Consider the following 65,062-nt stretch of genomic DNA (forward strand, 5'->3'; position numbering starts at 1 on the left):
CAGCATAGGGTGAGGAGTTGGGGGGGATGGAGGTTTGGCAGGGAGCCACATACAACTCCCTTAGTCTGTGCTGCCTCGCCACAGTGTCAACAAGAGCATCCTAAAGGCTACACTAACTTACATCATTGGCATAAAGTCCCAAGGGCCATAGGCCAGTGGAGATATGGCATAGAGGAATAGAGCTCTGCCTCATCTCTAGCATGCCTCTTCCCTCCTCCAGCATGCTTCCCCTGCACTGGGGTAGTCAGAGGTAGCCGGCACAGGTGCCAGCTACATTGGCTTCCCATCATCAGGGAGTCCCCCACCACTAGGGGAATTTTTTGCTACCACTCATAGCCAGAATCTGGCTTCTTTGTGCAATTTGCCTGGCCCATGATCTAAAAGTTCAGATGAGAGAGACAAACTGAATAGTTTAATCTTCTACCGTCTTATACTAAAATCATAATTTAGCTACATCCAGCATCCTTTAAATACAAAATGAAAATGTTTTACAGAGGAAGGATCTGTCATAAGCTAAGGCAAAAAGGCAGAATAAAATAAATAAGAGCTGTACATTCATTATAATTAATCTGTTTTGGTCTGAGTGACTTTCATCTGAGAGGATCTCAATAATCTTTCCAACCAGCCTTTTCCTGATACAATTGCATGTGCAAATGGCCAGCTGAACAGTTTTAATGGTTATAGTAATTACATGCACAAATTCTCTGTCTATGTGCTTGCATGCCTGCTTGTGAAGATCCACGCTGAAGAATTTTCACTGTAAACTGAAAATCAACCAGTGTTTCATAAGACCAGGTGCTTCAAATGAGCAAAGTGCTATGTTAATGGGACCCATATTTCTTTATTTAAAAGCTGCTTCAACAGCAAGAATAACAGATGCAGAACCAAACGAGTGCTGATGAAAATATTGCAGGAGTTCATGCAAAGATACTCAATGGACATCTAATTTCTGCAGAAACCTGTGGTAATCCTACAACAATCAATTAATAAATGTGGAAGCTAAAAGCAACGCAGGTAGCAAGGATCCAGCTTAACGAGGAACACGAATAATGAGCAGCAAAGAAATAGCAAAGTGCTTGGGAAACTCTGAGACAGATCTGCTGGGCAGCAAGACAATGGCAAGTGCAGCCTACAGCTGGAACATGGGTAACCAGGATGTAAACGGTTAGAAATGAGGGGATTCCTCTATTGAGGTTGGAATGGATGGAACCTCAAAAGGATGTGATGCAGCTACTAGTATAGAGAAGCACATGATGGCTCCATTGCAACAGAGAATCCTCAAAAGTCACTCCCTGGCCATTAGGACAAGTGTTTAGTTTTGACAGATTGTTCAGATTGACAGCCCTGGGAAGTGAGTGGCTCATCTTAGCCACAAATGGGTGCTGTGCTGGCTTTGTACATGATCCTTTCAGTTCCAGTCTCTCTGCTGAGTCTGCCAATGTCTTCCTTTAGTCGGGGTGGTTTGGGTGATGTGGACACATGTTGTACCCTAAGCAGCAGATTGAGACTCTGCAGTTAAAATTTCACAGAGGCCACTAAACCATCAGACCAGGCAGAGAGACAGACAGATAGATTCAGGATGTATGAGTATGATGATGACAGAGAAAGGTTTTGCTTTGTTTTAAGTTTGTTTTTTGTGGTGTATCTGTTGCATGATATTGTTTTTAATGAATATCACCCTTATCCCAGCCTTGCTGACCGTCGACTCCTTGTGCTGCACAATGTTAAACTGAAAATCAAGAGGGGACTACATCCATCTTTGCTGCAGAGGACCAAGCTTCATTTTCCAGCAGCCTAAAGACATCAGCCATCCCTAAACCAAGCAGCTATTCAAAGCTCCTGAATACACATTCCATGGGTTCATTCATTGTTCATTCCATGGGAGTTGGGAGCATTTCTTTTTGGGGTGGAATTTTCAAGGTTGTTAACTGAATTTTCTCTGTGTTCAGACTGGCATTGCGCTGGGCGAGGTTCTGTGGCCTGTGATATACAGGAGGTGAGATCACAATGGATCACAATGATCCATTCTGGCCTCAGCATCTATGAATCTGGTTTTGAGTTTGGGATGGAAGGTTGGGTCTCTTTCATTATTTGACTCCTCCCAGATCCAAATTATGTTTTGCTTTTAAAAGACCAACAATTTGAAACCACATTTTTATAAAGAAACAAGCTTTTACATCCCAGCAAGGCAATAATGAAAGCAAGCCACAACATTAAAGTCTAAGCACTGAATTTATACCAGGAAGAACAAACTGGGTTGTGCATGGTCCAGCACAACACTGGAGATGCTTTGTAATGAGGCAAGTCTCCTGCTTACATCCTACAGACCCAACCATGCTGAGGTTTTAATAGAAAGAGGTTTCCTCCCCAGCCTCTGTTTGCCATGCCAGGCAGGATGCCGTGTCCGCTGAAACAAATGACCTTGAGCAAAGCTGCGGGTCAATAAAATAATTTGCTAACTGATCCATCTTCTGTGGCAAACAGATGAATCAACCTCGACTCCCTGGGCTGTTTTATGTACAGATGGGAGAACCATGAAGTTAAAATAACATGTGCATATACATCCATTTCCATGCAATAAATGGATGGCACTAAATAAATGAGTTTGCATCTTTCAGTATGGAAAAACATTGATGCATTTTTCGACACATAGCCTTTTGGAGTTGGATGTGCTCCCCGGGGCTATATGTCCTGGTGTTTTTTCTCCTGGGACTGCATCTCTCTTGGTTTCCAATGTCCTGTTCCTCTCTCCCCTGCCCTCTTCCTTTTGCTTTCCATGGCTTTCTCTCTCTTTCTCTCCCTCTGTTATTCTGTCTCCTTCCAAGCCCCCACTTTCATCAGGTCCTTTTCTCAACAAGGGGACCATTTCTCCTCACTTGTGGTTTAGAATGTGTATTGGCTCCTGGCTCTTTGCCATGGTCAAGCTGATTGCCTCAAGTATTCCAGCTCCAGCAACCCCTATCCCAGCTGTCCTCAGCCTTCATTGTGAGAAAAGTGAGAGAGAGATTCCCCACGAGCCATCTGCAAGTCCCTACCCCCCATGCTCCAACCTTCTGATGGCTTGGCACATCCCTAGATTGTCCTTCAAGCAATCCATCCATCCTCACAGTAGGACACAGAGCTTTAAGCACACAGAACTGCACCCCTGGCTAGTCCTCATATGACACTGCAGCCCAGATAGGCATCGTTCCCTAGGATGCCCACGCTGCTTCCTAGTCAAGGGCTGAGGAGGAAGCATTGGGATGCGATCCTAGACTAGGTGTCCAGACTCAAGGATGGGTTGCAGCTAGGGCTGAACGACACTGCCGAAACTGCTAGACCTGTTCTTGTGAGATTTCAGCCCCAATGTAACTAAATTAAACACCTTGTTGAAATCCTGGCCCAATGAAGTCAATGGGAGTTTTATCGCTGGCTTCAGGGGAGCCAGGATGTCACCCTTTGAGCTTGTTCTTTGCTTCTTTGTTCTGAATGCACGAGCCACATCAGGCAAGGACCTGCTCCTGCTCCCATGGAAATCAACAGAAGTTTTGTGTTTGCCTTCAATGGAGCCTAATTGCTTTCCTATCCCAGGGCCCAAACCACGCCCCATGTAAGTCAAGGCAAAGACTTGCATTGACTCCAATGGGAGACGCATTGAGCCCCAGGAATTGGCTCTGTGCTAAAGAAAGACGTGTAAGGATGGGGAAAAGTCCATGCTACAAGTCCTCAGGCTCCCAGCAAGACACGTGGCCTGTGCTAAAGTTTCAAGCCACTGGAGAATAACTCTCACCCACGGAAAGAGGTGCTGGAGCCATGCAGGAGCCCCGTCCAGACTTGTCCAAAGAATAACCATCTCTGCGAATGTCCCTTATTTTACTGGTCAGCCACATGGCAAAGCACCAAAAACAGTTAAGAAATGATCATTTACATCATGGGGACACATCAGCTTTTAGGAACTGAGGGGTAGAAGGAGGCATAGGAAGAAAAAGCAACCAGAATCTGAAAGCTGAAATAGAAATCAGCCATTGTTTCCGAGACTTAAAGTTCATGCATGCGTCTGGGCTGCATTTGTTTCACAGCGCTGCAAACTGGGGCACTCGGAGGTACGGGAGCAGAAAGGCCCTGAGGCAACCTGTGTTCAGTGAGCCCCTAATCGTGGCGAGGTGATTAATGTCCTTGCGGTCTTGTGCTTCACTGTTCTGTTCTCTTGCCTTTCCCCCCATTATTCTGTAATGCTGTCTCTGCAGGTGCCACACGGGCGTGCATGAAGCAAACTGGCTTTTCAGCTGATAGTGCTCAGCTTCCCTGGTGCAGGGAGCAGGGACAGAGCAGGCTGAGGAAGAAGGTAGGGGCAAGTCGTGACTCAAACCAAGGGCCTTGCCTCTGAACATGGAATAGAGTCTACAAATTAAAGGGCTTTCCAGGCAGAGCAGATTTCTTAGTACATTGTGTAGCCCTGAAGGATCCCAAAGCACTTCACCCACAACTGAAAATAAAGGCCCCTCTGAATGGAGTATGCACGTCATTAAGGGTGGTTTTGGACATCAAATGAATGAGACTCTTGTATCCAAACAGGGAGGCAGGATGTAATTAACTAAGAAATTGGCAGGGGCTCTCTTGGGGAAAGTGTGGTCCTGGGATCTACCATAAGGCAAAGTGCTCTGTACTTCACTTATACATAACCCCCACGCACACCAAAAAAGAAAGAGGCAGTCTCTGTGTGCCCCTGGTATCTTGAGGGACATCAGGTCCAGTGTGACTTATAGAGAAGAGCACCCCCTGCTCAATCACCAACACCAAGTCCCCTAGTTTGAAGGTTTCCTATCCATGTATGGTACTCCACGGAGCACAGGCAAACTTACAAGACTAGAGCTTTACCTTTTACAATAACTTAGTGCTGGATGGGATGTTCTGAAGGTAGTTAAAATGTTCCAAACCTGAAATGTAGACCCTAAACCATCCTCTCCAGGACTTGTACCTTGCAGCTTTTTCAAGGGCTGAAAATGTCCTTCCTTTATCATAGCTTTCCCTTGGGATCTGGGATTATTTCACTGCTTCCCCTGGAAGTGTCAGCAGCAGGATCACAGGGAAAGGGAGGCTTTGCATAATATTCATTCGATATTACAGACACGTGTGTAAACAGATCCATACAATGGGCACATTACCCTCGGTTGTGGGGTCTGGGAGCAGGAGACAGCACAACACAAACAGACCGTGAGCAGCCAAACCACTTGACAGTCCCCCAGGTGGCTAAGCAGCTACTCACAGCACTGCCCCTTGTTACTGAGCCAGATGTTGCCAATGGGAAAAATGGCTTCCACATCTGGCTTTCTCTTTTTTGTATAAGGGCAGGTCAGAGAATGGTATTATAATCAGGAGTAAATGGCACCAATGGTCACATGCAGTGCAGTACCAGGGGATCAGGGGGGCTGCACTGTTAGACATGATGCTTTTCACGTGGCGCATCCCTTGTGCCCCTCTCACGAACATTTATTATTAATCATTGCACACGTGGTAATTTCCTCTAAATGCCCTTGCACAGTGATCAAAGGACTCTGGGTTAGTTACATCTCCAGAGAATTTGTTTAACAAGTGCAGAGCCTATGCAGACAGCAAGTACTGGGGATGGCGCTCCTGTTTTTTTCTGTCCCTGCTCCTGCTGCTCTGCCTGTTTATTCTCTTACTCCTTTTTTATTAAATTGCAAAATTGCTGGTGTAAAGCAGGGAACTTTATAGGTGTTTCCCCATTACTCTCTTCCACCCCCTTCACTACGGTGTCTGGCCTACTAAATAGAGTACTGGACATAGAGTCAGGAGAGCTGGGCTCTATTTCCATCTCTGCCACAGCCTTCTCTGTGACCTTGGTCAAGTCCCGTCACGCCTCTGTGCCTCAGTTTCCCCATCTGTAAAATGGGTCTAATGATCCTTGCCTTCTTTGTAAAGTATTTTGAGCTGTATGAATGGAAAGTGCTATATAAGACCTAGGTACTATTCTATTCACTCTGCCTCTCCCTGTGATTGCCTTGCTGAATTACTAACTGGATATGGCTGCCATTGGACAGTAGAAGGTGATCAGGGATGACAGAGGAAGAAACAAAGAGCAAGAGGGATGGAGAGTTTGAAGATAGAAGCAGGGGGAGGTCAGAATGGACAGCCCAGCTTACCTGGGGTTGGATCTACCTGGAATCTGCGTTGGGTCTGAGTGTTGGGAGAAACTTATTAATAGACTTTGTCCTGTTGGATCTAGAAGATCTCATCCAAGGATCTCATGCAGCTTAATTATTCAACTCCTGGCAGCGCACTATGATCATCCCTCATTTTACAGATGGGGAAAATTAAGTCACTGACTGAGTCCGGGATGCATTTGAAAAGGCACACTCTTGCTTTCATATGAAAACATGTACATGCAATCACCACACGTCAGTGCAAACTGCGGCAGCGGCCAAATTGCAGGCACAGTGGTGGTAGCTGCATGTGCAAACAGGGATGAGCTGTCACACCCATGTCTTGGACCCAGACGTCCTCTCTGCATATTTGACACAATTGGCCTGATCCTGCAAGTGGCCATACATCCTCAATGCCCACTGAAACTCCTGGGAATCAACTCAGTGAGTTAGTGGGGAATGGAACCCAGGAGTCCTGCCTCCTAGTCTTCTCTGTTCACTAGACCACATTCCCCTCCCAGATCCAGGAATAGGGACTCCTGACTCGCAGCCTCCTTTCCCTAACTAACCATTAGATCAAACTCCCCTCCCATAGCTAGTAAAAGAACCCACGAGTCCTGATTCTCAGATCTCTGCTCAGTGTCATATCTGTGCTTTGATCTTTACATTCATTTTGACTTAGGAATCATTTACAGCGTTAACACGATATGGCAGTGTAGCAAACCTCTTTTCCCCATTTTAAGCTTAACTTGCCAGCTCATACCCACACAAGTGAGGGAATTACCTGAACTTATTATCTCATTGGCTCTGTAGCTGATAAGGTTAGGCACAGATGAATGGCGGCAAATAATAAGTTAGTCAATGGGACCAAGTTGCAATGCTCATTACTGAGGAGGTGAAAGGTTAATGCATTGTCATGTCAACAAGATTAACAAACTAACCACATGCAAGAGCCATCAACATCTGACAAAGCAAGGTAGTGAAGGAGGCTACTAGAATAAAGCAGAACGCTAGGACTCATCTACACTCAAAAGTTGTACCTCTTTAGCTGGAACAGGACAGATAAACTCCCTAGTGTGGATACAGTTATATATTGGTATAAATGTGCTTCTAATGGGATAGTTGTTTTAGAACAGGAAAGGGAATAAACAATAGCAGTAAAAGGCACTTGTATACCGGTATGACTGCATATGCACTAGGGACGACTGCATCTGACGAAGTGGGTTGCAGCCCACGAAAGCTTATGTCTGCAGAAATTTGTTAGTTTTTAGGGTGCTACAGGACTCTCGTTGTTTTTGCTGTGTCCAGACTAGCACGGCTACCCCTCTGGAACTTTGTACCAATTTAATTAGATTATTATTAGTTATTTATTACTGCAGTGCCTCGGAGCCCTAGTCACGGACCAGGACCCCTTTGTGCCAGGTGCTGTAGAAACACAAAGCAAAGAACCAGATGCCTCAAAGTGTGTGTTGGTCGGGGAGGGAGCTAGATACTGCTATTGCACCACCTGTGTTAGGCAGCCCCTCTGTACTCACCAATAGTTCACACAAAGCGTTGGACGTTAGGATCTGTTTAATGAAAGCAGGCATGTTGATCAGATCACTGAGAAAATCAGTCAGCATATCAGGTCAGTGTTACTCCAAGGGGAATAAACATTTCAATATTGGGCCAAACCTGCAGTCCTTATTCAGGCGAAACTCCCATTGAAGGCAGTAGGAAGTTTGCCTGACAGATATCTCTGGGATCAAGCTAACTTCTTGCTTGCTTGCTTTCCTGTATTGCCAGAGTGCCCATCTGTGTGGTTTGTAGGTGTCAAATACAGGGTATAAAAGAGTAAGCATCAGAAAGGGAGAGGAATGAATTGACATGGGACAATCGGGGTATGATCTGATAATGAGATGGAATTAAGAATAAATATACAAAAGTGGCATAATCTCTGAGCTGGCTGAAAGTTTATGGAGAAAATTTTTTTGCATTCAAGGGGCCATTTCCTTAAATGAATTTTTTTGTGAAAATCTCTCAACATTGTCAAAAAATTGATTTGTCAAGAAAAAAGTATGCTTTAAAAAAAAAAAAATCAAAATCCTAACCAATTTTTTATTTACCGAAACCCAGGTTTGTGACCCAGGAAAAACTTCAATGTGTTTGATAAAAGAATTGCAAAGAGTCTAGGTCCACTACAAACACTTGAAAGTGAAGACAACTTAGAAATTTCACTTCTTTTTTGCACAAATAGGTTTTCATTTTTCTACCATCTTCAATAATCTCCCAGGGAAATCTCCATCCGCAAAACAAACTGTCCTCCCTCCTCTCTGCTTCCCTTCCTCACACCCTGCGCAGAGCAATGACAACAGGACCTGACTGGGACAGTCTAATCTAGATCTCCCCAGCGGCAGACTCTGAGCACCATGAATTATCCACCCCCCAATGGAGGATCATGTGCATCCACATCACTTTGAGACGGCTTGGTGTGACTGTCGGAGACCTGCTCAGGTCATCAGTGTTCTCACTGCTACTCGGTTAGCTCTACTTTTTCCTGGGCACACAACCATGCTATCCCTGGGGGACATTTGGAGCTACCACTCTACTACTCTGAGCTGCTCTGCACCTTGTCCACAGTACTCCTTTTGTCACCCTTACTCTGATAGCTCTACGTGTCACTAATGGCTTTTGACCCAATGGTGTTTCATGTCCTTTGTCACCATCGTGTTATTTGAACAGTGAGCCCCATGTCAACATGAGGTGTTGCATAAGGGCTCTGTTGCCAGCTGTCTTATTGCACTAATAATTTCCCTTTGTCCCGGTTGCACTAGTGTTTGTCCTGTCCCTGCTGCACTAGTTAGAGCCTTTCTATCCCTGTTGCACTCATAGCATCTCCCATCCCTGTTACCATAAGTGGCCCCTCTGTTGTTATCAGTTGCTACATCAATAGCAAAATATAAAACAGTTGGGTCCATGCAATTAGAACAACTAGCGAAGGGATTGCACTGAGGGAGGTGGCATTGGCTCACTGCAGACCATGTGAACCTAATCTATACATTGGGATGTAAAATGCAAATTTCTTGGCTTCAACAGCAGATCTGTGCAAGGGAACTGAGCTCTGAATTTTGGGTATGGATCTGAATACAAACTTCCCTTGAGCATGAAGGAGTTCAGCTCCATTTATTATTTATATTCTGCTGGCACTTAGAGCCCCAGAAAAGATCAGGGCCACATTGTGCAAGATGCTGTGAAGAAACATGCTGTGCAGAAGCATAGGGAAAGACAGTCTATGCCCCAAATAGCTTACAGTCTAAAAGGACAAGACAGACAAAGAGTGGGAAAAAGCAAGTATTATTACCTCTTTACAGATTGGGAATTGAAGCACAGAAAGACTAAGTACCTTGCTCAGGGTCAGACAGGAAGTCTGGTAGAGGCAGGACTGGAACTCAGATTGTCTGAGTCCTAATCTGAAGCCCTAAGCAGATCACTCTTCCTGTTTAGGATCCAGCTGTGGGTTTGGTCCAATTGCTCTAGTATGTTTCACAAGAGTTACTGTTTTGCTGCCTAAATAAGTGGTTGTAAGAGTAAGGCCCCACTCTCTCGTGAAAAGTCACTAAGCTGGGTGGGCATGGAGGGAGCTGTTCTCTGAGACACACAAAAAATTCCTACCGAACTCACGGAGCCTTTCAGCATGTGCAGCTTGGAGCCTGCAACAGAACAGGGCAGGCCAATGGGCAGACCTGGCTAGTCCTTCCCCCTGCCCACTAGGGAGCAAAAGCCACACAGAGGTGTGCCGGCCATGCAGGCTAGGAAGCAGCATAAGACGGAGCTGACTCTGCACGGGGATCGCTGCAGGGCACTTCCTGTGAGCTATTAAAGCAAGTTTAGTAATTAATACCTTCCATGCATGAGAGAAATGAAAGGCAGGTGGGCATGGGGGAGGGGGAAAAGTGGAAGGAAGCTGGGGGGAGAAAGGCACCACTTTGAATACAGTTGGGCTTTTTCTGTTGTTTTTACTTGTTTATTAATAATTTGCTATTTCCCAAAGCCTCCAGTGTTAAAACCTCTTGAATAGGTTATTAAGGAGCAGTTGTCCAGGAGTGATCATTCATTATTCCCAGGCTTTTGGAATGTGTCCATCACTGTGGAATCTGGGAGCACTACATAGCTTGAAGGGATCCGTGCTGTCCTTCTAAAGGAAGAGCTCTCCTTTCCCTACTCCACTGAAGCTGCTCAGTGGTTGACCCCAGTGGTTCAGTCTCGGAGGCTGCCAATCTGGTGCCTTTCACATGCAATAAAAAGAAAGGCACTTGCTTCCCCTCTCTTGTAGTAATCAGTGTGGTGTGTCCGAAATGGCTATGGTCCCGTGAACCCATCAGGGATGGAGATCACTTTACACTAAGCAAACCATTAGGTTAGAAGCACGTTTGGAGGGTTTACTGTTCTATGAAAGGGGAAGGTAATTCACAATGTGGCTCTAATGTGCTTTTCACATAATAACCTCCAAGGATGCCGTGGATGAGGGTCTCTCTTTCCAAGGCTGTTCGTGAGAGAGGCCTCTTGGTGTTAAAGAGACATTCATTTCAACTCCTTTGAATCTATTTTCTTAACATACAAACTAAAGTTTATTTTCTAAATACTAATAATAATTAATAAAAATCCCAGCCTTGAGGCTATCACTCAAATGGCTGGAAGCTCATTCAAGCGTGCGTCCATTACTGTCTCCCTGTTTTACAAAACCTGCTGCTGGCATCCTGAGTTTATTCCAGGGTAATGACTGAAAGATCCTGATCGATGCTGATTTTGATCTTACATAAACACAATGGCCTCTGTTTGCAGGGGAAGTGTGAGGTGTCGGTATTTGGTTAAGAGGGGAAGAGAAGGGGCAGGCTTTGCAAAATACACATTTATTTTCTCTTTCTTCAACAGCAAGATACTTTTTCCTTTTTTTCCTATACATAGATGCCAGGCAAAAGATCTGGAAAAGCCAGGACAGTTGACAATGACAGTTATAAATGTTTTGAGACATAGGTGATCAGGATCTTCTCCCCTAAACTCTGTTTTCTATACAAGGAGAAATAATTGCAGGGGAATCTGGTTTCAAGTGTTATTTTCCCACTGAGCCTTCTCATGTATTTTGTTGTTGATTGGTCAGATTAGCCAGATGGAGCAGGTGCTCTCTGACAGCTGCTGTGGAAGGAAAGACCTTTTGATAATTTGTTAAGATGTAGAAATATACTTCTACTGGATTTACAGTTCTCAGGGAAATGACAGAGACCCCAGAAGTGACATGCAGAATTCTGAATAACTTTGTTCCAGAACACTGAGAGCCTGTGATTTGTAGACTGCCAATGTCCTTTAGAACGCAGAGTATCTGTGCTTTCTAGAATGCTTACAAACTTAGAGTGTGGTGTATGCATGTCCCAGAACAGCAATGTATTGCATCTTTATGTTCCTGAAGTCTGATGCATCTGGAAACATAAGCACATGTTCTAGCATGCTGAGGCCCCTTGGAACACAGAGTGAGCATTGCTCCTTGAAACCTACGTGTGCTCTCAAAAACAACAAATTTCCATCTGAATGGAATTCTTCTTTCTGCTGTTCACTTCTATTTTGGGAGAAGGATGAGCAGAGGTTTGATTTTAATCATGCCAGCTGCCATGTTCATTTGGGGGTGATGGGGTGAAGCAATGGGTACGGTCAGGGACAGCCAGAACTGAACCTTCCCCTGCTCCTATCATTACAGATAGTTTTTGTGTTTCAAAACACACTGTCCTGTCCTTTTTCATGCTAAATTCCCTTTGATTTCAGTAGGAGCTTGGCTGTGAGATGGGGCTCCAGGGCTGTACCCACAGAAACTATTTTGAGTTTTGCACCAAACTATAACAGCTTCCAGAATTGCAATAGCACTTCAGAGAAGGGCAAAATCCTGGATATTTTGAGATTTGCAAAATAGTGTGGATCATATTTGGATTCTTCCTTCAGGGCTGTGTTCCATTCTGTCCAAACCCACAATTCCAGTCTTGGCCCATTTCTAGCTTCTTCGCAGCATTAGTCATCAACAAGCAGAATGGGTGCAGATAAGGAAAGTCTGGGACCGAAACAGCCTCGGAGTTCTCGTTTATATAACATTCAACTATGGCGTCCCATAGACTGTGCTGTGTGTCCATATTCTGGCTGCTAATCTATGAACTGGCTTCCTTATCTCAGCATCTGTGACCCTGGCATGCCAGGCAAACTTCAGCATGATCAAAAATAAAGGTGTTCTGAGTCGAAGGTCATTAGTTACTGAGCCAAACTGGGAACAAAATTCCAGAGGAGCAGATTGCTATGGTTTTAATTAAAGGGGGTGGGGAGAGAACCGAGAGAGAGAAGAAATAGTTGAACAATCCAACAATGTTTCCCCTTGTTAAGAGGAATAGTTGGAGGTATAATTTAAAAGGCTGGAATTGTCTTTTTGAAGGAACATTTGAATGTGGATGTTGCATGATTGACAAAGAAAGGGCACTCTCCTCTAATTTAAATATGTTCCTAGTTTGTGCAGAATATGTTAATTTATACATTGCCTAAATGGCCAGTAGCTATTGTCTGTAAAACCACATCAGATCAGGGCAACAGGGCAGTTAATGTACTGGCTAGATGTTATGGCTGGTCAGTGAAGCGATCTGAGCTTCCTTCCACTGGCTCTGAAGTCCTAAATGGAATAGCTGAGCTGTAAAAAAATGCCAGGGGCAAAAACTGAAGTTCATTCTGTCAGCCTGCAGTAGGGCAAGGCATTCCTTCCTATAAGGGATCACATATATATCCTTCAGAGCCAATGTTAGCCTTGCACCTCAGTGAGCGGCAGTGACTTTTCAAGTTTTATATGGGAGAGAGAAGAGATTTATACGGCGATTTCTGTAAACCCATCATGCTCTCTAAAGGGCTGGTTTCAGGGGTAAAGGAAGGATAGTTAAAACACAGGACTGGGAGCCAGGAGATTAAGGGTCTATTCCTGGCTCTGCAACTGACTCACTGTGTGACCTTGGACAGGTCACCTCCTCCTCTCTCTGTGCCTCAATTTCCTTATCTGATGAATGGGGAGCATGATGAACTACCTCACCAAGGAATTAGGAGGCTACATTCTTTCATGCTTGCCTACATGGATGAATGCCACAGAAATGCCTATAAATAGATAAAATACCTAAGAAGAGGTTTTTTGGCTGGCATATATAGAAGATGGGTGTGACTTTTTTATTCTGTTCTAGCTAATTATTGGGCTTTTGAATTATCCTCCCCCTTTGACCCACTCAGTTATTTTATTTGCTGTACTCTTCTTTTCTTTCCTTTCCTTTTCTTCCTGGTACATAGCACAGAGGCGCACCTTGTAGCTTCGTTGAAGCATGGCTGGAAGATTCCTTCAATAACATTAAAACTAGGTCAGACGGGGTGCTCTCTGCTCCTTTTGCTGCATTTGACATTGTGCTCCGCAATGGCTTCTTCCTCTTGCTGTTCAGAGGGATGCTGCTTCCATCCACCTCTGCTCACTCTGCTGTATTTACACTCTGCTGCAGCCCAGTGAACTGGGCTCTTGGTCTTCCACCCCATGTGGACAGGAGTCCAAGGAGTTTGACGTGGGCCCATGTTCACATCCATAAGCACTGTTTTCGGAGGACGTTCACATTGATTTTTAACAGTATGACGTTTAGCAGTGCTGGAGAGTGAACCGAACTGAGTGTCACATAAACTCACATCTATTCCCAGCAATGCCCAGTGCAGAATTTCCTGTTTTCTTTTTAAACCTTTCCATTATTGTTACAGTTTACATGACACTAGCACGTAGAGGCCCAAACAGAGCCTGGGGCCTCATTGTTCTAGGCACTCTTCAGACATAGGGAGAGACAGTCCCTGCCCTGAAGAGCTTACAGACTAGACAGACAAAGGGGGTGAGGGAAGGAAGCATTATTATCTCCACTTTACAGATGGAGAACTGAGGCTCAGATTGACTGAGTGACTTGTCCAAGGTTGCACAGCAAATCTGCGGCAGAGGTAGTAACTGAACCCAGGTCTCCTGCATCCAACAATCCCCACAAGCAACCTCACAGCCTACGTCATGATCTCCACTCTAGTCCTCCCTCCCATCATTCATCAGGCACCTCTCTACCTCCACGTCCCTCACACGTCATCACTGTGCATTCTAGAGCCTTCTCCCTTGCTGCCATTTGCAACAGCCACCCTGTATTTTGCTTCCCCATCAGAGCTTCAACTCACTTCGAATCCTTTCTTTAAAGAGAAGCTAAATAAGAGGGGGCCTGATACAGGTATTCAATAAATGGGATAAAGATAAATTGGGCCCTTTTAATCATCCTCTCTTATAATACAAGACCAAGCAGATAGGCAGGTGGAGAGAAGAGGATGGAAATATTCTGTGAAGGATAAAACAGTGGATCAGAGTTCCATTAAAAGCCCATCTTCCCATTTAGGTACCTAATTGAGCATCACATTCAGAGCTGTGGGGGGCTGCACACTTTTGAAAATCTGATACAATAGGTATAAATAACTACAAATGTAGTGCAGAAGCGTCAGCGTCTCAAGATACGTTGCAAAGGGGAACAAAATTAATGTAGAGTCCTTTGTGTGGAGGACAGCCACACTGTGAACACATGTCTGTATCTGTTGATGGGTGGATGGCCCAGATGGATGTGTGAACAGGAGTGATCCTTGTTTGTGTATGTGTACAGGCCTCTGTGTGTGTGCTTCGTGTATTCGTGCACATGCATGTTTTGGTGGGCGACGGAAAGGGACTGTGCATGTGGACTTGCATTTGTGTGTCAGTCTCTGAATATGCATTCCTCTGTGTGTGCGTCCATCCCTCTGAGTCTGTGTATGTGGGTGCTGGCATGGATGTGTGTTTGGGCAGGGAATAGAGGCACTGAGTGTGTATATGTCTGAGCTTCTTTCTCAGTTTGGGGAAGAATGTACTGAGGGTGTTTCTGGGCTGGAAAAGAGGAGAAAAAAAATACTGTCTGTGTGCAGATTCCCTTATCTCGCATGCATTACAGACATCACTAGCATGGAAGAGTCCAAAGCTATTGTCAGGAATATGAGTCGAACTGAAAAAGCCCCAGAGCTGGATGCAATCCAGTTCCTGCCTGTGCCCCGTGCCGTTTATGTATCAGCCTTCATTTAGAGCCGTGGTTCGGCCCGGTCACTGAAGCAATTTTTAATGCAGTGAGGCTTCTAATTAATGGGATTTTGAAGTTAATTAAGACAATCTTTCTAATCTCATTTAGATCTCTCCTTTAGAGTTTATCAGGGCAATGTCGCTTTCAGTGAGCTGCCATGGAGCCTTTATTAACCCTCCAAGTGCACATTGCAGGATCTGTCATGTATCAAGTCAAGGGTCTAGGATGTCATCTGAGAAGACTGACAGGTCCCCAAATGTCTGCTCATCTGAACGGATAATGATACGTAGTATGTCTAATACCTCAGCATCTCCAGCTTTTCACTGCATTGTCCATAGGAATCAGTGGCTCTTTCCAAGAGACTGTAATAAAAGTGGCATTTAGAATTGACTTCCCAGTCCAGCAAACTCTACATCAACAGGTAGCCCCTGCATGCACCAAGGCCACACCTTAATCTGGGATTGAAAAAAGAGCTTCAATGCAAATTTAACATCAGACTAAACTGGGGCAATAGGATTGATGGACTGTGGAGAGTTTCCCAAACAGGATCTGGCTGTGAGTCAATAGGCATGTCAACTGGTATAGTAGGTGGTGTTCTTTCTGAAATGCAGCTCTAAAGGGGAAAAGGCTTGTCAATTACAATATGTACCATGGTATATTTGTTGGAGGCTGCATGGAGCTATATTGTCGCATAAGTCCCACTTTGAGACTGATGCACTGATTTAATAAAATTAGCTCATGACTAAGTCTTTGGGCACTTGGGCAAATTTAAAAAATAACACAAAATGCACGGGCCAAATGTCAACTACCTATCTGTCTAATCGGTATTTCTAAAGCAGTCATGAGTGGAGTGTCATGGTGGCGACAATTACCCCCACATTTTAAAGGGTCCTCAACCCAGCATTTTATTTTATGGCGGCAATTTTATGGGCAGAAATAAGAGCATTAGATGTGTAACTACCTGTCTTACAGCTCTTTAACTGGTGTAAATCTGGGTCGACACACTGATGTCAATGGCTAGTAAAATCCCTGCTTGGGGAAGTTATTCTAGAACACAGCTAGTGCCATCTGCATTCAAATACCATTGTAACTAGCATGTTTCTGATCCCAGGGTGGGTCAGTGCTTAGGGTCTCACCTACAAGGAATGGACTTCCTTCAGTTTCTACTGGGGGTTGAGGGTGCTGAGCATGATCTAGTATCAGAGCATTAGAAATACTGGAGCAAATTCATTCTTGGTGTAAGCTCATTGACTTCAGGGGAGTTGCGCCTCGGATGAAATTGGCTCAGTGCCTCCAACATTAGTCTGGCAAGCTGGCAGCATTACGGAGTAATTTTAGTTAAGGGGGTTCCATTTTCAGCTCTTCCAGTGCCTTTCTATAGATCACTCTGGATTAAGTTTCGAGTGATATGATAAGTAGTAATAATACTGCTGCATTGTCCCTAATTATTTTCAATATAATTACGTACCCTGAAGAAACCTTTTAAGTAGCACAGTCTCATCAGTGCTGTGGTCCAAGGGATTCATTTGTTTCCTAAAAGAAAAATTCTTGGGGCCAAATCCTTCATCAAACCTTCCTTGAGAAAAACTCCTCCTGAAGTCAGTGAGCCAGCTCCTTGGCTGGTGCAAATCAGTTTCAATAGAACTACACAGATTTACACCAGCTGACGATCTGCTCACAGAGTGAAAATTTGGCACAGATCTCTATTTGGGGCACTGGCAATATAAAGTATTTGGGGGGAAAATCAGATGAACAATAACAAAGAGAACATTACTGACTTTCTATTTATTTTATCAGCTAATCCTGGGTTTTTTTTCTTGTTTTTTAACATCTTAGAAGTGTTTTCTCTGCCGGATATATGAAAGACAGAGACAGGAACAAGCAAAGAGAGACGGGATCTTTTTACTGTTTAGTTTTAAGTATATGTGGTCATCTGATTTTATGTTTCTGTTTATATATACCTAGATGGTGTGTGTGTGTGTGTGTGTGTGTGTGTGTGTGTGTGTGTGTGTGTGTGTGTGTGTGTGTGTGTGTGTGTGTGTGTGTGTGTGTGTGTGTGTGTGTGTGTGTGTGTGTGTGTGTGTGTGTCTGTCTGTCTGTCTGTCTGTCTGTCTAAAGGTGCTGCATATCCGTTATACCCACAGAACTGAATGACAGTTGTAAGCGCTTAGCACTAGTAACTGGACAACACTGCTCTTAAGCAGTAGGTGTATCTGCAAACTCTATGTGCATGTGTGTATATATACTTATGTACACCTGTGCTTGTGTATATGCTTCTGTGAACCATATGCATTTGTGTATGTACAGTGGGATATTGCACACATACCTGGGCATACAGACTTGAGTACTGTATGTTGCAAATGTATTGTATGTATACCAGCATATTGTGCACAGTGAGTACCTTATACATGTATATTGATTTGACACACAGCACATCTATATGTGGTACCTGGGTATGTATTATGTTTATATCAGTGGATTGTATGTGAGCATATGTTTTGTGAACAAACTGAAAATGGCAAGTGAAAACTATGATGTAATTAGGTGCCTTGTTCTGAATTTAAACCAAAAGACGAGGAGAAGGAACAGTAAGATCTCAACATGTTCTGAAGGACATAGAGTTCAATGAGTAAATTGCATATGTTTAAATGGATGCCCCTCTCCCACTAGATGTATTAAAAATAACCAATCACACCTTAATGCAGGGATTCCTATGACGGGCCCATGATACTGATGATCCCGATCCCATAGCACTTTCAATAAGAACAGAGGGAGCAGCCTTTTGCTGAAATTTCCCCTCTCTCCCCTGTCATTCAACTAGCTGTCTGCTGCCCTTCCACCCCAGAGCTGGCTGCATTTCAAAGTGGTAGCAATGGCAGTATTTCTATGCAACTAAATTCTTCACTGACACGTGTACCCCCACAACCCTATTAAAGTCAATGGAGTGTAAGTGAGCATGCAATTTGGCTTGTACCTTATAAAAAAATAAGGGACCCTTGAAGGAGAAAAATGTATCAATGGACATTCTCCCATTATTTTATTATTACTTTAATACCAGTAGAGAGGAGGGTCTTGGTTTGGAACCCAAAGACAATTAGGAACAGACTTATTTATGTGCTTAACTTTAGGCAGAGTGACCACTCAGAGGTAATAAAGTCAATCATGTGCATATATCTGTGCAGTTCTGGGTCCACAGAATGAGAAGTTGAATACAGTGGTATGACCAAGATCTGTTCCCAAGAATTCCTGTAAAAATCTTTTTCCAGAAAAGGGATGGTTCTTGAAACAGGTTTGGGAAGCTTTAACAGCAAGTTTAGCCCCTGCTTGGTGCTTACATAACACACATCTATCCCTTCTTACACACCCACCCAAATCCGATCTCAGCCTATCTCCCTCTCCCTCTGTGCCACAGCTTCAGAATCAGGGACAAGTTTTTAGGATGTTGCAGTGCACATTGACTTGCTGAAATGAGAAATTATACCATCCCCCATCCCTACACACACACACCACCCCAGAACAAAAAACCCAGAATAATAATTAAAAGATGCCTAGAAACGCTCTTGGAAGAGCATAAATTCTGAAGATGAAAGTAAATGATTAAAATAATTAAATACTTCAAGTTGACAAGCAGAAGCAGAATCTTGCCAACGGACATTTGTCGGTAATTAGTTAATTAATCCTAACACAAATTATAAGCCATAACAAACCAGTCAGGCTGAACGCAGCCGGCTGTTCAGAATTAAACTTAAATAAATAAATAAAGAGAGAGAGAGAAAGAGAGAGAGAGAGAGAAGAAGAAGAAGAAGAAGAAGAAAGAAAAGTTTAAGATTCTTGCAAATTTGAAAAGAAGATGCTGTCCAGGAGCTGGACTTTCCTTGGGAGAAGGGAAGCAAGGGTGCAAGGGCTAGATTGCTGGGGTTGAAGTTCAGATTCCAGAGCCCTTATGCTCCCCCAGATGTTCTCCTGGAACTGCTGCTGCCTTTATCCCGCTCTCCCCTATTCCCACTCTTAGCTTCTTTCCTTCTTCCATTCCACCTCCCCTACTTGGCAAAAACTCCCATTCCCCATGTGAGAAGCACCTTCCAATTCCTCTTTCAAGCCACTCCACAACTTGCCCTTGCTTATCTCATCAGTAATAGCTCCTCATAGTCTTGCATCTCAGCTGGCACTAGTGTATTGTATCAGTCTGAGTTAGGGCCTAAATCTGTGGAAGAGCTGTGCATCACCAACTCCCACTGACTCAGACACAAGAAGTTGAATGGGAACAGCACCTTCCAGGAGGTGCTGAGCAGCCTGTAGGAATGAATACTTAAGGGACTGTAAGTTGTTCAGGGCAGGGCCTTTGTCATGCTTCCAAAGCACCCTGTGCCCATATGGCACTCCATGAAGAATAATAATAGCACTTAAGCAAATTCAAAAGCCAACTTGAGGCTGGATCTCCATGCATCTGGAAAGGTTTATCCTCAGCACAGGCCCAAAGCCATGAACCTGGCACCATGAATCTCATTTAACACCACCTCCACTCACTTCAAGAACATCCACCAATGTAAGAAATGTCAAGACACCAGCTCTACAAGGGGATTGTAGGAGTTGAGGAGGACAGATGGCCTGGGTGTATCTGAAGCAGAATAATTGTGACACAACTAAAAATTATTTTGCTTTCCACAACACAATTTATATGCAGCTTTCAGAGGAAACATGATCTGGTGGTTAGAGCATGGGACCTGGGTTCTATTTTTAGTGTTAGGAGGGAGTACAGGTGGGGTGCCTAGAGTAGAAGATTAAGGGTCAGGACTCCTCCTGTTGCTGAAAGCAAGTGTGGTCCAGTGATGCGAGCTGGGAGCCAAGAATCCTGGATTCGATTTCCATCTCTATCACTGACCCACTTGCTGATGTTGGGTATTCCATTCAACCTTACTATGCCTCACTTTCTCCATCCATAAAGTGGGGATAATGATACTGACCTACCTCTACAGGGGTGTCATCTTAATTCATTATCATTTTAAAAGAGCTCTGAAATCCTGAGACAGATGAGCAAAGTATTATTGACCAAAAGGGCATCAGGACCCTAGCATAGCATGTTCAAGTCACAAAGGGTGGCTCTAAGCAAAACTGGCTCCAGAATTCTGAACAGGTGCTGAAAGCCAGGCTATTACGCTACCCTGATCCAGAAAACATTCACAAAGGAAGGCCTAAAGCACATACCCAGTTTAGTTCAGGCTCAAAGATATTTAGTACAAATGATACAAGGCCATGAGGACACACTTGTGGTCAGAGTGATGAGGAGCTGGTTTGAACTGGAAGATGGGGATGTTGCTTTAACTGTTGCAATGGAAGGAGTTTAATGAATTGAACTCCAGTTTCTCACCTCTGGCAACCTTGGCTCAGGTCCAATTTGCAGCCCTAAATTAAGTGAGCTGAGTGTTGCCCACACAAGTCTCAGTGAATGACAGCTCATATGCTGCCGTGTACCTTCATATTAACACATGCAATCAGACCTGAGGATAGAGAGAGGAGCCATGCCTTGCGTCTTCCACAGCACAAACAGCCTCTCAAATATACAGACACGTGAGTAAGTGTTCATATGGCAAGCATGTGTGCTCATCCAATCCTGGCATGGAAACAATATCATGTGACTTATTTGGCCAATCAAAAATCAGCATCACGACTTGGATCATGAACAGCGAATATAATTCAATCACCAATTTTTTTTTAAATGGAGAAAAAAGGGAAGTAATCTGTTGTCTTCAAATAACAAAGAAAGGCAAAGAAACTGTAACCCAGATGAAATTTGCCAAAGGAAAAAAATCACAGTGAATGATTTGCTCAGCGACTTAATATAGCTATATCTATCTATAATATATGTAGGGGTATGAATATATAGAATATATATGTGCATGCATGTATGACTATATATTTATGTGTGTGTGCATACATAATAGATAAATAGATAGAAATTACATTGGAAAAAATATGATCTTTATGATAAAAAAATTGTAAGGCTCATCCTTTTTATTGAATCTCCTATTAAATGTATGTGAAATAGGTTCCTGTTTGCTATAAAGCTCCAGTGAAGAGAAAGTTTTATTGTGAGTGAGTGTGAGTGTATGTGTGTTGTAAGTGTTTTACATTATGTGAGCTCTGACCTTCAGAGGGGAACAGAAGGAATATTTTCCCCCCTGAGGCTAGAGTTGTCAGTGAAATGTCTGTCTTTCTTAATAATTTCAATCCGGGTGACAGGGGACAGGGCATTTTGCTCTGAACGAACGTACTGTAAAAACTGTCAGATAGAATTTGTCTCAAGAAACAACATTTCTATCTATTCAGGGTCATAATTACAGACATCTTATGACCTGTGGAACAGTGCATTTCTCTCAACAAAAAAAAGAACCCTAAAATATGTGATCTGGTCTTCCATGCCACTTTGGATTAATGCTAAATGGATATTAACAAATAATAATAATAATAGTATCTAGCCAAATATTTATTTTTCTTTTGTGGTTGCCCAGAATTCTTAATGAACTATGCACTGAAGTGACACGGCAGAAATGAAGGAATATAAAGAACTGCTATATGTTGGATTGGAGTAATGGTCCATTTCACCTTGTATCCTGCCTCCAAACTGCCTCTCCAAATTTACTTAGAATTGGCAGTGGCCAGTGTCTTTTGAATTAGCTGAATAAGTAACTAAGTGAGTAATTAACCAAATAAGCATGGTGACAATTTATTGTGCTTTCCCCAATTTTGAAACACAGGAAATGGCAAGAAGACAGACATTTCAGTGACCTGCAGGAATTCAAACAGAAGGACAGAGTTAGAGAAATTAGAGAGGAAGGTCTGAACTGATGCTGCTGTTTATGAAACATCCAGAGTATTAAAGGAGTCTCCATTTGTTTTGTTAAAAGCTCATTGAGTCTTGATTTCCTGTCTGGTCTGTTCTCAATGGAAAAAAAGTATCAAATAACTTAAAGCAGATTTTTTTCTCTCTCATGGCTTGATTTCAAGATTAGCAACTGATTGTGAAATCTGATCATTACACTGGTCTCCATAGACCTCCACAGTTATGGCTCGTGCTGCTTGAAATTGGAAATCATTTTGGACACACTGAACTATTTCATCTCATGCAGCTGTTGCAGTACAAGTGTGCTCTGGACTGTACCTCCCCGGCTACCTCAAAAGATCAAACAGGAGCACCGAACTGGGGGATGCAACGAAAAAGTGAAACAAGACAACCCAGATGATATGCTTCACACAGCTTCGAGCTAATGAATACATTGCAGCTCCCTGCCTGGCCCCTATGTGGCGTAAGACTAAGACCTGCAGGAAAAAAGTTCTGTTGGGGAAGCTCTCTCCAGAGTGCAGCAGAAAAGCGTGCAGTGGTTACGTGGCAAAATCCCAGATCAGAATATCCTAAAACTTTGGGGAAGTTTGAATCCAGATCTGAATGTTACATCTCTCCCCTATCTATACCATGAACCAAATCAAAGCTCTGAACCGCAACAGTTCTCAACCCTCATCTGCAGCTTTCTCTTTCAAGGCTGTAGCAGCATTAAGCAAACAGCCATGTTAAGCGACCTTCCCCACTGCTTGTTTTACTGCTGGAGTGTTGAGATTGTCCTTGGTACATGTTGGTCCAGAGTTTGTGTCCCACCGCCCCTTCTATTTCAACATCCATGGGTGGAAATAGCTGCCTTTCTGCAGTTAGAAAATGGCTGCAGTAGAAGCATCTATCCATACAGATGGATTGTACTGAGGCAATTCTCCTGCAGTGAAGCTAGCCTATTCTTGGTTCTTACTCTCTAGAGTAGAGGTGGCTTCTATGTTTCGGAATATCGCTATGAAATAAGCAATCCATGTACCAACTTGCAAAGCTGCTTCCTGTCAAAAGCAAGGGAATCCTTTGACCCATATTGTGGTGATGCTTTATTTATTTATTTATTTTTAACACTGGTGTCTATACTTGACATTCAGGAAAGTGAGGGATTGAGATCATTGGCTAGAAGGAGGCACAGCACAAGCAGGTTTTCCCAAATAGCTTTGCCAAAATACCTTGCACTGCCATCCCCATTTTAGTCCTGGGCCCACCCTCAGCTCTACCAATGCATTGCAGTCTTGATCTGCTCCCAGTTGACCTGACCCCCAAACAGCTCTGTGGATGCATTCCAGTCATGACTTGCACCTGCTCTTGTTACTCCAGTCCTGGGGCCTCATTTGAGTGGAGGTGCTCAGATGGTGTTGACTTTAGTGGAATCATGAGAGATGAAGTGGTCCCTGATCTCAAAGCAGTCCAGGCATTCCTGTGATTATTCTTAGTTACAAGCAGCTATCTGACTAATGTACCTGGACATTCTTGATTTATCCTGCAGTCTCACTGAGCGCTTGTCCCTCTTGAACAATCATGTCAACTTCCTCAAGAGCAGAGATGTTAACCCCAGTCTCCTGACTGAATTCCATTTTGGGTCACTGATTCTGCCCATCTAAATACTCCGGGCTGTTTCAACTGGATACGGGATTCTTTGTCCTTTCTTGCCTTTACCTAGAGGGTTGCTAAATGTTGTTTAATAGCTGACAGGTTCCACCCAAGATGTGGCTGCATTGCATTTGTGTGTGAAGGGGATTCCTTACGTAATCATGTAAAGTCACTCATCTTGCTGATGCTATGCATTGCGTAAATATAAGCTCATATTACTAAATGATGATTTAGATTTATTTAATACTGCTGCAATTTTAGTAAATTGTGTCAACAGATATATACTATACCAAAGCCCCTTCTTGTCCAACATAGTGGGTTATCCACAGCAGCTATTAAAAATCTCATGTGACATAGAATCCGGGGGTGAAATTTTGGCCCCATTGAAGTCTGTGGTAGTTTTGCCATTGAGTTCAATAGGCCTAAGATATCACCCCATGTGCCTCTCTTAATAGAACTGTTTCTAACGACCAAGGCTACAAAGAAGCGTGCAAGGGCAGCCATGGTTGCAACACTGTCGCTATACAAGACTCTCAGCTCTCTAAAGCAGGGTCTGTCACTTTTACTACAGGTTTGTACAGTGCCTAGCACAATGGAGCCCTGATCCTTGTTCTAGATCCTTGATCTAGAGCAGTGGTTCCCAACCTTTTTGGCTCGAGGGCCACAGATACCATTTTTACAACCCTGAAGGGCCACCAGTCTCTGCCAGCAACCCCCTCCCCACCGCCCACTGCAGCCAGAGGGAAGGAGTTCAGTGAGGAGGCTTCCTCCCTCCTTGCTGTTTCCCATCCCGCTGGCTGCAGCAGGGAAACCACACACATCCTGTAGCCCCGTGCATTCCACCTGGGTTCCTGGGCAGTGGCTCCCTTCTGCAGCCACTGCCAGGAGATCAGTGCTCCCCTCCCTCTGGCTCCAGCAGAGATCCCCAGTGCCCAGGGACCCAGATGGAACACTTTGCCATGCTCCTTGCTACAGCCAGGGGGAGGGGAGCGCTGATCTCCAGTCCCCTTGGCTGCAGGAAGGAGCCTGCACCGATCTTTTAGCCCCACAGCAACATGCTCTGCTTGGGTCCTTAAGCAGTGGCTCCCTTCTTCAGCTGGCGTGAGGGGAATGGCGGGCCACTTTGAAAGCCCCCGCAGGCCACTGGTTGGGAACCACTGATCTAGAGGGCCTCTAGAAGCTCCCCATAATATAAATAATAAATAGTAACAGCATTCCTAGCTAATGAACTGCTATCTGGGGTCTGAAAGATGCTAGGTAAAAGCAAATTCAGTTCTATCCCATTGGTAATATGAGATGGACATCCTATTAATTTTGCTAACCTTTGCTCTATTTTTGAGCTGTAACGCAGTAGGAATGGAATGCATTGTTCTATGCTATCGGGGAACCTTTTAAACGAATCCTGTACAGTAGCACTGACATTTCCCATGTCCTAGCCTGTGTTCCTTGGTTAGATTAAGTACAAATTACACGCATTCTGCTGCTCTTGTTGCAGTGAAGGTTCCCTTGTCCACACAGGCTAAACAATGACACAGTGAGGCTGCACTGAGTGAGTGCCCTGCAGGAGGGCCACGGCTCCAGCTGGTCTCTGAATGATTCTCACCTGTGAGATCAATCCATTGGAGACAGACGCAGGTGCTAATCAGCTCCATTGACACTATGGACAGCAGGTTACAATCCATTTTCACCTGCAAATGCCAATCGATTCCCCATTCTTGCCATCACAGGTGGAGAGTAAACACTCTTCAAATGACTGGAGATCAGGAAAAGGTTATAGCTCCAAGTGCAAGAGCCAGTTAACCTGTTACATGCCAGTCGGCAGTAGCTCTGGGCCTCAGCACCTTGCATTATCGGAGCATCCGGCTCCCATTCAGCACTTCCTTCCATTTCAGTGTGAGATCGGGCCCTTAGCAAGGAGCTTTACTGTCACTATATGGGGAAGACACGTTTTTCCCGTATTAACAATAATCACCACTGCTTCAGGATGTGCAGGTAAGATGAATGGGAGATTTTCCATATTCATAGGACTCCCAGTGCAAAGCTGCTGTGTGCATGAAAGAGAGCACTGCAGTGAGCTGCCTTTCATCCTGCTAATAGTTCACTCTGTATCCCAGGAGAACCGAACTCATGATTTAAATATAAACTGACAAAACCCCTTCACCTCAGTAGTGTTTAACACCCATCTGTCAAAACAAACAACACATGAAACAAATGCTCAGCAATGGAAACCTTGCCATTTGAAACCTCGACAAGCACAGTTCACCACAGGTGAACTAGATTCAAGAGAGTTTGGGCAAAATCAGGTTACATTCATGACAAAGGGATCTCACCATCCTAGTCTGGGTATAGGAGGAACAGCCTGAGGTTTCTTGCTGCACAAGTCCTTTCCCATTTGATTAGAGAAAGCTCCATATTTTCATTTTATTTAAGCTCACAGAAAGATGGCAAGATGATGAAGTCAGACTGAAAGCTGCATCTGTGGTGCTTGGGCTGACAGGCTACATGAGAACAAATATTCATCTCAGTTGCATAAAGCATCATTCATGTGTTACATGATGGGAAGGTAGCATGGTCCAGCAGCTCAGGCTGCAGCCTGTGAACTAGGATTCCTGGGTTCTCTTCCTAGCTCTACCCCTAATTTACTGGGTCACCTATCTACCCAAGGTCACTTCCACTCTCCGTGCCTTCATCTCCTCCATCTGTAACATGGGGATAACATGACTTTCTGAAGTCTGGGAAGGGCTTTGGACTCCTGCTTGGAAAATGAGATGTAAGTGCCAAGAGTTATAATAATTATAAAACCATCTCCACAAATGCAATGCTGAAACATACAACGTGCAGCAGCATCATAACACAAACACCAATCAAATCATCTCTAGAAAATAAAATCTCAATCCTTGTGCTTTGCAATTCTAAAACATCCCTTGCTCAGTGTTCCTACAGCATTCCATAATCATGGATTAAACCGCACAGCTTTCCTGTACGGTAGGTAAATTAGCCCCATTTACTACTGAATAAACTGAAGCATAGCTAAGAATTGAACCCAGACATCTTAACTTCCAATCCCCTGCTCTAGCCAACAGATAACACTGTTTCTAACCTTGTACTGTCCCTGATAAACTAATATGCTTTTAGGGGAGTTTTCAATCAGATTCAAGAGTGTAAAGGCCTGAATTCTATCCCTGGCTCTAACGTAGACTGGCTGTGTGACCTTGAGTGAATGACAAATGGTCTGAACCTCAGTTTCCCCACACACAAAAACTGATCCTGTCTAAATTGCATGGGTATTCACACGATACTGACTTTCCCAGTGGGCACTAGGTTCTGTGTAAAACCTAAGAAAGATCCTCTGGGGTGGCTTTTGTTAAATGCTTTGTGATCTACAAATGTAAAAAGTGCTAAAGAAGTGTTCAGTATTATAACCACACAACCTGATGTGCACTATTGCTTACAGACATCTTTCAGGATAGTTAGACAGCTGATGGACAGAGAGATACTATGGGAAAGAAGCAATCTGATCAGGTTAACTATTTGCTTGTTAGGTAAGTGTAACAATAACAACTGTAATATTGGGTGGACAACTTGTGAAGGATAAAAAAAGAGCTGCTGAAAGGTTTGAAAAAACAGCATGTGACTCCATGGACACGATCGTTTTCCAGTTGTTGATAGAATGACTTGTCTGCATTTGGCTCTTGGCTGGGGCAATCAGCACCTAGTAAACAGATTCTGATTCCTTCCCTTCCCCCTGCAAACTTCATCTTAAATTAGAATATATAGGTTTTTGCCTAAGTCTGTGGAAGACGACGAAAGAGCACTCTCTGGGCCAGATCCTCAGCTGGTGTAAATCAGCATTGCTCCATGGATTTCAATGGAGGTCTGCTGGACCCTTCCTCATATAAAAAGGAGAGATTGTGGACCTGTATTATGTATTCTTTTTACCGACATTTATTGGTTTATAGCTTTTCCAGTATAATCAAATATCCTATCCACCTTGGTATAGAATTTTTCATCCTAGCCAGTCTTCCTACTTACATTTCACACATACATTGGTTTATTAAGGTAAAATTCCTTGTCAATGTTATAGTAGGGTTACCCTGGAGGGATGAGCTTAGTTTGTAATTTCAGGGTAGCTCATAAAACGAAGCTGGTTTGTTATCATGCAATTATTTGTGAGTGCTAGATACACACACAGGTTTGTTGAATCATACATGATCACTAAGTAAGTCACACAGGGCTTTTTTAATTGTTGGATTCCTAATAAGAGCAGAGCCACACGCACTGCTTCTTATTGTAGGGTTGGAAGGATAGTCCAAAATTAGGGAGCTAACCCTGATGTTGGGGGGGACAGTGTTAAATTCCCTACTCTGCCACAGACTCACTACGTGCCCGAGGGCAAATCACTTAATCTATTTGAATCTTAGTTCCCCACCTGTTATATGTGGATAATAGTTATTCCCTACCTCCCAGGGGTGTTGGGAGGCTAAATACATTAAAGAATGTGAGATTCTCAGATTCTACAGTGGGGGAAGCTATATAAGTACCTAAAATATCTAAACAGATACTTGCTTATAAATTTTCGTCTATTTACATCACTCTCAAAATAAATAAATAAATAAATAAATAAATAATCCTAGAATACTTGGCTAGAAAATTAAATTAAATTTGCAAACAAGTATAAGGGAAAAAATCCAGCCATTCAAATCTTAAAACACACAGCAGCCCTGACATTGTCTATTTAATTATCGGATGTCTCCACTTCCTGATTGTTCCTTGGCACATTGTCTTTATTACACCAATGCAATCATTTCTGAAATGCCATAGCTCCAGAAAGGAATGTAGGTATGTACTGTATGTATGTGTGCTTCCTAAACAGGAAAATTCAATCTGTCAAGAAAATTCAATAACAATCTCAACATTTAATTGCACCCAAGGGCACAATAAAAATCAACAAGGATGGTATTTGTTGATTTTTCATTAACCTTCTCTTAAAAGCCCCAAACTTGCTAAGTTAGACCGGCTGGCTATGTGTATATGTGCAATACGTATAGAGACCTATAGGGAAAAATGTGTTTAAAACTTCAAATTGGAGCCACACAGGAAAACACACTTAAAAACTGGCACAGAGCTTTGCCATTGTTAGGTAAAAGAAAACATCCTGTTTTGATTTATGCACGCAGCACTCAATTGAACAAGTGTAGCTATAGGCAATTGGAAAACAGTCAAAATGGTGAATTTGCTGCTTACTCTCATTTATACTGTTCCCTAAAGACAATTTGCTGTTGCTTTTTGGCATGTTTGACATTTTTTTAATCCACGAGAACTACGTCCAGTTCTCATAACTGAATGGTGACTGTGTTGGCATAGGTGCAGTTGGGTGTATGCCATGCACCACAGTGTCTAGTATTTTATTTCTGGGGGCAGTTTTCCATATGGTGACTGGTATGGGGTTAAAGCTTCAAAGTGCCGCTAAGTCTTTATGGACCTGCTCTAAGTGAGCATACTAGATGAGGTCTCATCCTATGGTGGAGTATAATCAATAAACCAAGTGCCAGCTGGGGTTATTCTGCATGTGAAGTCAGTGTCTGCTTTTCAGTGATAAGTCAATTAGAACATTTGTTGTGTTACTATTAATTATTTATATTACAGTAGCACCTGGGGCCTCCCACATGCTAGGTGCTGTACATACACATAATAAGAGACTGCTCGTGGCCTGCAGAGTTTACAATTTAAATAGACAAAGGATGGGAGAAAGGAAGGAGATAGAATGTGGGGAACATTTGCTGAACATCAGCTGAGGCTTTACTTATGGAAACTCAAGCTCAAGCCAATGGAGTGAAATCAACAAATGAACCTTCACAGGAGGAAATGTGTCCAGCTCCATCAGTAAATTGTTTTGTCAACGATCAATATGTAAAAGAGCAGCCACTTTGACATCTAGCATTCAGGAGCTTTCTCCGGCATCTGGTTTTTGACTCTGTCAGACTAATTCTGCAGGAAAAAAAAAATTTTTTTTTTGATAAAACAACCAGATGGGTCAAAATTTAGGGCCTGCTCCATCTCCCATTGAATCCAAAGGAAATGTTACCATTAACTTAAATGAGAACAGGATCAGACCATTATTAGATGGATTGTGTGATGGTAGGGCTGCCCTGAAAGATTTGGGGGCTGCTACTAGGGGCAGACAGGGACATTGGCTGAAAGTCTAAATACACATTTTCAGTTGCTTGCTACAGCTCATTCACCACTTTCACTACTAAGCATGCTGAGAGTCACAAAGAGACATGTGAAGACACCTCTGGCCCAGCTCCTGGGCACAGCTGGCATTGCTGGCTATTTCAGACACAAAGTTGGGCAATAGATAAATTACTCCGTCACTTCTGGAACAATTTCACTGACTCTCTTCACAGTTCAGTTCCTTTTGACTACAAAGACTGGAGGCTGTGGGGGCAGCAGTCATTTCTTTCAGAAAGAATTCATGCCCAAAGAATTTTTACCTTACTAACAGGGTTAATAATTTTCCTTTCTATTTGGAGTGTCAAAAAGCTTCACAAGAAAGTAGATCAAGTCGCTCTTGTTAATTGTTTCTAGTAGATCTGACCAAACCGCTTCAGTTTTATGTTGCTAGGAGGGCTAGCAACTCTTTTTCGTAGGGGGTGGTGATGTTCAGTTAGCATGAATTCAATCACCTTCATTCTCCTTCTGAGTTTTGCTGTGAGATTTGTACATTTATACCACAAAATGCTTGGTGCCAAGATTTACACAATTTTCATCTTGAACAATAAATCCTTGGGGTTCTCCTGATATTAAGCTCAGGTTTGCCTGAAAGGTACATCAGCTTCAGGGAATATATCAATGATCCTGGACCAAGTTTCAGGTCCACAGCAAAATTAGGGAAGTTAGGGGAGTTTACTGGTTGTCTATTTTGTTCACACAGTTCTGCTCCTGATACAAAAACATTTCCTTCCACATCACCCTCAGAAAGCCTTTGAACATCATAGAATTTCAGTGTGCCTGAAGGTCTGAACTCAAAGACGGGAAAAGAGATCAGGGAGATAGTGAGGCAAATTTCCTATTCAGATATTTATCACATTGGTCAACATATCACACAATCCACATATTGATCATCACATCCACCAATGTGGTTCTGGGCCAAAATTCTCTTTACCCTACAACAAGTTGTGTACCTATTAGTTGCTATACTTCCATCCCCGACCTCTGAGGTGAAAAGTGTGATTAGTAAGGAAAGACAGTCTTGGGGCTTTAAACTGGAATTCAAGAGACCTGGGCTCGGTTCTTGGTTCTGCCATAGACATAAAATCACTTTGGTAAATCACTTATTCTCTGTGTCTCAGTTCCCCATCTGTAAAAGAGATATAATTCTACTCCCTTTGTTTAACCTGTCTTTCTAGATTGTAAACTCTTTGGGACAGGGACTGTTTCTCACTATGTATATGTACAGCACCTTGCACAGTGGGGCCTTGAGCTGCTACATTGATACAAATAACAAAAGAGGCGGTAAAAAAAAAGTAATCAAAATGAAATTTCTATGATAAATGGTGTGAGAGAGGGAGGAAAATCATTTTCCCCCCAACCAGTTCTATGTGGTGTGTAAATATATTTCATTAAAGTTGAGATTTGCACCATTATTGTGGAAAATGCTTCCCTGACCCTGCCTCTTCTATAATTGGGGTCACCATAACTATTTTTTTCAGGATTATCTTGACTTTTGACAGAGTAATTCTATCTCCTACCTGCAAATCCTGCTGAGCTGACAGAGATCAAAGAACTAGCTGGGTGCTATTCGGTCTCACATATCATCACAAAAATTGTCTGCTCAGTTTTAATTGCAGTCTTCATTTCTGAGGATGATATAGGAGACAAACTGAAGATCAATTCTCAGATCCCAATTTTTTGTTGTTTCCCCCTTATTCCCCTCCCCCCCGGTGGGAAAAATCTTTTGACTTGTAAACATTGCACATTTGTTCTGGAAGCACCAACAGAATCAATAGGGAACATCATAATGTGATTTCGTACCTTTTGGAGTATAACTACTCCTCAGCGTGACATAGATTTGGCCACATCAGGGACTAGCACTTGATGGCATGAGAAGACAGTTGCACACCTGCATGCATAACAGTGTTTAAGGTTGCTTGGAAGTTGTGTCTAATTCTGTTTTAAATTAGTGAGATGTAGGAACAGCGTATGGAATGGCTATTTCTCCATTCAGGCTGTGATTGCTGAATCCTTTCCCGGGCTGCACAGAGTACCCCTGAGTGGCATATAACCACTACTGGAAGCGTTATCATTCAGATAAGTTCATGGATGTAGCCCTCAATGGCTATTAGCCAAGATGGTCAGGGACACAACCCCATGCTCTGGGTGCCCCTAAATAAATCCTTGGGGTTCTCCTGGTATGTCCCTAAGCCTCCAACTGCCAGAAGATGGAACTGGACCAGAGAGGATGGATAACTCAGTAAATTCCCTGTTCTGCACATTCCCTCTGAAAAACCTGGCAGGTGGGAAGACAGGAAAGACAGACCTACTGCTCTGACCCAGAGTGGCCCTAATCAGTGTTAGATCAACAACAGTTTCTGCGAGGGGTTGACTAAGGCGATGAATGTAAAAAGAAGGTGCCATGTAAGTGGCCCGACCTGCTCAGCGTGGGGGAGGAGCGCGCTGAGGAGGTGTGTGACGGGCCGGGGGTGTGTGAATGATCTGCCAGCGTGGGCGAGGCCCTTTGCAGTCCTGCGACCAGGCGACCTCAACCCGCGTGAAACACCTTCTCGTACCTGCTCCTCCCGCCCGGCCGGGAACCCCGCCGGCGGCCTGGTGCTAAGGCACGCGTGGAGGCCCCTGGAAGCAGAGGCCAGGCAGACAGGCTAACGCCCGGCAGCCGGCCCGCACCCGAGCCAGGGGCTCAGACACGGCGGTGGCGGGGGGTGGGGGGGCGGCGACACGACAGAAAACCTCTGGCTTCGGGGAGCCACGGGGGTGGGGGGGGGGGGTCTGGTCCCACCAGGCAGGGGACCTAGCCCGCTCAGTCATCCTCTCAGGGGAGAGGGGGAGGGGCGCAGCACAGCAGCGACCGGAAGTAAGACGGAGAGAGGGGGGCGGGTCAGAGGTCGCCGCTGGCTGGGGGGGCGAACGCCCGTGGTCACGTGATCGCCCTCTGGCAGGCGCCGCTCTCGCGAGAGCGTGCGATTGCGTCATCCCCGTGCGCCGGCGCGGTGGTGCTGCGCGCTCGGTCGGTCGCTCGCTCGGTCGCTGTGTCACTCCCGTCGCGCTGCGGAGGAGACAGGCGCGCGGACGGCAGCCGGCACACGGAAGGGGCCGCCAGCCCGGGCCTGAGGAGGAGCGCGCGCCCACCCAGCCCCCAGCCCCGCCCCGGCCATGGAGTACCTGATCGGCATCCAGGGCCCCGACTACATCCTGGTGGCCTCCGACACAGTGGCGGCCTCCAGCATCGTCCAGATGAAGCACGGTGAGGGGCTGGGCCTGCTCCGCGCGGGGGGGATACGGAGGGCGCGGGGGGGGGCAGTTGCTCAGGGAGGGGGTTGGGATGTGGGGGATGGGGGGCAGTTGCTCAGGGAGGGGGTTGGGATGGGGGGGCAGTTGCTCAGGGAGGGGGTTGGGATGTGGGGGGGGGGGGGGAGATAAAGATCTCTTCACTCCCCCCAGCTGCAAAGCCCAGGGGTCAAGTACATCTGTGCAGACCTCTGGGAGACCCTTCCCCCCCCTTGGTTAGTGACTTGCCTAGTGCACCTGCTGCTGTGTCACCATTTGCTAGGTGTGCACCTTTGCACCGGGGCACAAGTTACCTTTAAGAACCCAAAGGAACTTGCTTTGGCTCATATCAAATAAGGTATTCATCAAGATGCGTGGCGATGTATTACGTTGCCACCCAAGGGCCCTGATGAGAATCCATTATGCTCCATGCAGTGCAGCCACCTGGAAAGGCCTGGCTCCTGCCCCATAGAGTGTATTGTGTAGTTGTTAACTTTCTACTGAGAAGGTGTTTTCACAATGTAGCAAACTTGGCAATGGGAAGAAGTCTTCCAAAAGCAATTTATTTCCTATTCTCTCTGTTGTGACTTTAGATATCTTTATTTATTCTGTATTAATGCTACAGTGAATTCATAAATTTTTCACCTCAATCTCTTGCAGTAGAGCCTAGATATCCACGGTTAGGGCTTCATTGTGCTAGGCACTGTACACATATGTAAAAGAAAAGACTATCCCAGCACCATAGAGTATTTAAATATAAGATGAGAGGAGTATCAATGAAATTATCATGGTTGATATGGTAAGTGGTAGTCACGGTAACCCCCTATTTAACCACTGTTGAGCATTGCATAGACATCACAGCAAAGGAGAGTTTTAAGGGGAGATTTCCTGACTGAAGGTGTAGTGGTTTTTCTGACTTTTATGTGGCTGTCCTCCCTCCCATAGGGGGCAGCATAGGAGAAGGTGAAAAGGTAACTGAGGGCTGTTCAGTAAAGATGAATCAAATGAACACGTGTCAAGTGTTAGGTTTTAGCTCTTGGAAGATGTAAGAGCCAAGTTGTCAGCCCATTTCTAAGTTTTTTTCAAAGAGAAAAATCCCCATAACTGCACATGTGAAAGAGCTGAGTGAGAACAAAAAAGTTAACTTCCGTAACAGATTAAACACGTGTAACAACTGAAGATGAAAAGATATTACTGGAAGCTGTTGCTGTTCTTCAGATTTGTAAAGCATCCATTTGGTCTTTTCACTTCTAATTCTTGTATTATTTAAATAATCTTGCTAGAATGCTGAGCCACCTGAACAACAACAATTACCTAAACATGGGTACCTTTTATCTACTCAAGTGTTGGAGAAAAGTACAGATACTACTTATTCCCAGGTTTTACTTCCTTTTTTGAGCCATTACCCAGTGGAAATTGACTATGTCTATACTTGAAAAGTTTATAAAATATTTCCCCCACTGCAGACCAGGATTCAGGGCCTAATCCTGCAAGCAATTACATGTAGTCAGTGGGACTGCTGTCATGAGCAAAGCTACACATGTGTTTGTGGGACTGAGTTCTACTTTAGCAAAGTAAATGAAGTGCAGTCAGCTGTTTGTGTACTACATATAATTTTTTTCCTCTTAAAAAGTTGTACTAGATCTGAATTGTCAACCACAAGCATTCAGAAATCATGAGTCAGGACCTCCAAAAACATGAGGTTTTGGTTTTTTTTAAAGTTTAAAATTTGACTTTGGGTTTGAGCCTTTACATTTGAGCCTTTATGTTAACATAGTTCACATTTCAGGTGTTTTTCTTCAACCAGAAGAGTTAAACTTTCTTTTTAAAAAAAAGAAATTCTCACATAATCACATGAATCCAGAAGCTGGGGTTTTACAAAAAAGCAAACCAAATACCTCTCTCCCTTCCCTTCAGATGTTGGGAGTATTGCAATAAAATTGCAAAAGTGGCTACACTGCTAGATCAACCTGATAGCTGTATCTCACATTATGTCTGCAAAAATTAACAGTGATGGTGTTCTTGTTTCATAGGAAGGATAACAATTTAGGAGAAATCGCAGTAATAAATTGCAGTTTTTACTCTAAATTACCAAATCCAGTTAACTTTTTTAAAAAGTTTGTTTTGTAAACTAGCAGTGTTTAAACTCTTTTGGAACTTTTGCTCTTTTCGTGTGAACATAGTGATATCTGGAATTTATTAATCCTACTTTGAAAAATAGTGAACTAGAGGTTGCATTTATGTAAAATACTGGTATTTGGTAGTTTTTTCCTTCAAATTGTAAATAGATTGCAGAGAATGATCAATCTGAATAGCAATCCCATAACACTTAAAAGCAACTTTTAAAGTATTTATCAACTGCATAATACTCCCCAAATCCTATTAAAGGATTGTGATATTTCAGAAGCTTTCAAATATGTCTTCCAGGGAAGATTATTCAGCAGTATTTAGTAAATTGAAAGTGAAAGTGAGATTCAGATATGGAGATTTAGACTGTTGTTCTGTAGACCTAGTCTGAATATGGAGAAGCAGTTTTCCTTAGGCACTAACAGCTGCTTGAATATTTATCTATCTTATCAAGTTAAAGCAGACTGGTGGTCAGATAAGATTACAATATTAGGAGTGGTACAAAATTGTGTTCCTATAATTTTGTTGTCTTAGCTGAGATTTGCTTTTTTCTCAGAAAATTACAGTTTTAAAGTTTTGATTTCAAGGGAAGAATTCTAGTTTACAGTTTAATGAGTTAGTTGCTTTTCAATTTTTGCAGTTTATCAATATTTATTATTTTTTACTATTACCAATATTCTAATATCAGAGTTCAGTCATGACATTCGCTACCCCTGTATTTTAAAAGATGTGCTTTTGCTTGTCAAGTGTTGTCTATCCAAACTATTCCCTTCTGAATCAGCTGTTAGTGAATCTGGATATGCTTGGAAAAGGAAGTTGCATTGACATACACTTTGGTTCTACACTTTTCATAATTTCTCTTTGCTTAATATGTTCACACATTTCAACTCGACACAGAATTAGTCCTATCCTAACACATCATGTATTTATATAAAGCAAAACCTAATAGCTTATCAAGCAAATTTCTTGACTATTCTATTGGTGAGTGAAGAATAGAATGAAGGAGCTAATACTTAACTTTTTAAAATTTATTCTCTGTGTGCATTTTTAACCACCATTGGCACATAAGTAACACCTTGCATTTCTGTAGCATTTTCCTTCCTGAAAAATATCAAAGCACTTCAGAATTTAGCTCTAGATCCTCTTTTTGGATCTGTACCTGTGGACCCTTGTGTTGAGCCCCATTGTCTTCCAGGAGTGCTCCATGCAGGTGCAGGGGCTGTCATGATGGATCCAGTTGCACAACTGGGACCATACACTGGTTCACAGACTATACATAGGGAACTGCATTACCAATTGAAATACAGTCACCTCTCTGAAATGGACAGCTGTTGGACAGCACATAGAAACACTATGCTACAGATTAAGTTGGGAAACTGAGAGAAGCTGAATATTGTAATTTAGTCGAGACACATAAATTAGCATCCCAGTACATAATTGAGTGATTAAAATCTTTTAACTTGGCACTTATTTAAAAAAATTGTGAAACTGCAATTGTATTGGCAAAATAGCATATTCTTGTTCATAGCTGTAGTGTGTGTTCTTGTTTTTTTTGGCTAGACCATGACAAGATGTTTAAAATGAGTGAGAAGATCTTGCTGCTGTGTGTAGGGGAGGCTGGAGACACTGTGCAGTTTGCAGAGTACATCCAGAAAAACATTCAGCTCTACAAAATGAGAAATGGTAAGTATAAAACCAGAAATCAAAACCGCTCCTCACTGGGTTTGTTTTAAATTATAATGAGAACAAGATATCATGTTTTATAATTGTATGAATGTGAGCAAATATGCCTGCACATTGTTGGAGGCTCAGTATCCTAGGTATTGAGAGTTTAAAGGACAGTCAGCTGGAAATGTAGTATATATTTTTAATTAAATATATTTGTGGCTATTACACCTCTCCCTTAGTTGCTATGCCAAGTTTTGTGGGTTCACAGGCACAATTTACTGTAACCTTTTTTAAAAAGATCTTTCCTATTGATATGGATCTGGCACAAACAGGAGAAACTAGTAAACAGATTCTCTTCAAGGGAAACAGTAAATCTTATATAAAAAGTGCTGTGAAATGTACAAAGCAATTAGTAATTTTAGGAGTTATTTCTAATGAGTAGCTCAAAAATATTCACACACAAGGGGTTTTTTTTTTTTTTGTTTTTTTTTTTTTTTTTTTAAGTTTAAAGATAAATGTTAGATTATTTCAGGTTGGTGTTTTGAGGGAGGTGCTATACTTCATTTTTTAAAAAGTCTGTCTAGTTTGAGGGTTTCTGCCTTTTAGGGGCTCAGGTAAATACGGTGATTAGGGCAGGATAAGTAGTTAGGGACTTGAATACTTGGCATTGAATCCACCCAAGTTTATATACTCATAAAAAGTTAATTCCTGCTGAAAATATATATATGAAGTATGAATGTCTCAGTTTTCATTTCAGTAACTCATTTCTTAAATCAGTTTTGAAAACAAGTTTTTTCACTTCCCTTTCAACAACATGCTCCAATATAACTACATACCAGAATTGGTACTCTTTGATCTGTACAAAATAGAGAGGACTCTGAGCATCTATTGCTAGTTCTGATATGGGTTGATTTTCGGGTAAGTCATCTGACCTCTCTGCCTCAATTTCCCCATTTGCAAAAGGGGAAGACAATTCTCCAGTCACTGGAATACTGCAGCTAGTTTGCAGAGCACTTCTGAGATCACTTAGTGAAATATGCTATATACAGTTCATTATTAAAATATTTCCTCCTGATCACTTCCTGTGGTGTGTTCAAATCTCTCATGAGATTTGTAGTATTCAGTGAGTCCTGCGAGACCTGATATTGCCCTAATCAAAAAGAGCAGATGGTTTGGCCTTATGGTCTTTCAGCTTTCGGAATTTATAGAGTCACTGCAAATGTTTGAACTCTTAATTAAATAATCTTCAGTTAACATTTACTCAATATATAGGTAAGTTGTTACTGAATTGTAAAAGTGTTTGTGTTTGTACATTTAGGTGAAAAACACTGTTTATAACTGAAGCAATCGATAGAGCACTTTGTCATCACTCTAAAAAAAAGCTAAGATTGCTAGTAAAAACTTTATCCATTAGGGCAAGTTAAAGGTTCTAAGGACAGCAGGATATCATGTAATAACTTGTTCTGCTATCCTTAGCATTAGGCTTTTGATCAAGTGTCTCATATTTATGAAAGCCGTCAGTCTTTTGGTTCTTTATTCATTGTCACAGGTGGTAGAACCTTTAGCATGCTTTTTTACTGAGTCTCTTTCCTGTAAACTAACTAAAATGGACTAAAGGATTGGTTTTACCAAAAAAAAAAAAAAATCTGCATTAATTTCAGAATTCTCTCCTATCTCTCAATCTTGCCAGTGGGGCAAGAGCCTTCTCTTCAAGATCCCAGGAGAAAAACATATTTTATCTTGCCTATTCCTCTTCATGTGTCTCCTATTTAACTCCACACCATTTTTGATATACAGCTTGTATGAAAAAATATTCAGAATACAGGTGTGTAATGTTCTGCACTTTTCTAGTGCTTTGTATTTTGAATCCCTGTACAGATATGAGTTATTTGAATTCTTAGCACCCTATTGATATAGGTCAGTATAATTATTACCAGTTTACATTGGGAAACTGTAGACAGAGGTAAAGGATACGTAATGAATAAGTTTTCAGAGACCGAATAGGAGCTTGGGATGTCTCTAAATCATGTTGCCTTTGTATTTTATTATGAAATAAATAGTGAAAGAAAAGCAGTAAGCATGGTGCATTTGCACTTCAATTTCCTCATAAATGCATTTGTTTCTGATATCAGGGTATGAGTTGTCTCCTACTGCAGCAGCAAACTTTACACGCAGAAACTTGGCTGACTACCTCCGCAGTCGGGTAAGTAATAACTGAGGCATACTAGCAATGACTGCAGTTACTAAGGCCTTCTCACAAAACACAAACAATATGTTTGTCCTTTTCCATCCCTACGTCCCACCCCCCATACCCTTCTTACTGCAACAGCTTTTTTTTCAGTAATATTTTTTTCATTTTCCCCTTCGGGCTCACAGTTTAAACATGTGCTTACACATGACTGAGTCCTCCAGGGCAAAAAAACACAAAATGAAAATAACATGTGACTGGCCAAGTTTGTCTCAATTCTTCTGAAACAAGCAAATGATTTGAATATGGTCTGAGTTAGTGAAGCCACAGGCTCCCCACACTGAGTTGTGTGGAATTGAGACCCTTGAGAGCAATCCGGTTTTGTTGCTACAAAAGGGGCGGTGAAGACATTTCCTTTTTGTGTCAATTATATAGTTCACTTTCACTTCAGAATTCCATGCTCTCTTCTTGTGCTTGGTGTAGATCATTTTAGCAATTTCTCATTTAGCATAACTTTAGATTTTTTTTTGCCTCATAGTTACTTGATGTAACTTGTGTTCAATCAAACCTGATATTTTCCTAAACCCAAATTTCTGAAATGCCTCATCTGAAAAACATAAACCTCACAAAGTGCCTTAAACAGCTGCTGTTATGAGATACGCATGTTAAGATTCACCTTTGTGGTTCCTATATCTTAATTATACCACCGTGCTATATTATGCCCTAAATAATTTCAGTGGTATGAATAAAGGATTACTGTACAACAATAGTGCCTCCTGTTGTCCATCTTTGTCTGCTTGTGCTAGTTGTTTCATGTTCTCCTCTTTTTAACAAACCCCTATTTTGGGTACTCTGGAGACATTGGCAAATCAAAGTTCTCATGTATTAGCAGTTTAAGAGCTACAACAACATTGTATTCAGTTTTAAGGAGATGATGTTGACAACTATTCTATTTTCTATAAAATGTTATCTGTCAAAGGAGTTTTACCTATTTTCATGATAGGCTTTCTTGTGCTTTCATGTTAAGGACACTAAAAACTCTAAATATCATGGAGTATCTTTTCCCAAATGCCTACTCTGAGTTAGCCCTGCTATTGTTCTTTTTTATGATCTATATGTATTTCCAAATGGAAAAATGATAAAAGCAATATGGGGGGCAGGAGTGTGTTTTTAACCTGTGAAAACATTCAGATTCTATTTTGATCACAATCTGATTGTCCTGGAAGTGTGGTGTAGCAGTTGGGACGTGGCCCAGAATCCAGTGTCTTGGTGAAGACCATATGTCCACTAACTACCCAATATGAGGGAGAATAACTTTCTCTTGAAGATGGATGAACTCTGTAATCAAGAGGTCTCTTTTTTCTTTAACTATGGTTTTTCCTCACCAAAAAGGTCTGTCTATGGAAACTATAAGCTATGGTTTGCTTTTTTTCCCTTGTTAAAGTGCCTATCACCTCACTTATCAGTAACTAATACAACTGCAGTCTTAAGATTCCAGCTTTGGGCCCAGTAAACATTTTGTCATAAATACCAGACAGCTAAGTGAATTAAGCCCCTCTAAAATCGAGATAAGGCCATCACTTCTAATGCAAATGCACTGAATCCATTTAATCTTCTCCCAAAATGATTTAATAGAACAAAGCTGTTTGATGTACTTAGCCAAACAAGCCCCTTTTGTAAACAGAGACATGAAGCTTTCAGTAAATATCAAAACCAAGTTGAAGCTGTTTTTTCGAATTAGCAGAGTGTAATAACTGACTTCCTTAAGGTAATATTTCAAAGCATTGCTAATAAATGCTGTCTCATCATTCATCATTCAGATGCCTTGTTTACGTGCCCTTTGATGCTTGGCAGTTATAGTGAGGAAGTCAGGACTGCTAAATTCTATTCTTATTGTTGACTTGCCACATGACATGTCCAAGATCAAACAGCAACTTCTGTGCCTCAGTTTCCCCCAGTTGTTAAATGGGTATATCATATAAATATATAATCCTTGGCTACCTCACAGGGAGAGGAGGCTTAATTCACTGCTTGTAAAGTGCTATAAAATTCTTCACTGTAGGTTGTTATAGAAAGGCAAAATGGTATCTAAATTTAGAAGAGCAGAGATTTCAGCAAGCCTCTGCCTGGCACATGTATATTCTCCACACAAGAGAAGAGAGGAGAAAACAAGAGAATTGATGATGCTGTGAATTAAGTTGAGTGAATATGTTAGTATGGGGAGGAGCAGGGGATGAGATTTGTTTGTTGCTAGGACATTTTATAGAAATTTCCCAGGGAATCTTTTTCAGGCTTGCAATCCAAGTGTTCATTATTTGTGTCAATGCCTATGGTCCCCCCCCAACCAGATAAGAGCCCTATTGTTAGACACCATACTTATGTAGTGCCTGCCCTGAAGAGCTTTCAGTCTAAATGAACAAGACAAAAGAGCGGTGGCAGAAGGGGAAAACTGAGGCTCAGCAAGGTTTTGACTTGCTCAAGTTCACACAGAGATGGGGATAGAATACAGGAGTCCTGACTCCCAGGCCTCTGTTTAGACCACACTTCATTCTGTTTAGAAATGCGTGTAATATACCTCCTGCGATTTAAATGGATACAAATTGGTCTATAGATGTTAGTCCTATAAAAATGATACTTATTTTAACCTTCATTCAGAAGTTCCCATTTTGAATGGCTTGTGTGTTTGCATGGATCTGTTCTGAGTTTCCATAAGTGACATTAGAAGCAGTATTATAATTCTCTCCCCTCTATTGTGCGTGCACAGCCTTGTCTGTCAGTTGCCTAAGAGGCTGATTACTTGTCTGAAGGTCACAGGACCCTCAGAGCAGATGGCATAGGTGAAATTGACTTTGAATGTCCTGCCCACTTAAGCACAGCCAGACGTTTGTTACATATGATAAAAATATCACTAACGAGGGTAATTTAACATGCTTTTTGGCAAATGTGGTTAGCAGGATGTGACATGATGCGGCACTGTCTTCTTCCTCTATGTGCCATGTCCCTTGAGGCCTGATCCTCCCTGCATCCCCCCTCCTCCCTGTGCCCGAGCATGCCTTCCAGCTCACCTGCTCCAGATGGGCAGCACAGTGGGGAGGACACTGGCAAAGGCAGATGTGTTTATTTACCGGAGACAAAATGTTGTGCTACTGCAGATGGCAATGCCCCCGAGCAAATGGCGCACTTTGACACCACTGTCACACTACAAGGCTCTCCGTACTGTAGGGAGAACACTAACATCTTTGAAAAGTTAGCACTTAGTGCTTGTATGAAAATGCAGAGCTTTCAACATGAAGTTGCAAACATTGGCATCAGAAAGTTATAGTCATTGCTCAGTCACTTGTCAGATGCTTGTTATATTTCTGTACCTGTTGTGACTCAATTAGAATAAATAAAAATATAGCCAGTAGTGCTTTATACGAAGAAGTCATTCACATAGGAATCTGGAAGTCTATTAATCTAATACTGTTGATTATAGCTATAAAATGTAATCTATACACCAAGCTAAATTATACTTTGTGTGGAAGGGAAGAGGACGGGACTAGGTTGTTCATCTACGGGTTTAAAGATATATTTTCATCTTGACGCAGAGCAAGGTGTGGGGAAGTTCCCAGCAAATGGAGTTCAGCCTAGACCCTTGGCTAATAGCAGCTAATACTTGGACACTTTAATATGAAAGGGTTTTTTAAGATAGCCAAGAATGGAATGTGTAAATCAGTTTGCCTTTCCCAAACCCAATGTATTCATATTTTGGAAAGTCACTTATGACTGAACCTGAGTTGCATGTGGTTTCTGCTTTGTACTGACACAGGTGGACACTTTAACCCTGTGATAGTGAATGTGTGCACATTGTCTAGATCTGGCAATGGGAAATATTACCTTAATGGGCTGAATACCTGAAACTTGATTTTTATAAAAGATGATGAGACTACCAGACTCTAATTATTCCCCTCATTTTGGGGGTGGAGAAGAAGCGAGTTAGAAAGCATCCCCTAATTTTAATTTTGGTATTACTTTACTCCAACTTTTGGAAGTAGTCCATCCATGATGCCTTCTCCTTCACTTGTAGCCTCAAATGCCCTACCTTTTATGTTGGACTGGCCTTTAGGAAGAACCAGGCTATAGAGTTGGTGTCCTGTCTCAGTAATGCTGTTGGAGGTTGTACTCTGAGCTAAGATGGTTAAAATTAACCAGATTTTTTTTTAACTTGCAGTTTTGCCCATCACAGTGCTGATACAGTTCTGAGTTTTCAGGTGTAAATCCCCTCTCTCTGGGGATTGTATGTGAGAAGGTGTTGCTTTCTCACTCCTAGAAAGTGTGTGCTACCCAGTTAGGTTCCTGCTGAGATCAGAAATCCCTTTTTCTGTGCTAAATAGTCCCGTTGGAAGTATAGTGATATTCTATCAAAGATTTTGGCTTTGTAAAAAGACCCAGGAGGTCTGCTCCATTCCTAACTTTTCTGAATCTCTACTCATTCAGGAGTTTCACGCTAACCACACACACCTGTCTTAAATCTATAACATTAGCTTTAAAACCAATTGATGATTTTTCTGATCAGTTTATCTTCAGAATGAACACCATTTGATTTAGCTATTGAGAATCTGTTAATGGAAGCTGTTTGTCTTAATATCTATGATTTGGCATTGGTGACTTAAATCCAGAACACTTCTCAACACTATCCTCTTCTTTTCAAATAGTTTAAGTGGCTCTGTGCCAAAAGGTGCTTGGGCCCCATTCACATGTATCTGGAAGAGCTCAGTTATTGGGTTTGTTCTGGCTAACCAGTGTTACAAGGGCACAGGTCTGAACAGGAAGAAAGTTGAGTCAGAGCAGGACTGTTGGATGTTTGGTCATTAATATGCAGCAGCCTTAACCATTTTAGTGGGTTATAAAATTTAGAAGCGTTGACTATATATAAGCTTGAGCATTGTGCTGTGTTGTTGAAGTATTGTTCTAATTTTATCACAGTACTTTGCATCCATCCACGGATTTCAGTTTAGGAAGGTGAATAAATCATATCTCCATTGTACAAATGGGCAAAGAGAGGCACGGAGAGGTGAAGGGACTTGCTCAAGGTTATGGAGTAGTGGCAGTCAGAAATGCAATCCAGGAATCCAAGTCCCAATTTCCAGTTATAACCAGTAATTGACACACCATCGCACAGAAAGTAATGGAGGTGGGGGTTAAAAGAACATAAATGCATAAGAACGGCCATACTGGATCAGACCAATGGTCCATCTAGTGCAGTATCTTGTCTTCTGACAGTGCCAATGCCAGGTGCTTCAGAGGGAATGAATAGAACAGGTAATCATCAAGTGATTCATTCCATTGCCCATTCTCAACATACGGGGACAGAATAGTCCCGTGGGACTAGATGTGTGGATGGATTGCATTCTCCCACTCACTGCTTTGAGGGACCATAAGTATTGTTCTGCAAGCAGGGGTAAGGTCACTAACTTGTGGAATGCCTCAGTCCCAAGGTGCTCTGGCCATAGGAACTCTTCCTGTGTGCTCCATTCAGTTGTTGTTCCACGGCAATTGCTATTGGGCAATTTTTGTGCTCTGACTTGTTCAGTGAGGGTTGCAAATCACAGAGGAGCTGCATTAATGAATCTTTGTTTTTGTGGCCTTTAGTCTATGGAGGGGATGGAGCATGCTGTTTGGCCCCTCCCCTTTTTTGCAGTACTGACAGATGTTCACAGTGTTCACAGAAGTGCCAGATGTGGAGGAGAGTAGGGACATCTCATATTATCTTTCCCCCTTCATAGCTTTCTCGTGGGTTTGTGGCTGTCCATGTTATGCGGTAAAGGCAACACGGGGCCTTGGTGTTTTGCTCTGGGTCTACTCCAGTGACGTTTCACCAACTGACATAGGTTATTTTGAGTGTCTGTATGTTATACGGAAACAATATTCTGCAGGGTATTCCAGAGTGTTACAACCCAAACTGAGGCATGTTCTACACTATTGACCACCATCTGTATCCCTCACCACTTCAGCTAGTTTGAATTCATTTGTCTATCTGTGTGGATGATCCAGCATTAATGTAATGCTCTGCAATCATAGTTATTCATATTTCTTGCACTTGCTGAGTGTTCAGCATTCATAACTTGCTATGTTTACCTTGCAGCATATAATTCTACTTCAACATGTGGAGTCTGCACCAAAATATTGAATATTGCCTGAATTTCTACCCAAAGCTCCACTGATTAGCAAACCCAGGGGTGTTACATTTTGCCATTGGACAGTCAGTGATTTCATCTATGGGCTTGATTTGCTGGGCAGAGATAGCGTTTTGGATTAGCAAGTGAAATTAATGGAGAAAACAAATACTGTGTTAACTAGCTGGAATAATAACGCATCTGTGCCATGTTGAATTTTAAGTCATTAAATTTTGAAACCACTCTAATTACAATATGGCTGCACCTTTAACAAGAAAGCATGCAAACCTGGAGCTGCTGCCAGAGTATACAATCACGTGTAGCAACAAGAAAATAGCTCACCTCTTTCTTTGCAGATGGACAACAGCTAATGTTAATTGAAGTCTTTGAGATCTGACATTACAGTTCCGCATCCTGCCAAACAGAACACTTTCTGCATTGGCATCTCAGGCTAATTGGATAACGGGTTCAGAGATTCATTCTATAACACTTAGCCTCGGAATGAAAAGCTTGAACTTTTAATGCAGTTGATATCCTTTAATTCAATTAAAAACTGTATAAAACCATAATCTTGTGACTTTAGCCTTTTAATCCCTGATCCACATAGTCAGATGTCAGGTGGACCCAACTGCATAATATGGGCCTTAATATGCAATCTATTTTCCTAGATCATTCACAGCATATACATATGTTTTGCTAGGATTTCTTACAAATATCCGTTGCTGGGGTTGAACTCCTGTTTATTTTAAAAGCACTACAGTATTTGCTTTTGAAGGGACTATTTTAATATAAAAAATTACATGAACGTGTAAGTACAGTGATACCTGTTTTAAGCAATCAGCCAAAGGATCAGCAAAGATCAGTTGGTAAACAGAGGTAAACAAAATGGTACTGAAAATCTTGGGGACAGTTTGAAGTGGTGGCTCAAAACAGGTTTGTCTTATCAAAGTTTTTTGCACTGTGAATATCAAGCGTAGTTATGTTAGGCCTCCTAGCTTCGATGGCCCTAAACCACTGTAAACAGAAGTTACTGATCACTCTACAGGAAAGGTATTGTGTGCAATGGGTTGTTCCAGAGAAATGTGCTGTTTTCTCTCAAACCTAGAGGGGTTTCTCTTGAACAGCTACAAAAATTAGTCATTGTTACCTACAGAACAGACTATCCATTCTGCCTAATTTGTGTGTGGATTCAGTCAGTAAAGATTGCTGTGTCCATATGCTGGTCGCCAAGCTTGTGGTGTGCTGCAATCCTAAAGATGCATCGCAATACCTATAACTAATACTTCTTCAACTCTTTAAACCTTGTTCTCTGACATTTAATTCATTGCAATTGGACTTGGGGCTTGTCTACATGTCATTTGTGTTGGTTTAGCTTCAGGTGTGATTTGTTTTTTTTTAAACCAGTTTCAATTGGTGTAATGCTGTGTGGATGCTCTTATTTTGTTTTTAAACCAGGTTTCTTTTGGTTAATTCAGTTAGGAACTGCTGGACTAAAATAAGCCATTTTAAAACCAAAATAAGAACCTTCACATGGGTTTGCACCTGTTTAACTAAATGGTGTAAAACTGTGGGTAGACAAGGCCTTAGTTTTCTGTGTGGTATGTGAACATAAAGCCACATATAGTATATCTACACTGCAAAAAAAGGAAGTGCATTCTTCATTTAGGTTAAAATAGCCAAGAAGGCATGGCAAGCCAGGTTAGCAGCTTGCATTGAAGTGTTTAGCCCTTTTTGCAGTGTGGACATACCCTTAGTTTACTGGAGGGTGGGCCATGATTTATTTCTGGTGGAACCCTGGCTAAGTGCAGAGTAGAAGTCGCACTTTCCATTGGGATCATAAAACCTGCTTCTCATTTACCTTCACACTCATTATCCTTCACACTGCTCTGGCAGGGTTCACTCACTTGAAGGCCCCTTGACACTCTCAGGAAGGTGTCTTGGGGCTCTATTGCAATGAAAATGAGGCTTATCGTCTCCAGTGTTGAACTGTTGGCGCTGTACTGCTAAGCAAGTGTTTAATTCTGATTGATCACTTCTGACATGCAGTCCTTGTCATGCTGGGTATACACCCTTGCAGGTGAGGACCCACTTTGCCACGATCCATGTTTGATGTATGATTTTAATGAGTGTCTGAAAATACCCTGTGTCGGTTCCTGTTTGGCTGCTGCAGCACAAATCAACAAACATATTACTTTGATAGTATTTTTTTAATGGTGCAGAAAGTATTGCTAGGTTTCCTCTCTCAACCTACTGGTACTACCTTCCCCAGCCTCCCAGATGTCTTACCTGCTGAGAATGCCATTGCCAAGATTGGTCTGTTTAACATACTCAGTTGCAGCACATTTAAAAATAAATAAATAAATAAATAAATTCAAAAATGCAGCTTCTCATTGTAATATTACATTTAATTATAGGTGGCAGGGTCTGGCCTGAGTCCAAAGGAAGACTGTCAATTCCTCTCTCGCTGTCCACGCTTGGCAGGATGCTTCCTCACGCCCACCTCTCTCTCCCCCTTGCTGTGACTTTGGCTTCCGCCAGATGTCACACCGCTGCTTGTCACCGCCCAGCCTCCCTTCGCTGATCTTGGTGTTTCAGTGTATTTCTCACAACTGTTCTTCAGCTGTAAATTCTGAAGAATTTCACGCTCTTCTTAATCACTGCAGTTATTTTAAATCCAACGGCATAGAGTGTCTAGCTAGATGGGATGGAAAATACTTTCTTTTAACTAAAGGGAAAGCTTGCATTTCTTGAGACACAAAAAATACATTGTTTTGACTCAATCCCAAGGTGTTAGTCCATCATATCTCATGTTAAACCTTTGTAATCACAGTAACATTCTAAAACGTTCAGAGCTCTTGCACATGTTCATGCCTGATTTTGAAACTGATAAACATCCTTCTACTAAACTAAAGTTCAATATAGAGAGTATTTAACAAATGTCTGACTTGGTGCTTTTTTGCTTGAAACCTCTGCGTTGCGAGACCAGACATAGAAGAGTTGGGAGTGCGAGAGGACCCCCAGTACTAGACTAGCAAGGATGTTGTCGGTCCATGTTATGGTCCAGTAGCAAACTGTTGTAGGGGAAGCTTCCACCATGCCTGCTCATGCTAGGACTGATTAGAACTGGACACTTCAAAGAGCATAACATTAACGCTCTCATGAAGGTTTTCTTAGGCTTTTGTAATTCTGCCGATCACCAGAGTATCTGTGGTCTTAATTTTTACATAGAAAGTGCAAAATTCCTAGTGGATTTCTGGAGTCTCTGGATCCTCCTCCCTTTTGGGTAAAAACTCTTTGAGGTGGTTCATTTGCAAGATTTGATTTGTTTGGCTGGTGTGTCTGGTAAATGGGAGTATCAGCTAGTTAGATGCTGGATGGCTCATATTTTGCATGATATTTGCAGCATAACTGAAAAAAGCAGAGTAGGACACATTTGATTTTTAGTGTTGTGCACATAATTCAACAAATGTGGAATTTGATATTTCCTTGTGCTCTTAAGTGTTTACCTTTCGCTCCAAATACCATTGCAGTTTAAACATGATTTTAAGGTTAACCAAGTTAACCATATTAACTTCCACATGGAAAAAAAATATATATACATATAATATATTTAAAAATCTGTAAAGTGTGATGTTAAAACCCAAAACAATTCCCTATTAGAGTGCCACATTCCAAAACGTAGCCCTGCTGGGACCTCGGATATAAGGCCTGAATTATTACACTTGGAAAGCATCTTGGCATTCTTTAAAATTCTAGCAGTAGGTGAGTGTCACAGAGACTGTAGCGGGAGTGAGATGACTTTTTAGATACCAAGAAAAGATGTGGTTTCCATGGAAGACGTGAATTTTACTCCCCAAAATGATGTATGCAACTGCCCTTTTAATATATTTCTTTGTAAGCATAGACTCTGAAACAGGTCAGGAACTATATGCATCCCAAAGGGTGTTAATCAGTTAGAAAAGAGGTAGAAATAGTAAATATAAAGTTAAAATAATTATCTATCATTTGAGCCCCACCTTTCTCTGGTAGTGAGACAGCATAAGAATTTATTTACATTTGAAATTTAAAAAAAAAGCACAAGCAAAAGATGTTTCATAGAGCTTCAGAAAAATTTCAGAAAGTGCAAGTTGTTACCCAGCTGTATTGATTTAATTAGTCTGTGACACCACTTATTTATGCTTAAGCTTCTCACACATACAAAAGTTGGTAATTCGAAGTTGCAGAGTAATTTGTGAGTTATCTTCTGTGCTGTGTGTCATGGCTTTTAAATGCAAACTTTTATGTGTGTGTGAGATGTTTAAGCATAAATAAATGATGATACACAGGCTAATTAAAGTAATACATTTGTGTAGTAATTTGATTCTGGAATGATTGAAACAATCTTTCATGGAAGATCTTTCAATCACACTTTTAGAAAGTATATATTGTGGATGTAAATGAGGCAGTCATTTTGTTGTCTGTCCTTACTCTTCCTGATGAAAGGGGAAACCGAAATGCCTTGTAAAGATAGGGTCCATTGCAGTATTTGGATGCAGCTAGCCCTGTTAAACTTGAGATGAGCTTGTCTTTTTCAAATTGATGAGCTCATAAAATTTATATAATAAAAACAATCTAGTGACCTAGAATGTCCCAAAACATTGAGTGAATTAATTTGCTAATCCTTTCCATAATGGTTCATAAAGTGGGAAAGAGCAGCAGCCTTTTCAGTTGTTCCTATTATGTAGGAGGGCATTCAAACAATAGCACTCTAATTTAATTTAGAAAACAAACTATTTCAACTCAAGGTTCTTTGTAATACCTGCATCCCATGATGTCTTTTACTGTCATGGTATTGTGGTCTCAACTTAATATATTATATTGTAATACTAATTATTATATAGGTAATACTAATTATTATTTTGTTAAAAGATTTTAATAATTTCTCATAGAAGGCATCAGTGTGACAGAATAACTACAGGTAGCAACCGTGGGAAAGACAGCAGTGGAAGTAATCAGTTTGGCTCCTAAGGATTTAATCGCTTCCTTACATTCTCAAGTATATAAGAAAAAAGCTCCAACCAACTGCACATATCCCAGACTTTCAAAATGTTTGCTCTTTGCTTTGGCACTAGCAGTAGGTGTCATTCTTCCCTACTCTGGCTAGCTGGCTTGTTGAACTAAATTTTCTGAAAAATCTAATGAACGCACTATTTGTAATGTTCAGTTTCTTATTCATGCCAAGTACTAAAATCAGTATGGAACTTGTAAAAGTGTTGAGCAGACATATGATGATTCCTTGTACTGCTTGTATGAGCTTCACAAACTGGTATTCTTGTGTGTGTGTGTGCACTGTGAAATCATATATATTGTATGTACACATGTGTTTGAAATATCTATAACTATGTGCTTACACAACCAGTTCCCCACTGTGGAAAATGCAATAAGAATACATGGATTTTTAAAGAAGATGATAAACCATATAAAACATGATGCAAACTCCCGGGGCTTTGCAGAATTACTAGATCTGTATTTATAACTCAATAAAAGGCTTGGTTGTATTAGTGGAAATGGGTGGTCTGTCTTGACTAAAGAATAAACATGAAAACATCTTTCTTTAATGGATTGCTTTTAGAGTCTTAAACAAAAATAGGGAGGAAAGAATTAAACTGGAGCAGACTAACATTTAATTCTCTGCAACTGTCAAACCTAAAAGACAAAAATATTTAATTCTTAAATGTTTGTGATGGAGATGGGGGGGACTTTGATTATCTTGGTCTTATAACTGAGAAAGTGGGCCAGATTCTGCTGTTAGATGGAAGCAAATTGGAAACAACACCTTAGAACTCTTTATTCAGGTTAGTTTAGTGATTTCTAGATTAAACTTGGTACATGCAATAAAAGTCTGGTTGTCAATTAATGTTACCCTGTAACATTATATATAACTGTTCACGCTGTATTGTGCTTTCATGCTGGCTTGAAAGGCTGTGCGTTACTCAGTTCATTAAGAAAACAGCAGATTAAATTAAGAGAAAGTTTGTACCATCCAAAAAAGTCCACGTTGCACTTGCATGCTGACAATGAAAATCCAGGCTCTTTGTTGAGATGAAGGTGCATGGTGTGAAAGTATTTTAATTATGAGTTGTCCTCAGAAGATTGAAACACTAACTGTGAAATAGTCCCAAAGAGCAGACTGAAGAGAAAGTAAGAGTCCTACACCTCTTAAAGAAATGCAGCGGGCAAAGACGTTTACTTCTCAGCAACACCAAAATTTCAACCATTCCTGGGTTTTGAATTCAGATGCTTTCCTCAGGAGCGCTTTAAAGTGGGCTGAATTACCGGTCTTGACGTGTTATGGGGGACAGTAGAGGGGAGGCTGGTTAGCATTGTTGCATTAATCACAACTCTGTATTTCTGCTTGCAGACCCCTTACCATGTCAATCTTATTTTGGCTGGCTACGATGAGCAGGAAGGCCCTGCCCTTTATTATATGGATTACCTTGCAGCCCTGGCTAAAGCTCCCTTTGCAGCACACGGATATGGTGCATTCCTAACCTTGAGCATTCTTGACCGCTACTACAAACCAAGTAAGTATGAAGCCTGTGGCAAAGGAACAATTCTTTCTACTGACTAGTAAATCAAAGGCTTAATAAAATGGGATCTCGCGTTTGGGAATCATGGTGAGTCATTCTGCCCGGTACGGTTGCTGTTGTAGGCACAGAGATGAGATATTCATCGAGGAGTAAAGCTCTAAAAATCTATAGACTTGCATTGCAGCAGAAAGGGAGGCTGCAGTGAAACGAGACGTTTTCCAAGTGCTTGCAGTTCCTGTTTCCAAGTAAGGAAGTTAGCAGATTTTTAATTTAAATTACTGACCTGTTAGTTCCTGGCCATCCTCGTCTAATAAATAGTGTTTTGATGGCATTACTGCAGAATTTTGGGTATTGTTGACTTCTTGCCCCAGGTGTTGCACTGATAATATACTTCTGAGCATTTCCATTGTCAGGTACAAAGGGACTAACAAATGGTAGTTAAATCATGGTGTTCAAAACTAAACAGTGAGATGGGAAGATGTCTTTAACTAGAATCTGCCTCTACAAACTGTAGTTCAAATACTTCTCTGCTTCTGTATGTTACCTAATTTGCTGGCTATGACATGCATACAATATCTCTCTCCAAAAGTGTTCCTCTTCAGAGTGCAGTCTAGTTTCCTATTTGTCCATAACTTGCATCAACTCAATTCATAGCATATTATAAAGGCAGAAAAATAAAACTGCACTCTTTTCTAGTATATTTGGCCCATCCTTTTGCAGATCTGGTGTAGGAGATGCTTTGTTTTGTCTGTTTTGCAGCCTTTGCTGGTGTAGACGCTAAACATCAGTAATAATTCTTTGCACATCTATAGCTCTGTGTTTTAAAACATTAAAATTTAGCCTCTCTGATTGCTAGGAGATGGGTCAGCATTATCTTCATTTTATAGATGTGGAAACAGAAACACAGTTAGCTGAAATGACTTGTCCACATAGGAAGTCTGCAAAGCTGGGAATAGTTAATCTTTTTCCGACTACATTGTGCTTTAGCTACAAAACAGTCTCACTCATTGGCAGAAAATTTTTTGTGCAACATTTAGTTTATGGACTCCCATAGCAGAGACCTTCCTTTAGCAGTATTTCAGTCTGCCTCCTGCAACCAGTGCAGCAAGAATCTGGCAGTTCTCTTCTAATTGGAGCTTATTCCACCTGAGCAGCGGGTGTGAGATGGGAACAAAAGCCCTTGAACCAAGTAGGCTGCATGCTAAGCGTGCATCTCTGTGTAATTTTTTCATTGCTTGCATCTCCTAAAAGGGATGCTGCCTTTCTTCTCTTCCCCACTCCGTCCGAAAAGAGAAAAATTAATTACAGTATGTTGTCACAGTTTGTCATCCCCACTGAATGCTGATTTTTTTTATCCTAGTGTGTGAGAATAGCAGGGGCATCACACACGTGCCTTTCCCATTATTAAAACTAATACCCAGCAGGGAATGTAGCACTAAAACCAATCCCCGCCCACTTTCACTGACTTGCAGCCGGCTGTGGACAGATGGAGCTGATTTAAAACTGTAATAAACTCAAGAAGAGAGAGACGGCTGGACTTCTCCGAAGCCCAGTCCCTGGCCATGGGAGGCAAAATTCCGTCATGCTTCCCATTGGCGTAACAAATCGATTCTCAATGGCTTGTTGCAGTACGAGTGCTTCAGTGCAGGGCATCCTCAGTCCACATGGAATGAGTTTTCTGGGAACTGGGAAGGAGGATTTTTTTGGTGCTCAGCTGAAAAGTTGTTTAAATTTAATAAAAAGATTGAGTTGAGAGAGATGGTCTCTAACTAAAACAATCTGTTGGTGTTTTCTCCTTCAGGTATCACACGTGAGGAGGCAGTGGAGCTCCTAAAGAAATGTCTAGAGGAGGTGAGTCACCAAAGACTTAGGCCTGTGTGATCTTGAGAAAGGAATGTTTGTTTGCCTTCATTTGCTGATATTTTTCCTGTTCCTCTGTCACATTTTTTCCTGTCCTTGCCAGAAGGGGTAATAAATATACATTGGCCAGATGTGGAACCAGCTACTGAGGAAAAGGATTTGTGGGTACTTAACGTTGTCTTAGCATGGTTCACATCCTCCAGAATATAAACTTTAAGCTTAATTGCTTTTCTTTACTTCTGGTCCTTCAATACTTAACATAATATTGATGCAGACAGCCCTTGACTTTCTTTTTATGTTATTTCTCCCTAAAATGTTTTTAACCTTCTGATACTTATCCTGTGCTTGTGGTAAGTTTATTTTTCTATTACACATTTTAAAGCTGCCTTCTCCCCTTAGTTCATAAATTGAATAACCAAGTCTAGCTCAGATATAAACTTGACCTCAGACATGAAGGGGTTGATCACCAACTTCAGCAAAAATACCCTTTTCACACCAGAAATCTTTATGAGAGCAGTACTCTGTGTCATTGTCGCTTGCAAGTTAAAGAGATGAACTGGAGAGAAATTTGCTGCAAAGACCTTAAAAGCATTTTTGGTGATGTGTAAGGTTTTTAATAGATTATTAGCTTTACTGTCAGTTTGCAAAGTGTACTTTACAAATTTCTTCATTTAGTGGGTACTGCCCAACCCTATCCTGAAAGAGGATGTGTTATATAGTTCTCTGACCTTGTGCACTTCATCTACACCCTACTCAAGGTTCCCTCCTTCCTTCTCTTTAAACTTCTTCCAAGCACAATCTGAGACTTAACTCCTTGCATGTCTCTTCCAGCTAGTGAGTAACTCAGTCTAGGCAACGAAGCAAGCTACACCGTAGCTTTGCTGTTGTCATGTGCCGTTGAGCTCATAATTTCTGGGTTGCAACACAAACTACTCTTAAGTTCAACTAATTTGCTTATCTTTGGATGCCATTATGAGTGTGCTTTAGAAATGTGCATAAATCTAAGGATCCTGCCTTGTATATACCTGGAGAACTACAGGACCAGTTTTAATACTGGCCTACTAAATAACTGTCTGTAAACCAAGAACACACTTGGAGCATGTGAAGAATCATCTTAGAAGAAGGATAGTATAGTACCATATAGTGCTACATGGAACAGGACCTGCTGACATTTTAACCTCATGTCTTCTCTCAGTCACTGACCCAGGAGTCTAGCTAGTATCTGCACTTACTGTGGTACCCCCAAGTATCACAACTGCTTAAAAAAAAAATTGAAACCAAAAATGTCACAAATGCTCACAATATTGGTGCAACCTCAGTAATCAATGCGTCCTAACCAAAAAATTCAAAACATACAAATAAACTACAAAAGAAAATATTATGACAGCAGAGCCTCTTTACTCAGTGCAGTTCATCCTAATACAAGGACCAAACGATATCACATTGTATTTTACATAATCAAGGCATCCTGCTATGAAGCAAGGCAAGAAGGGGAGTTGTCCTCTGTATATCAAACTGACCATTTATGCGTTTATAAGTGGAAACTGCAAGTGTCTTACCCTAAAGTTGACTTTCAGCATTTGCATAAGAAAGGGTCTGACCTTAACTTGTAAGTGTTGGTTATTGAGTGGGGAAGTCTACACATGTAAATACATCACAAGCAGAGGAGCTCCGACCCCTCTAAAATATTTGCCTGCTGTATCTAAGTGTAATGATAGACAATGATTGTAATCTTCTCCACTTTCACTTCAATGAAAAGTCTTGTTAGAGAACAGAGATAATTCATGCTGAAATAAGAGGCACTGTGGGAGAGGGAGCCCACACTGCCAGCCTCTCATGCATGATTGACTGAAGTTTATATCCCAAGCAGTGTGTACAGTTGGGACCTGTTAAATACTTAACTCTGGTGCACAGTCAAGCGATTTTTTCAACAGAGTTGTTCTCTTGTTACGTACTAGTTTAAAACAAATTCTTTAAGATGTTCATTGAGAGAAATTTGGGCATGACAAGTTTATTCTCTTATCAAGTGTAACATCACTGGGTGTGCAGGCTCTTTATTCAGATCCCAAGTCCTGCTTCAGGTTTGTTCAAAAGGAATTTTAGGTGAATACTAGAACTCAGAAGAGCAGAATAAAATATATTTATATATGTAAGTTGGTAAGCTTAAAATGTTGGTGCTGGTGGCTTTTTTGCACTTTTAAAATCCATGCAATTCTTTAAGGTGCCTATTCAAACACTCCCATTTGTATTTAATTTCCAAACTCACTTTCACAGAGAACACAGTCAATTCTAGCTCTCAAGGATTCCTGAATATGAAAGGCAGTCCTTCGTTTTGGTGTCCAAATATGTTAAAGAAACAAAGCAGAAGAAGGACAGAAATTGCAGGGCAGAAACTATTGTGTTTAGGACATGCAGCAATCTCTCTCTCTCTCTCTCTCTCTCTCTCTCTCTCTCTCTCTCTCTCTCTCTCTCTCTCTCTCTCTCTCAAAGACAAGAAATGTTTTTCATTTAAGCCTTCAACAAATCTTTCTCCTTTCTCTGTCTGTTAAACAGCTTCAGAAACGCTTCATCCTGAACCTGCCTTCATTCAGCGTCCGTTTCATTGACAAAGATGGCATCCACGAAGTGGACAACATACCTTTTCCAAAAGTGTCATCCTAACCCCTGGGATCTTTATTTTTCAATTCATTTTTGGTTTTTTCTACTTGTTTGACATGCACCATTAATGTACTGCATTTGGAGACTTCAAATAAAGATCAATATTGATATAGCATATCATATCACTTTTCCATTAACCCTTTTCTCCCAAAGTAAATTAAATTGTCGTCGCTCTGCAAATGGAATCTTGGGATTGCCAATCTATGAATGTGCAGATTGCAGTTTTCTTCCTTTCTGTTCTGGGCTCTTTATCAATGGGTCCTCTGTACTTTCTCAGCTTGTTCCAGTTCTGCTGCTTCCAGTCTCTTCCCTTTTAAATTCTTGTTTGAATGCTAATTTTCCCATGCACATCTTTTTGTATTCTTTCAGCAGGTGAGTATCCATCATCCATTTGCTCAGTATGTGCTGCAGTCCACCAAGCAGCTGGTATAATCCACTTGTATTAAAAAACCTTCCTTGAGCTATAGAATAGCTACAAGAATTTCTCCAATTTTATTTTATAGTAAAGGGGTTAACTCTCACAATGTCTAAATATACTTCTCATGGCCTCTTAGTTTTTGTTATTTAGACTAAGTTGAAATTGAGAGAAGAGGTTATTCAGAAAAGAGTACACGTGGGAGCAGAAAATGAGCCACCTCAGAAACCAGCACCCTTTATGGCTCAACAGTTGGAGAAAAAAATCCAATTTCTGGAAAGTCATGTTTTGCTTGCCTGTTGGATCTTAGCCACCCTAAATATAAAAGTAGAATTATTTTAGCATGAATCATGTGAATTAGGAGAGCACCACAAGTCAGCAGCCCAAAAGAACATATGCTGAGATCCATCCATTTTTAACACTTGTTTTGAATTGGGCTTATCTATAAAAGGATCAGTAGGAAACTTTTAAATGTTACTTGTGCGTCTTATGGATCTTCTGTGAACTACTCCATGTTACGTAAAAAGTGTCTTTTTCATTCCAGGAGAACAGTCATTAACTTGTCCAATGTTAAGATGGTGCTTCCATTCTAACCCCCCCCCCCCCCCCATTATCTGTCATGTAACTGCTTCAGATAATTGCTATATAGTGGTCGACACTTGTTTAATCTTGGCCTAGAATTGAACTTTTTTAAAGGCTCAAACTTCACCCAGAAACCGATGACTTAGCTGAATCTGGGGCCGAAGCAGTTTTCAACTGTTTCAAACGTTCTGTTCAGATGCTTGTTTTGTGCTTGGATAGTTAAATATTTAACTAAAATCTTTAGATTGTATATGTGAGATTTGCTTTTTTTGTTCAGAAATAAAGATGGACATGTGAAAAATTATTTACAGTGGACAGGATTTTCAGTACTGTACCCATCATGGTCAAGTTCCCAAGTACAGATATTTGATCCTTCTTGCAGATGGGAAGATGAGTGGCTTAGACTTGGCAATCTTAACTTGCAAAGCTTTCTTGATCTCCTACAGAAGTGTCCTTTTTATGAACATATTTGTATTTATCGTATGATCTAGGGGCCCCCGCTGAGAGTGGGGCCTCATCGTGGGTGCTATACATATGCTTAGGGTGAAATTCTGACTCCATTGAATGGCAAAACTCCCATTGACTTCAGCGGGGCTAAGATTTCACATTGGTGCAGGGATTCAAAGAGTTGAGCCTAAATAGACAACAAAGGAACTTTTAAATCCCCAGCTTACACGTAGAAAACTTGAGACTTGCCCAAGGCCACACAGGAAGTCTGTGGCAGAGCTGGGTCCCAGTCCTGTGCCTTAACCATGAAACAAATCTTCTTTTCCAGACCATCCTTTGTTGTATCTAATTTTGACCTCTAAGTCCCATCAGGCTTTACAGGTTATTTTGCATTTATTTATCAGCTATTTTTATTATAGTTGTGGCAGCAATGGTTTTTATTTTTTAAGCCAGTGGCTCATACCTTTCTGAAACAATCTTGGGCTGAACTTAACTCAGAATTTTAAAAAACTTTTCAGACTTTGTACATCGTAAAGAAACAAGCCCTAAACAGAATTATTTTCTTTTAGCAGATCTCATTTAACGTGATAGGAGGAACCTTAATTTTGAATGTCCTGACTTTTCGGTGATTGAAATCTCACCATTCCTGTGTTGCATTAATGTATTTTTTTAGCTTTTAATATGCAGCATCTCTGATTTACTTTGCCATCAATCTTGAATGTTTTTGCATGTTTGTTTTAGAAGACATCATTACAGATTGGCTGAGCTGGTGTGATGTTTTCTTCACTACATACCAAATAGAAAAAATGTTTTAACTGTCCCCTGATTGGAGGCTCACTGTTTTAGCAGGCACCCAAAATATGGGTATGGTCGTTGTGCCATTGAAGTCCTGTTACATTTTGTCAAAGGATCTGTCTTGAGTTTTTTTATTATGGGCACCCATCTGCATGCAGGTGATTAATAAACACAAAACAATGATTCTATTCCAAACACCCATGGTGGAGTCAGGTTAGAGTGGAACATATGTTTTGCCTGAGGGCAAGGACTAAGCTTTGAATCCCCATTGACTGAAGGATACAAGGGGTTGCATCCAGAGCCAACAGAGCGCAACCTCCAGGAATAAATAAATGTGGCCTTCCATTACTCACAAATAATTGAACACGATTGAACAAAGAATTTGTAGAAATTTTTAAATGTCCTTTGACTCTTTATCCTTCTTGGTGCATCTTAGTTTTACATTTTATAAGGACTCATGCTTCTGAAGGAAAGGGAGTCATACTTTTGCTGGATATTTTTCCTATTGTGATGTAGCATTTAACTAGTCATTGCCACCTAACTGAAAGCCAGACCTAATATTTAATCTCCTAGAACCAAGTGATAACCAAGTCCCATTATAATATACCTCTTATTGAAGAAGCCCTGTGTTTCATGTGCCAAGGAGAATTGCACCAAGTATATGTAAGCAGCTGATTTTTTTCTACACTTATTTCCAGTTTCCAAATGTGTGACTTGATTTATAAAACAAATTTAAATTTTTCCTTTCATTAAAAGAATGAGTGTCCCAAGGACTATTTAAAGATCAGATGGATTGTTTTTAGATTTAGAGAAATGCTACAGTTGTAAAGTTCTTGATGGTCTTAGCAGATTTCCAGTTGCAAAGGGGTCAGATAGAGTGGATGGAAGGCAAAGATTTTCTATCCCAGTTGCATGCTGAAAAGGGTGAGGGGTGGAGTTGTCTTTTGCAGATAGATACTGTGTGTCAACTTTAGCTCCAAAGCCCTTCAAACTTCATTTATAAAAAAAATATCCTAGATCCTAAATTTTAGAAATAATCCTGCGGGGAGAGAGAAATCTAACGTCACAGGTCTAATTTTCATCTGATGTATTCCTTGAAGGAATACTACTGCAGAATAAAGTGGTTTCTATTAAAAACAAAAAGCTTGATATAAAGAGAAATTATAATGCTGTGACCCAGGTTAAAGTATTTCTAAGTTATTGCAACATCCACATTGAGCTGTTTGCTTTGCTTTGGCTAATAATCCTGACCATATGTTTTATTACCAAAGCCTCAGGGCCTAAAGAGTTAACAAGGCACTCTTCTCATTTTAGATTTCCTGTTTAAAGATGGTCTTTTCCTGGGGACTGCGTGCATGTAAGAGATCACTGCACCAGCTCATCTCTTTGTGGGCCTAGAGTTTGCTTTAAGATCAGTTTACAGGAGAACTGAGTCTGTGCCTTAGGCCATGTCTACACTCAGTGTTTGGTACAGGTATATAGATTTGCTATACCAGCAAAGCGCTCCTAGCATGTATACAGATTATACTACCAAAACTATGCTTTTGATTTAATAGTTTATTTCACTCAAAGGGGTGGGGGGCGAATAAGCTGCACGTGCAAAAGTGTAGCTTTGCCACTATACGCTGCATTCGTGCTAGGGACTTCTACGAGCACAGCTATGTGAGTCAGAGATTACATCACTAACCCACATAGCTATGCTGGCAGAAGTTTGTAGTGTAGACGTGGACTTTAGACCATTTTACTGTCTTAAAAATCACTGGGATTCCTTCTTGGGCAATAGGCTTGTGCGTGTGGAGTGGGGTATGGCAGCTGCTCAGTGCCCAGTGATCACAGACAATAGTTTAGGGCAAGTGGGAAAGAAGATTCTTATTCAGTTGAAGCTGTAGGGTAAAACAACACAGCTAGTTGTCCTCTATCATTGAAGATAACGTAGCTCCCTGTCATCTTTGCACAGCCATCAAGTTACTGATGCCAAGGGGAGAGGACCGCTAAGGGCATCACCAAGGCATTTCAAGCAGTGCACAAGTTTTCTGCAGGCCTGTCCTATCCAAGCATTTACTCCATCTAGTTGTTAAATACAGTGGATTCACAGTCCAAGCACCTGTGCCTGCAAGTTGTGATAAGTGATGGCTTTTAGCAGCCCATTAAGAGTAGACACGGGCCCGCTATCAGCAGGTGCATATATACAGATCAACTGGCCTGTATAAGGGAAAATGGAACAATCTGACCAAAGTCCAGGAGAATTTGGAAGGTATTGGAATAAAGTGAATTTGGTGCCAATCCTCATGAAAGGAAAAGAGTGATTATGGTAATCACTGTCCAGCTTCTATCCCTAGTAAAACATTGGAATGTATGCTGAAAGATCACAAAATGTATGGAACACAATGGAACCATAAGCAATAAGCCTCAGAGGTGTAGAAAACAAGGGGGAAGAATGTCAATAGCGTGTCTCAAATGAACGCAACTAGGTTTGTTCAGTCACTTCAGTTTTTTGAAAGCCAAATGAAGACTGCTTAATGTAAAGTGCTAATAAGGCAGTGCAATATGTTGCTAGATAGGACTTGGAATTAGGAACTAGGACTGGTGGGTTCCGTTGCTTGCTTTGCCACAGACTTTGTGACCTGGGGCAAGATGCTCCAGCTCTCTGTGCATGTTTCACTACCTGCAGCATGGAGCTAATACTCCCCTTTGTAAAATGTTATAAGATTTAGGGAGTGAAAAGTGCTACATCCGTGCAAAGTTGTATTATTACATGTGATATCTAGTGTGTGGCTGGGGAGTGCATTTCAATCTCACTGTAAAAATAAGTTTAATCTTTCAAAATGTCATCCTTAATTCCCTCTTTCTACAAGGTTTAACTTTATACTGAGGTTCCATGTGTTATCAGTCTGTGCCATCAACAGTAACTAAGCTCAGGAAATTTGCATCTGAGCACCAGTCAAGCTAAACTGAGGCTTTCGTCACTTCAGCAGATTTTTTAAAAATGGAAATGTGAGTGATGAAATTAAAATCCTATTTCTCTTTCTGCTCTGTTCTCCTGACTAGTTTGTGTTTTGAACCACTGTGTCCCAATGACCCTCTGTGGACTGTGTTAACAATTAAAAAAGTTAGTCATCTTGAAAATGTAAAGTGACATTTTAAGCGTTTTGGTTCCGTGCTAATGTGCCATTAGGTAGTTATCCAATAAGCTTATTCATGTAGTCTAACTCAAGACAGCTGTGGAAGGAATATAGAAAATCCTTTACTGTTTAAGATGGGTGGGGGGAAGGAGTGTTTTAGAAGGATCTGTTTTGCAGTTACTAGTAGATGCTTTTCCCTGAGTAAAGTATTATACCATTAAAGATTAGTATCAGTTTAAAAAAAACCAAACTGCTAAATTTATTTCTGTGTAGAGGTGGAGCTAAACTACACTCTGGCACTGAGCACCCCGAAACATAGGAGATTGGGCTGACCTTTAACTATACTGAGATGATCCAGACATACTGAACATAACCAACTGGGGCCATCTATGTTTTTTAATCCTTCCTGAGAAGGTGGCCGGGTTGGGCTGGACTATGAAGAAACTCTCTTAGCATTGTAAGTATTGCCTTTTCACTGGATGAAGGCTGTTGTATTTTCAGTTGCTTGGGCTGTGTATCATCTTCTCCCCTTTCGCAGCCCAACTAAACAACAAATCTGCAAAACTCTGTAATTTAAAGGCCTCATTTGGCCATTGTCAAACTGTGCTGGTGTCCTAATGTTCCCTTTGATCAGACGTAATTTAGTACTCTAAATTCCGTACAGACACATCATAAGAAATGCTTAGGAATAGGTTAGGGCTTGATTCTGATGAGTGAGTACCCATAGCATTTTGCAGGAGTGACACATCAATAAAGAAGGAAAGGCGTAGGCATCGTGGGTTCCTGGGAAAAGTGCAGGCATTGTCCTATTGGAATGGAAAATGGAAAGCTACAAATGGAAGTGATTCAGGCTGGCCTGTTAATTTTTGGTTTTAAGATTTAATTTAAATAGAAGAATGCAAGTTTTGTACTTTGCAAATGCCTTTTGCATTATATTTTTTTAAGTCACATTCTTCCTTCTCCTCTGGGGCCAGTGGGTGGAGGGCACAGAACAGGCTGCTGTATGGAAAGCTTGAGTTCAAAGACAGGTGGCATCTCCAGTCCCATGCTAGGGGAGGCAGGGAGAGTCACTTGGGTGAAGCATTTAGTTCTGCAGAGGTGGCCGCATGGGTCTTGAGGTCTCCAGTGGATAGTTGGCTATACTCGGGCTGGCATCTTGATGTAGCACAGACTTTTGAGATAGCAGGGGTCTACTATGCGTGAGAAGAATAAACAGCTTCTCTCCTCCTGCCTGTTTGCTGCAAGAGGCTTTTGGGATATTCGTTGTGAGTCACAGGAGTATTCCTGCAAGAAGCAATTAAACAACGTTTGGGGGACGATGCAGAGATGTTTCCAGAAAGGTCAGTGAAACTAGACACACCTTTCAGTCTACTGATTGGCAGTCCTGTTGCACCCTTTCCAAAGCAGCCTCAATGGTAATAAATATTAATCAGAGAAACATCTGCTGTAGCTGGCACACTTTAATAAATAGGAGAAAATGTGAGCTCTGATGTATTTTATTGAATTTCTTTAGTCCTGATTCTGCTGTCATTCTGGTGTCAAACAGGAGTAACCCATTGCATGCAATAGCATTATACTGTTGTAAAACAAGAGCATGGAGGATCAGAAGCAGGATCCTTATAGTGTACACCTTATTCGCTGTTCTGATTGACAAATAGAGCAGGGGCCTTCTGACAAGTAAAATTAGCAGTCTATGACTAACATACAAATTGAGTGTAAGTTGTACCTATCTAATATTGATCTCGTTTGTGTAAGATACATGGATACGATTTCTATAACAAGTTACATTAAAAAATCTGGCCCCACTTGTCATCTGCCTCCTCTTATGGTTTAACAGGGATCTGGTCAGTATTCTTTCACAGCAGCACTGTGGGCTTGGCTGATGCTTTGGTCTCCTGTTGCTAAAGGTGTTCCACTTTACATTTAACACATGCCACTTCTATGTTGTGAGAACTTTCACCTTTGGCTTCACTAGTTCAGCCTGCAGAAAGAACCTGTGTGCCTGTTGCATTCAGCAGGGGGGTAGTGATATCAGCCATGCCGCACCTAGCCCATAACACACTTGCCACTCTAGCTATACAAGAGCTTGCACAGATCTCTGGTTCACAGGAATTCAGTCTGACATACAAGGCCCAGTCTGTAATAATCCATTGCCAAATAATTGGGAATTAGTGTTTTTTTTTCCTCTTGAGATACAGTAATTTTCTCAATTTTTGCAAACATTAAATTCTCCTATGGGATGGGTAAGAATTATCCCTGTTTTACAGATGGTGTCTCAGCCTTAGTTTCTCTAAATGATTTGCTGAACTCAATAAAGGGAGTCATTTTCAGAGCTGGGATGAGTAATCAGGAGTTCCTGGCTACCAGGCCTGCGTTTGGACCACTGGACCAAAGCAGTCATTTCATTACATAGATGCAACTAACTCAAAACAAAACCCCCAACCCAAGCCTCTAAAAGCAGGAATAGCTAGTAGAATTATCTTAAGCACAATGTCACAAACAGGTCTCCTGTATTCCAACCAGAAGAGATCACGGATCCATGCCCTACCATGTTGCAGTGCCACAAAGCTACTGGAAGGAAACCTCTGAACAGCATCAGGGTATTCCATAGAAGTAACAGCCAGGCAGCAGTCAAGAATGGCCTTAATCCTAAAATATCTCAGAAGATACCAAACCTACAGAGTCGGGGATGGGGAGTTGCATCGTATCTCCACTGTGGCTGCATGAAGAGGCCTGAGGAAAGGAAGACATGTCTAGAACCTGGTCACTTCTGGGACTGAGCCTTTGATGTAGGCCCTGCCTACACTGTAAATACAACCCATGTCAGGGAACCTGACTGCTGCTTGGTTGTCTGCAACCTGGTTACAAATGCGGGTGGAGTAGAAGGTAAACTAAAAAAAAAAAATGGGACTAGATACCCAAGAAAATCCCATATGCACAGATCCATCCTATGGGGTTCTAATAAGGGGCACAAGATGAGAACACATCTGGGTGTGCTACAGTTGTTACCTGTTTGATTAGGAGCAATACTTTGATCTCCCCTGACTTTAGCCCTACCAGCAAAAGGGAGTGGATAATTATCTGCTCACAAACAAGCCTTTTTATATGACTCCTGCTGTGCCCTATGCTGCTAAACTGCAGGTCATTTTTAGGGGAACACTTTTATTTTCCAGGGTATGTCTTCAGACTCCTGCTTGCTAGGAAAGATCAAGC

At 41.6% G+C, this 65,062-nt stretch overlaps 1 protein-coding gene and 1 long non-coding RNA gene across 2 annotated transcripts; both read left to right on the forward strand.

The window, feature by feature from the left end:
- The first annotated feature begins 888 nt into the window (after positions 1 to 888).
- LOC137143775 (uncharacterized) lies at positions 889 to 3,104 on the forward strand. The gene is made up of 2 exons (XR_010917256.1): positions 889 to 1,118; positions 1,690 to 3,104. It is a non-coding gene; the product is annotated as an uncharacterized lncRNA (long non-coding RNA).
- A 29,870-nt stretch (positions 3,105 to 32,974) lies between these two features.
- On the forward strand, positions 32,975 to 56,603 carry PSMB2 (proteasome 20S subunit beta 2). Its single transcript, XM_067533840.1, has 6 exons — positions 32,975 to 33,240; positions 36,951 to 37,073; positions 39,191 to 39,261; positions 51,802 to 51,964; positions 53,772 to 53,821; positions 56,384 to 56,603. The coding sequence occupies exons 1-6, from the start codon at positions 33,150 to 33,152 to the stop codon at positions 56,489 to 56,491; spliced, it is 606 nt and encodes a 201-aa protein (XP_067389941.1). The 5' UTR covers positions 32,975 to 33,149; the 3' UTR covers positions 56,492 to 56,603.
- The last annotated feature ends 8,459 nt before the right edge of the window (positions 56,604 to 65,062 follow it).

The sequence above is a fragment of the Emydura macquarii genome, unplaced genomic scaffold (assembly GCF_026122565.2).
Source record: "Emydura macquarii macquarii isolate MOO-44397 ecotype Brisbane River unplaced genomic scaffold, CSIRO-AGI_Emac_v2 contig_3348, whole genome shotgun sequence".
NCBI classification, from domain to species: Eukaryota; Metazoa; Chordata; order Testudines; family Chelidae; genus Emydura; species Emydura macquarii.

Bases quoted from the DNA above. Each gene is read 5' to 3' on its own strand.
- PSMB2 (XM_067533840.1), top strand. From the start codon at position 33,150: ATGGAGTACCTGATCGGCATCCAGGGCCCCGACTACATCCTGGTGGCC. The intron at 37,074-39,190 runs GTAAGTATAAAA...TTCTGATATCAG, and splicing joins GCTCTACAAAATGAGAAATG to GGTATGAGTTGTCTCCTACT. The intron at 39,262-51,801 runs GTAAGTAATAAC...TTCTGCTTGCAG, and splicing joins CTGACTACCTCCGCAGTCGG to ACCCCTTACCATGTCAATCT.